The sequence below is a fragment of the Volvox carteri genome (genome assembly GCF_000143455.1).
Source record: "Volvox carteri f. nagariensis unplaced genomic scaffold VOLCAscaffold_32, whole genome shotgun sequence".
Lineage (NCBI taxonomy): Eukaryota > Viridiplantae > Chlorophyta > Chlorophyceae > Chlamydomonadales > Volvocaceae > Volvox > Volvox carteri.
The window spans coordinates 511,776-580,415 of NW_003307575.1; the positions used below are offsets into that span (position 1 = coordinate 511,776).

The following is a 68,640-nucleotide window of genomic DNA, read 5'->3' on the forward strand; positions in this document are numbered from 1 at the left end:
TCCGCAAGCGCTGGAGATTTTGGATTCGCTCCAAGACCAGCAGTCTTCTACATTTAATATAAAAAAGGTTGCTGCTAGTTACAGCGGCAGTAGTAGCACTAGTAGCAGCGCGGCAATGGAGTCATGTTGGCGAGTCACCGAGGGCGCAACGGTGGAAGGGGCGGCTGTTCTGGCGGCTAGGCAGGAGCGTGCAACAGCAGACCTCACTGCAGTCTTACTTCCCGTCAGCGGTGAAGCGTCTGCCCAGGATGCGGCAGATGCAGGGTCGGATCCCGATGCTGTCGGGGGTAGCACCGGCGCCGACGGCAACCGCGGACGGCAAAGCAGCGGCAGTGGTAGTGGCCACGAGGCCGGCGCTGAGGGTGAAGATGACGGTCAGTCCGACGATGCCCACTTGGCGATGTTGATGAAGCTGCTGGCAACGGGGGCGCGCCTTGAGGAGGAACCCCTGCCGGACAGCGAAGCCAAGCTGCAGTTGCAGCTATCGCCATTGCTAGGGACCGGGGCGTCGTCACCATCGCCGCCATTGTCGCCATCGCAGCGGGTTCTCTGGCCAGAATCTAGTGACGGCGACGGCCCACAGCCGGCCACGGCTGCGTCGCTGCCGCCGGTTGCGAGCTCCCCTTTAATAGCCTCGGCTTCACCACCCCGAACCGAGGAAGCTTCCTTCATGGAGGCATCCCAGCAGGGTACTTCGCCACTGCCGCCGCCTCGGGAGCAGGAGCCGGAGCAGCTGGTGGTTTCGGCGCAGCCATCGGAGCCGCCGCTGCCCATGGGCTCGGAGGGCGAGATGGTACCGGAGGCTGCTCCGCTTGTATTTCCAAGTTTCGTGCTGGCTTTGGCACCACCGCCACCGCTGCTGGCTTCCTCCACCTTCCATCCTCCTTGTGGGGAGGTGAGTCCTGAAGGAGGTGCTGGGGGACGGGACGCGGCACAGGAAGGAGATCGGGCTGACCGCGTGGAAGCCGTCGATGCCTCTCCATTTGCTGACGCTGATGCAGCTGCGTCGCATGCAATGCAGCAGGTCGCGTACGCGGCCGCCGCCACGGCTATGGCGGCTTCAGAGCATGCTGATCTGGCGCAGCAGCTACCAGCGGAGGATGCCGCCGCCGCCGTTGCGGCTACGGCGGCTGCAGCATCGGCTCCTCTAGCACGGCCGACGGGCGAAGAAGAAGAAGCCGCGGCCGCGCGCACAGTCGCAGTGCCGGCCGCTGTGTCAACTGCTCTGCAAGCTCAAGGCTCGTCAGCTGCCGAGGCCGCGGCGGTGGCTGAGGCGTTAATACAGGCCGTCGACGAAGCGGTGGACATGGCTGTGGCTGCCGCCGCAGAAGCCCTGCTGGTTGATGGAGCTGTAGGAGGCAAGGGCGAGGAGGATGGAAAAGGCGTGATGGCGGCGAATAGCGCAGAGCAGGCCCCGGTTGCGGCACCGGTGCTTCTTCAGGATGGTAGTTGTGAAGCGCTTTCTGCATTGCTACCGTCAGTTCTCTCGCCGCCTGCCATTACGACCGACGTGGCCGTGGCCGTCGACGGGGTTATTTCCGCTAGCCAAGCTGAGCATGCGGGTGCTGCTAGCGGCAGCTTTGTCGAAGATGCTGCTGGGTATGCGGAGACGGAGGAAGCTGTGAAAGCGGCTGAAGCGGCTTTTGGGGATTTTTCAGATGAAGAGGCTGCCGCCGGGTTGAGCGCATGCGCAGGTGTCGTCGACGCGGTTGATGGCCGTGATGCTGTCGGGCCCTGCAACGCTGCAGCAGCGGCAGATGAAGCTTTTGTGCAACAGCCACAGCTCACCACGGCAGCGGACGTTGCCACATCCACAATGGCCGCAGCTTCAAGTGCTGAAACGACAGCTGATGCGGCCGCGATCGCTCACAGCGCGGAAAAACCCACGACAGCTGCGCCGCCGTTGGTCCTGGCTGTACACTCGTCGGCGGCGATGGCGGCATCCGCTGCTGCCACCGCCGCTGCCGCCACTGTGGCGTCGTCTCATGGAGCTTCTCCCACCGCCGCACACCTGCAGCCTGCCGTGGTGCGCTACATTAGCGCCTTGGACGTAGACGCGGGGTCGGCGGAGGAGGTGGCGGCGCTGACCAGCATGGCGCAGCACTGCGCCGCGAGCGGACGAGTGGTAGTGGACTGCTGTGCGGTAACAGACCCTGACCCTGACCCAAATCTGAAAACGCCGCCGGAGTCTGGGGGTCCTGGGGCGGAGATGGACATGGAGATGGACACCTTGGGGGAGGCAGCGGCGGCGGCGGCGGCGGCGGCTGGCGGCTCTGACGCCGAGGCGCTGCCGTCCAGCGTCGGGGCATGGCGCCGGCCCTGCTCGCCGGTTCTTCTGACGGTGTTGGCGCCTGCAGTGACTCAGGTCTGGCCCACGACACTCTACGTGCTTGGCGTGGCCGGCGTGGGGCCCGAGAGTGCGGTCATCCGGGCTGTCGTGTCGCTACTAACGGGCGCAGCAGCAGCGCCGACACAGGTGCTGTCGCCGTGGCGTATCCCTGGCGAAGTTGCGGCAACGGCGGCAGTGGCGGCGGCTGGAGCTGCGGGCGCAGCCGCGGCTATCCTGGGTGGAGGCCGCATCGTCAAGGTGCTGTGGGATGCTGGACAGGTACGTTCCGCCTTCCCCAGCGAAAGTCAGCTGCGAGGACGGCTGGCAAGTATGTATGTATGTATGTATGTGTGTATGTGTTTTCACCTTCTGGAGTTGCGTTACCACCCTTGAAACGTGTAACGGGTGCCTGCATACGGGCCACGACGCGGCCAAAAGTCTGTACGTGTAGTACGTGTAGTATGTAGTATGTATAATCGTATATGGTATGTATAATCGCACCTTTGTTCAGTACTACTCTTAATCTGTTTTCAGGTTTATGCCGCAAGCTCGCTCATTGTCGAGGACTGAGGAGTCACCCTTTCTATCACCCGCACCCGCACCCGCATCATTCACACATGTCCCCATGCCCATCCATTGTCGAGGGGCCAATATCAACCGCGTGTTCCGTCCTGCATCCCCCCATATGACAGCACCGGCCACAGTCTGCCGCCGTCCCTTACGAACCAACCTCCTACCGGAGAAGCATACCACTTGACCAATCTCTCCCCGATCCACATCTAAAATGTACGCCACAAACCCGCATGATGGCTTTTTTCTTCACCCTAAGCCCGACCTCTACTACCTCTTCTTTAACCTTAAACCCTTGCCACTACATTACTACCACTACCACTACCCCTTACCTCTACTTCTATCCTTTAACTCGGCCCCAACCTCTGCCCTCTTGCCTGTGCAGGTCTTGTCATTGCTGTCTCCGCTGTTGCCAGCCGGGCAGCGTGTGGGAGCAGTGCAGGACCTTAGGGTCCTGGTGGATCTCGCTGCGGCGGGTGCAGGTGCGGGTGCCTCCGCAGCCGCGTCGTCACCAGGCGCCGATACCGCCGCGGAAAGCGCTGCGGTGCAAGCGGGAGGGGAGGGTGTGGCGCGGCTGGATGGCCCATCATCAACGTCGGGTACGCCGCCCACGGCTCCATCTCCGGCGGTGCGGCTGCAGCCGCCGCACCGGCCTTGGACTGGCATGGTGCCGCTGCAAAATCGTCTGGCACAGCTGGGTGTGGCGGGGCGGGACTTGGCGTCGCTGTCCGCCCTCAGCGCAGACGCATGGTGGGTTGGCGGACCCTGCGGGATGAAGGGCAATGGATATGTATGTTGTTACAGGGTGGTATAGCTTCACCAGCGGCCCCCTTTCCCGGGGCAGTTCCTTGCTCTCCCCTGCGAGAGGGGCACCCTAATCCATTCACCCCATCCGACTTCAGAATGTATTCGTTGGGGCGTCAACTCACCACCAGCATCCAACCAAATCTAGCGGATCAACGGCGCCTCAACTTAGTTCCTGGCCAGCTCGCAAGTTGATAGGAGATGTATTACAAGCTCGCCGTGGACTGCGGCGTGTGTGTGTATTTGTCGTACGAGAACGTCCACACCTCAAATTACTATATGTACGGAGTACGATGTACGGCATGTTGATAAGGGCGGTTTAGATCCAAGACTCATTTCCCGCCGTGTGTGCATGTGTGTGTTTCAATATTTCTGTATTTTGGGAACTGGGAGATGGCTTATCGTGTCATTTGCGCCAACACCGCAGGGTCGGCCATCCGCTGTCTTGCGTGGTAGAGGCGGCGGCAGCTCGGCAGCTTTGCCAAGTCCTGGAGGTCAGGCGGGCTCTGCTCTTGAGCGACGAGGCGCTGCTGGACGCCCTGACATGCGGCATCTGCAGTTTCTTGATGGGTGCGCGGTAAGCCGGTAAACTGTACTACTGGGTAACTGTCAGGAGAGACGGCAATTATTGCAAGAGAGATGGATGAAACTGTTTTGTAGAAGAGGACAAATTGCAGGGACAAGTTTGAGGAATGGTGCTGCAGCATACATAAGGCCGCCTTGTGGTGATGGTGATGATGATGCGGTGACACACACGCGATAGTTGTGTGTGGGCCGGGCGGGCCTCTTTGGGATCCTGCATGCGAAAGGAGCGCTGCTGCCTGTGTGGCAGTTGATCGGTCACGTGTGGTTGTGTGGCGTGGTAACTGTCGAGTATAGATCCTGGGGAATGGCGCCATGGCCTTGGTATATGGCCTGGCTCCCAGTCGATCCAGTCGACCCGGGTTCAAATCCGCCTGCCAGCTCCTCGGGTGTTTGAGGAGTGATGAAATGGGAGGTGGCCCCTCATCATATGGACGGTGTAGGACGTGATAATATCATCTTGCGAGCTGACCAGGAACTAAGTTGATGCGCCGTTGATCCGCTAGATTTGGTTGGATGCTGGTGGTGAGTTGCCGAACCCAACGAATACATTCTGAAGTCGGATGGGGTGACGGATTAGGGTGCCCCTCTAGCAGGGGAGAGCAGGGACTGCCCCGGGAAAGGGGGCCGCTGGCGAAGTTAACCACCCTGTAACAACATACATATATATGTATGTATATATGTATATGTATATTTATACATATATATGTGTGTGTGTGTGCGCGCATTTTGGAGTTCTTACCAGAGGCGGTGTGTCATGCGATGTCTCATGTCATGCTGTTCGGTCAATTGGCGCTTTCCGTCTGCGACATCGCCTGACAAGGATTAGCAGCATCGAAGTGTTTGTTGCAATTGGAATAAGAGTGCGGGAGTTTTGCTGTAGCAGAGGGGAGTTTTTCCCTTCTTGCGGCTGATGTCGTAGCCAGCGGAATGTTTATTTACCATGATCCGACGTGGCAATCCGACACAAATTATTAATGAATGGCTCATCAGAGAGATAGCCATCCGATAAATTGTTGTTGTTGTTGAAGACGGAACTCGAAGCACCGGATGTTCTGTGCAGCATCAAGGCCCCCGAAAAGAAACGAACGCCCTAGTCAAGTGTGCATTGCAGTTTCGAATGTGCACCTTTGCAAGTTTTTTTTGTTCTCGTGTGTTGCAGACCTCGGATTGTTGGCAGGTAGGTGGGGAGCTCGAATGGACTGTGGGGGTCTGTGCTTTCCGTTTTGATGTCGCCATATTTGCAGATACCCCAGGCTCTTTCACCCCTTCATTCTGTGCTCTGTCTACTTGCGCGGCCCCACGAGAGTGCCAAATGTCAGTTCCTGGGAGTATGCAGGAACGCCATCTTTGGCTTTTTGCATTTGTTGCCTCTCAACCAGTTGATAGTTTTATGTCGGTTTTGATGTCGACGTATTATGGGATCTGGTTTATAATAGAGAGCTTTGCAGCCCAGCCTGGCGCTGTTACCGGGAGCACATGATTTGCATCAAAAGCATTTACTCCAACAATTTTTGGAGGGGGATACTGTTTCCTTACTAAGAACTGACGATAGGAGTAGGTTGATTTGTAGAATTGTGTGGTGTGAATATCCGACGCGATATTCCTTAGTATAACGGTACAATAGAAAGTAAGTACGGCACAGGACGATGCACCACTCCTCGTATAGGACCGGTCATGACGAACTGAAGATCGCAGGCATAGCAAATAAACGAAGCTCTTGGCGGATGGAGGGTGCGGTGTTCCTGAGTGTGGCTTGCATCCATTGTCCGAGGAAAGCAATTAGCGCTGACGACGATGGAGAGTGAACATTTTTTTGTAGCAACCGGAGCTTTCTGTCCTTCAATCGTATACATTAAAATATGATTGCCAAGGACCATTCATAGCAGCGTAGAGCTATGTGCTCTGTAAGGAATGGGACCGCCTGGTGCCTTTTTAAGACGCCTGTTGTATGTCCCTCAGAGCAGCGATGTTGACTTGCCGTTGATCCGACGCGCACATAAGGCCTCGTAAGCAAACAGTGGTCTTCACTTACGCGAAGATCGCGATGCAGCGGCAAAGAACCGCCGCCCTAGAACTGATGCAGGATTGAGCTCGAATTGCCGACCCATGATCATTAAAAGCAGGATAGCTGCATCTATAGGAAAATAATGGCGGCAAGGGGAACGCTTGGCAGTCTGCCTACATGTTCTGCGCCTCAGAAAACACATTTTTCTGGTAATCGAGGCAATCGAGAGCAATATCCTTCCCCACATGAGAGCATCCGGAAGCAGCTCGCTTTTGATTCGGCAAAAGGCTTCCACGGCGGATGGGGGAACCATGTGAAACTATAAGTATGTCCTGCGCCCGTGCTCCTGACCTCTTTTGCGCTTTTGACCTCTGCTACAGCCCAGGGAGAGGACCCCACTTGAGCAACAGCAGCCGATGATCCCCACACTGACTGCCATGCTGAACGCTCTACGAAGGCTCCTGGATCCGCCACCAGCCTGTCATTACCCCCCCAGTCGTCGTCATGGGGCATGCCCCCGGAGAGTTTCCATCCGTCAGCGCCTCCACATCGAGAGCTTGCATGCCGAAGCAATCAGATAGATCGCCCGTATGTACAAATAATGAAACGTACGGGGCCAGGAAACTAATTGGGGGAGGGGGCCCCTCGTTCCCCGGAATCACCGCCGTGCGCTGCAGCTACCAGCAGAAGAGTGTGTAACCGTTCCTACCAGTTATGCGATGAGTTCGCATTGACCGCTCTCGTCCCAAGGGAGTACATGACAGGCGTTTGGATTATGGCGCTGGAGGGAAGCGGTATGCCTCTTCGTCTGTAAACGCAGTTCCATGCGCGGACATTACCCAGCTAAAACCAGCCAGAAGCGCGCGACGGACATTGCAAATGTACGGATACTAGAGGCTTGCCTAAACCTGAGCAGTTTGGGCCGTAAAACGACCCGAAATACACATCTGAAGGCGACAGCTACATAACGGCGCTATTAGAGTACACGATCATGGTGCCCGGTGGGCGCTGCGAAACTAAGGCAAGTGACAAGTTCGGGGGGATTGACTGTCCAATGGAAAGCCAGCCCGGACTTTTGCCTTTGTAGTGCGCCTTCCAGTCATCTGGTAAGCATAATACACACACGGAGCTGGGGTAAGCCGATGCTCTCCTGAATCATGATACCTCCTGCAGGGAGAGAACGTCACGCCGCGGCCACCGGCACTCGAACAGCTGAGGGAGGAATATGCCCGGTCTCGGCGTTCCCGACGGCTCTCATACCGGAATGCGCACGCACACATCAGAGACGCCGTGCATATGGTATATACACACACACACACACACACGCACACGAGCATATACTTATATGTCGTCAAGCATAGATTCTAGGAGCTTGTTTGCATAACTCTTTGCCGCAATCTTTAATAACGGGTCCGTGCCGTGCGAGACTGAGGCCCCGGTTTTGTCATGCCAGCTAAGGTCTCTATACCAAAATATAACCGGCCAAATTCTCTTTACCTACCTATGTGTTTGAAGCACACGAGGGGATGCTGGAAAACGGATACATAAACACTAACCCCAATGTTTCGTTCGTACATTCCTTACTGATCAATCCCGTCATTCCCCGTGATGCATCCCGCCCGGGTTTGCCCGGACGAGGTGCCTTCCCCCCACAGGAGAAGACGGCGGGTAAATCCTTATTCAAGCAGGTGGAGGAGAAGGTACGCGAGTTAACCTTCGAGAGTTAAGCAGCTCCGTTTTGTGATGTATGTATGTGTGTGTGTATGCGTGCGTGGGGATGTGCCGTACACTGCATCATAAGCACTTACCAGCCGAAAGGCGTCCCAGCTCCAAAGCTTCGTCAGCCGTACAGCTCCGTCAGCCTTACCCAGGTCAGCTAGCATCTTACATGACCTGATGTGTAAAACGCCTTGTTTACCTACTTGCTGTACGATACGCGCAAGTGAATTCGCCTAGCAACTGCTCATCTCGCTGACCCACTGGTTTATGTGCTCTGCTGTCCCATGCTGCCCATCTCGCATGATTCGCTTCTTTACTCGGCGGTGGTTTGCAGGGCAGTCTTTCCCTCGCGATGAGCAAGTGGCGGCGGAGGCGAATCCATTTCGGAACTGGTGTGGCGGCGGATGATGATGTGGTGGGCATGATGATGGATACGGCGGGTAGCCCTTTTGATCCGGCCCCTGAGGGCAGTTCTCGGTTCGGACCCCACAGAGGTCGACGGTTTATGACACTTGAAAAAATGTCAACCATTGGAAACTTTCTCCCATTAAAATTGAGTCAGTTGCTAGTTGACTTCTTAACTGACACGGCCACGGCTGTTGCGGTACAACAGACCTCCCATGCTTCACGGCTTTTTTAAAGTCTTACACCAATATGTAGATCTTATAATCCAGACACGTACATGCTGCTTTCACCCGATTACAGAGAAATCATAACCACGGCAAAGGCCCTGAAATGCAATGCTGTGTCTGTGCCTTTTTTTCCCGCAATGTCCTTTCTAAAACCCTAAAACCCCCTTACGAGCTTCCGCTTCAAAATAAGCTATTGGGGATTTAGGGTTTTTGGTTAGTTTAGGGTTTCTAGTTGCATCCGCTCACTTCTCTTCTTCCCTCCTCTCCTGGCCTCCTCGGCCTTTCCCTCGCATCCTCTCACCGCCTCTTTCTGCCCTTTCCAGCCAGCCGCCTTTCCCCCCTACCTCCCTCTCTCCCGCTCCCGTACCCCCCGCTTCACCACCAGCACCAGGTCCTCCCCGGAATCCAGCATAACCAACCCGCGCTGCACCACTGTAACAACCACACCCACACACACACACGATACACACACATACACGACACACACACACATACACGACACACACACACACATACACGACACACACATACATACACACACTGATGGAACCCTGACAGCTCCAACCCCCCCCCTCTGTGAGCTGTAGTGGCAGCGCTGTGGCGCCACTCACAGCCACATCTGTCAAGGCATGCCCACATGTGAAACACATATAGGCGGATGGACAGACAGACAGGTAGACAGACAGACAGAGAACCCTCCCACTCGTCACAGCCCAGCCGACAGGAAGGATGCCATGATACCATGCAACTGGTCCCTAGCTGCTCGAATATCCTGCACCGTCACCATGGTCGTCGTCGTCATCGCCATCGTCGTGTTGGATGGCGAGCTCAAATGGTCGGGTAGTGAGGGTATGGCACTGCACACCGGCGAGGGTACGGCGAGGGTACGGTTTATATGGCACTGCACATGGACGGTGGAAGTTGAGTAATGCCAGCTGGCTACCCCCCCCCCCTTTTCTCAGCACGGGCTTTTCTCAGCACGGGCTGACAGAGACAAAGCTCGAGCAATCCACAGACATGCCGTATATATGGTACATACATACATACATAGGCAGGCGGCTGGCAGAGGTTAAGGCCTGACTTCTGCTCCCAGTTGACCCAGTCGACCCGGGTTCAAATCCGCCTGCCGGCTCCTCGGGTGTTTGAGGAGTGATGAAATGGGAGGTGGCCCCCCATCTTATGGACGGTGTAGGACGTGATAATATCAACTTGCGAGCTGACCAGGAACTAAGTTGATGCGCCGTTGATCCGCTAGATTTGGTTGGATGCTGGTGGTGAGTTGCCGAACCCAACGAATACATTCTGAAGTCGGATGGGGTGACGGATTAGGGTGCCCCTCTAGCAGGGGAGAGCAGGGACTGCCCCGGGAAAGGGGGCCGCTGGCGAAGTTAACCACCCTGTAACAACATACATACATACATGCTCCCGACCCTTGCGCTGTGTTTCGGCTTCGGCCCCCGGCTCTCGCGGCCCACAGTGTAATCTAAGTCATACATACATAGACACATTTTACATACGAGTGGAGGCCCACCTAGCCGCCCAGGCCCAGGCATGCTGTGAAGCAAGACTATAATGCACATACATACATACATACACACACACTCTCTCTGCGTGCACTCGCCGCACCTGGCCGGTATCCCCATCGCCTTGGCGTCCTCAACCAGGGCGGTGTACGACAACCGCCAGCGCTCCAGTGTCGCTGGTGTCACGAGACAGTGCTGCTGCTGCTGCAAGCTGCATGCAGGGCAATGTAGGACAACGTGTACATACACACATATGTAAACATACATACATACATACATACATTTGTCCATCCACGGCATCTACCAGGTAATATGCACTGTAGTACGCACACGTGCCGTACATCTCTTCGTCTGCTCGTCGTCCGTTATATCCGTTGTAGTCTACCTAAACGTGGCCGTACATTCGCAGTAACGAACAAGCAGACGGGACATACGCAGCATAGCTGGAGCTGCCACACACTGTGCTCAATTTCAACAATTACAAATACCTCTACCAAATCACCTACTTTTAATAGTGCCTCAGACCTCCTCACCCACCTCACCCTATCTTTACCGCCCAGCCACCTCAACCACCTCAACCACCTCAACCACCCACCCACCCAAGGTCCATTTCTCTCAACGCAGGGCCCACATAAGCCCAAGCCACCTCCGCGGGATCCTGCTGCTGCTGTGACTGCTGTGACTGCTGTGACTGCTGTGACTGCTGTGACTGCTGCGTGATAGTACGGCGGTAGCTTACGGTGCCGCCAGCGTTGCCGGGTTCAGTGTCTTCACTGCTACTGCTGCCGTCAGTTGCCGCTACCACCTCGCTGGCGTCGCCGGCGTCGCCGCTCGCAGCGGCAGCGGCAATACCATTGCGTTGCAGCGTCTTACCACACGCCACCATTCCTTTCCTGGCGGCCATGGTGCCTGTAGCATAGGTGTGCGAAATACGGGATATATGCAGCTTTTTGGCAGCGTCGTAGCATTGATGGCGTGGAGATACTAGGTGCTGGTAACCATGGCTTTTCCATGCGAATCCTAGGGAATACGTTCAATTTCCCAAACCTGCGAGAGATTTTAGGCCAAGGTGAAGGTGCCGGTAGCCAGAAGGGTCTTCTTTGCTGACAGCGTGTAGTTGACGCCGTCGCACCCGTGCCTTCGTCCTTGCAGCCATGCAAAAGGTACGAAACAAGGGTGCGACATGGCCTCGCTAACGACTGTGGTAACAGCCAGTCCATCGAGTAGCACTGTTCTATAAAGGTAGCTCCGTACCTTAAGAGGGGCACCTTTCGCAAGGACAGCATGCGGTGAAGAAACGAAAGCTGAGCGTCGGGCAGCTATAATAGATCCATGTAAGGGTAGGATGTTGTAGCTCAGAGTAGCTTTTGCAATATCTGCTTTTACACAATGGAGAATGAGTAAAACAAAGGAGCCCCGCAGTAGCAGTAGAGCAATGCTCTCGGCGTAACGTTTCCAGCAAAGTTCCCTATGCAAGTCCTAATACACGGTTCACACAAACTTTGTGAAATATAGGATATGGCGGACGAAAGCCTGGATATTTCCAGTATTTTTATAAGGCCCCTATAGATACGCTCAACACCAGTCACCTGCTGCATAATTGCAAAGGGTCCTCCTTTAGAAAGGACGGGTGAGTTGGTCTAGGACGGTTTAGTCTATTCGCTCGTCGTAAATGGCCGACTTCTGCTGACCAATTACTCTATCGGTCATCCAGACTGTGCCCGATTCTCCTTCACATACTCGATCATAACAGGCATTCTGCCCTTAAGTGCGTCTGCGTGCTGAGCGGGCGCTTCTGGACCAAAAGCGGAGCTGAGCAATGTGGGCCAGCCAACCAGGAGTGCAGCATCGTCTGGCGCCGCGAAAAATGGTGCGCTCAAAATCCATCTTGATTTTATCTCCTCAAAGCTGGGTTGAACGCCCAATCGTTGATTAGGTCCACGTGGGTACTCAACCGCAATTCCCAAGGCCGGAGGCCGTCAGCATAAGACAGCACAGCCAACCTGCATAGACCTATCCGTAACTCCGTCCTGACTTCCCAGCTGCTTATAAATCCTCTCCAAGACTCTCCTGCTGCTTATAAATCTTACCCAATCCAACGCAGGCGCTAGGGTGTATCGCGCGTGTCATCGGCCCTGTTGCCCTGCCCGGCGTTTGTGCTGTTCGCGCGGGATTTCGCATTCGCACGCCACAGATGCTGCACAGCACCGTTACCTTAGCCAAAGGGGGATCTTCGGCCGCCGGCGCCCCCACAGCTGCTGGTAGTGTCGCCGACAGCAGCGCCAAGAAGGGGAAGCGTGGCCCCAGGGAGGAAGGCAGCGATGACGGTGAGAGGGGAGGGGGGCCGCGACCACATGCATGCAAACTGGAACGATCCTGCCCACGCTGCCCTGCCCAGCACATGTAAACGATCATATAAATAATCATATAATCATATAAATATTCTTCCCAAGGGTCATAGGCGCTTATAACCACCTCACCCCACGCAACAAAGGGTCCTTAGACACGCACCCGTCCCCAAAGGTTCGCCGTGTTAAGGTCGCCCTACCCCTGGCGGGAGTTTGCGACTTGGGACCGCAGGCAGCTGTTGTTGTTCTTATTATTGTTGTTGTTGGCGTTGGCGTTGGCGGTGAGAGGGTGGATACATTGTGTGGGCAAAGCTCGTCCTGAGAAAGGACGACGAGCACCGGGGGAGGGGCCTGGATTGGAGGTGAAGATTTTTGGTACAGTTTGCATAGCATTTAGCACCAGGGGATCTCCCCCTCTCCTGCGCATTGAAACACACGGGGGGGGGGGCTTCACGACCATGCCACCATGGCCGTACAATCACGACCACATCATGACACGTGACCATGGATGCCTTCACGAACACCACCACCACCGCCACCACGACCATATAAGTCACGCGCTCCCCCCTTCCCCTCTCTTGCCCTCTCTTGGCAGCAGCTTCAATCGTGTGTGGTTCGTCTTTCCCCCCTTCCCCCCTCATCTACCCCCCAACCCCCCCTTCACAACCTTACCTGTCACCCCCTCGCATTCATTGCCCCGCACTCCCTCCTAACGCCACCCCCAACCCGCCCGTTCGTGTCGTACCGTAGTGTCCGGGCCGTACAGCTCCACCGTACGGCTGCCCACCACTGAGTTCAGCCTCCGCGCCAACAGCCCCATTCGGGAGCCCCAAATTCAGCAGTACTGGGAACAGCATGCGACTTACGAGGCGCTGGTCGAGGGCAACACCGGGGTGGGTGGGTGTTGCTTATTTAGGGGGGTCGGGGGTTCCGGAGGGGGCGGTACCAGAGCGGAAGGTATACCAAGGTAGATAGGTAGATAGATAGATAGATAGATAGATAGATAGATAGATAGATAGATAGATAGATAGGTATATATCTAGTAGAGAGAGAGGGGAGAGAGAGAGGGAGGGAGAGAGAGGGGGGGGCTGGATAGGGGCACGATGTAGGGGCGGCGGCGGCGGTGGCGGTGGAGGTGGAGGTGGAGGTGGGGATGGGCAGGAGGCGAAGCGAGGGCGGCGTTGTGGCGGCGGGAAGGGGAGAAGGGGACAGGCGCAAGGCGCAAGGGGGGGTTCAGGATTGGAGGGGGGGGACTTGTGGCTCGAGGTGGGAATTCGGAACCGTCCGCGTCCTCGGAGTCTGTAGTCCTACGGGGTATCGTGGACGGGTGTTCGCCCGCTGGGTTCACTGGGCTCCTGTTGGGGCTGGGGGTTGGGGGCGGGGTATAGGAGGGGGATGGGGAGGAGGGGGGAGAGGGGGTTGATGTTTGAGGGGGGAAGTGCACTGGTGTGATGGATTACTACATGCGCGAGGAACACAGCTAGCCACGACACGTCTTTATTGGACAGAATATGACACAGAATATGAGGTATACGTCACAGCTGCACCTGGTCACCAGGAACACAACAGCAACACAGCGGGGCGGGGGGGGGGGGTAAACCCGCACGTGGACAGTGGTCTGGGGGGCTTTGGGGGCGGGAAAAGAGTCTTTGGGGGGCCAGTGTGGGTGGGTGGGGAGGGAGGGAAGGGGTAGGGAGGGAGGGAGGGAAAACAGGTACAAACCCTAAGAAGAGTCGGTCTCAACAAGGTGAATTTCTGGTCAAAGCCGTTGTCAGAAGGACCGTTTGCACAGGGGGCACTATATTAATAAATAGTGCGGCGCGTCTTGACCCTCTCTCTTCGTACTTCATCCTCGTACAGGAGTCGTACACGTTACACGACGGTCCGCCGTACGCCAACGGCGACCTGCACATTGGTCATGCGCTAAATAAGATTTTGAAGGATTTCATCAACCGGTAGGTCCCCTTCTCTATCTATCTATCTATCTATTACTTACCTGTCTATCTATCTATCTATTACTTGTCTGTCTGTCTGTCTGTCTGTCTATCTTCGAGCTGTTGGTGCCAGTAGTGTTACCATGCATCCATGCTGTCGGGGGAATAGGCGGTCATACCAGTTTCATGTGTTGTACGCCGCCGCCCTGAGGAGCCTAACGACTAACTAAGTTATATTTTGAGGTGATTGATCTATGTCGCAATAGTATGATCACATACATACATACATGCATACATACATACAACCTTTTTGAGGAGCAGGTCTCAGCTGATTGTTTCTTTTCATGCATTCCTGCCGTTCGTACATTCACACGCTCATTATGGCATTTTAACGACTTACATACATAAACATACCTACGCACACGCACACGCATCCTCCCCCTCTTTCCCCTTTCTCTGTTCAGGTATCAGTTGCTCCAGGGACGTCGTGCCAAGTTCGTCCCGGGCTGGGACACCCACGGGCTGCCCATAGAGCTCAAGGTGCTGCAGAGCCTCAAGGAGAAGGAGAGGAAGGAACTGGTGTGTGTGTGTGTGGGGGGGGGAGAAGACGGGGGGGGAGACGGGGAGAAGCGCAAATAAGCTGCTACTGAACTAACTGCCGTGTGTGTGGGGTGTGGGGGGCTGGGCCGGGTGTGTGGGCACAAGCCAAATTGATAGGGCATCGGGGACGGGTGGGTATGGCGGGGGGAGTGCGGGAATGGGGGGGGTTGAGGATTACGGGGTTGCTTGCAAGGGTGTGTGTGCGTGTGTGTGTTTAGGTTCAGCCAACAGTGCACCAGAGCGGGGCAGGAGCCTCCCTCCATTCCCCCATTCTCATATTCTCGACCCCACATTTTTTGGCATTCAGTGGGGCTGGGAAGCAATTTTTTGATGCCAGAGAAATGGCGCACATGTATGTTGTATTCGTTCGCGGACCGAATACACTTCTAACTGACGCACGGGTCATGGGACATTATATTTTACGTTTCGTATTTCTGGTCGTACGGCAGGGTGTGCTGGAGCTTCGCGCCAAGGCTCGCGAGTTTGCGTTGCGTACCATTGACGCGCAGCGCACGCAGTTTAAGCGGTACGGCGTTTGGGGTGACTGGTCGTCGCCGTACGTGACTCTGGAGCCGTCGTACGAGGCTGCACAGCTGCGGGTATTCGGCAAGATGTTTCTCAACGGCCATATCTACAGGTAAGCGGCTGTTGGGGGACGTGGAGGCCTTCGGAAGTTTGAAAGTTTGAAGTTGTGGTTTTCTGAAGTCTCTGCGTTTTAGGATTTGTTGCTTTCCAATTCCGTACAACACATTCCTCACCACACCACTCACCTATCACCACCACACCACTCGCCCTGCCCCATATCCCTTCTCCCGGCTGCGCGTTTCCTCTTTCAGCGCGCTAATCAGCGCTTTAACCGTACTTTACCGTACACCACACTCGGCGCATGATGGTTTTCATCCTTCATCTCCAACCCCCACCTCCCGCGCAAACCCGCACAACCCCCTCTCCCCTCCTTTTCCCCCCCCTTCGTTCCTTTTCCTACACCGCTGCTCTCTACTTAATAATTTTCCCTCTTCCCCCTCCCCCCTTCAACTCCTCTCCCCACCTTCAACCGACCCCAACCCCCCCCAAAAAAGGGGTCTGAAGCCCGTACATTGGTCTCCTAGCAGTCGTACAGCCCTCGCGGAGGCGGAGCTGGAGTATCCGGAGGGGCACCGCAGTACGGCAGTGTACGTGGCCATGCCGCTTGTGGCTGTGGGGGAGAAGGCGGGGGAGGAAATGAAGCAGGCGTTACAGGTACGGCCGTGTGGAAGAGGCGGGATTGCCGTTTGTGGGTTTATGACTCCTGACTGCAGTGACCATCTTTGCGATTTTCCCTTCGCGCTTTGTGCTTTGTGCTTTGTGCTTTGCCATTTTTCTTCTCCGGACAGACTAACGCCCGCCCCCCTAGGGGCCTTCCCATTTCCCCCCCGTACTCTTTCATATCCTTTTCAAAACTCCTCTTCCCTTTTCACAAGTCGCGACTGGTCAGTGGCTTCTAGTTACATACTTCAGGCGTATCTGGCGTATATCCTGGTCTATCCTTGGCATCAGCCTCATCCGTTGGTGGTTCGCCCTCCCACCCCTACACCGACCACTGTTGGCAGTGGATTTTTTAATATAATTTCTGATTTCCCTCTCTCTCTCTCTCGTGACCTTCCCAGCAAACACAAACACACACGCGCACACACACACACACACACGCACACGCACACGACCCACACGCCGCAACCCGCTTCCTCTCCCGTCCTCAGGGTGCGGGTTTCGCAATCTGGACGACCACCCCCTGGACCATTCCCGCCAATTTGGCAGTAGCGGTGAATGACCAGCTGGACTACTGCGTAGTGGAGGCGCAGGTACGTGCATGCATGTATGTGTTTGTTTGTATGTATGTATGTATGTATGTATGTATGTATGTATGTATGTATGTTTATTTGTTTTGTGAGGGAAGAAAGTGTTTTGGGAGAAGGGTTTGGAAGAATGAAAAAGCAAGGAAAACGTGTACGCCGCCCCTACGAAGACTCGAAGGAATGAAAATCCGGGAATGGACTGGCAGATATTAATCCTCATCTGGGGGGAAGGGGTTTTTTGGGATTCACGCCAATCCATTCCTGGATTCTGTTGGATGGGAACAAGTCAGGGGAAACGGGGTTTTGGGCTGCCGTACATCCCACATTGACATGTACACACTATTATGCACATATGTTAATCGTGTTTAGTGAGTGGCGGAGTGGCATTGCCCTCGTTGGGCGTTTCTAATGCAATTTTCGCCGTCACAACGGCCACCTGTCGACTAACATCATCTTTTCCTAATCCATCTATACACACACATATATACGTGCACACACGTGCACACACGTGCACACACGTGCACACACACACTCACACACACACGTGCACACACACACACACACCTTGCCTCACCTTGAAGGGCGACGCTGCTGTCAGTTGGGCGGTTCGTCGGTTGGTGGTTGCCAAGGAGTTGGTTGGGAGGTTGGCGGAGAAGACGGGAGTGGAGCTCAAAGTGTTGGCAACTGCCAAGGTAAGCGCGCGCGCGTGTGTGTGTGAGTGTGTGTGTGTGAGTGTGGGTGAGTGTGTGTGTGTGTGTGTGTGAGAGTGTGTGTGAGAGTGTGTGTGTGTGAGTGTGTGAGTGTGTGAGTGTGTGTGTGTGTGCGTTTGTGTGCCGTGTGCGTGTGGGTGTTTGTGTTTGTGTTTTAATGCCAACCTTGGTGGGGATTGGAAGGCTAGGGACGGGGGAGGTGCTACAGGGAGGGGTGAGAATTGGCTAGTGGTTTGGAAGGGAAAGAAGTACCACGCGCATCATAACGCAAACTCCACTCTTGCTGTGCTAATTACTACCTTAGCAGGCTTATAATAACCCGTTTGCGTGCCTTAGCGATTTCTTTTTTATATTATTTTTATTTTTTATTCCCCTTTTTATTATCATTTTTTTCTTCTTCTTAATGGTTATGTATCCTTAAATTTTATAAATGTAAATTTCATTTTTTTATCTTTTAATCTTCGTTCTATGGTGTGTTCGACGTACTACGCCTGGTAGATTTTCTCGTCCACTTCGCTTGTCCATATAGTCCTAGTCTCCTATCAATCCATCAGAGCCTCACGCGCCCAGTCTACCACCTGCCATGCTCGACTGACCCATGGGTCACATAATGGATATCGCATATCGCGGCTCCTCTTTCCGTTTCCCTTGATGACTGGCTCAGGGCTCCGAGCTAGAAGGTTGTTCGTACCGCCATCCGTTGTACGACCGGACCAGCCCCCTGGTCATCGGGGGCGACTACATCACCACGGAGACGGGTACGTGTGCATATATATGTTTATATGCATGTGTGCATGTATGTATGTGCGTGTTTGTGTATGTGTTTTTATTATGACCTGTGCCGCTGGGAGGGAATGGCCCTCGCAGTGGGGTGGGGAAAATCTAGCGATGTAGTGCAAATGTAGTGTATGGATGTCGTACTGTTTGTCTGTATGTGAGCGTGGGGTTGCTAGACCCGCCCTCATTTCCATTGCGCTCACGCCCCCCTCCGTTCCCTTTTTCGTCCTCCCTTTTCTCCCCAAACCCTGAACCCCACGCACACATATACACATACACGTACACATACACGTACATGTACACGTACACGTACACATACACACACGCTCAGGTACGGGTTTAGTCCACACGGCCCCCGGGCACGGCCAGGAGGACTTTGCGGTGGGTCAGCGGTGCGGGCTGCCCCTCCTGAGCCCGGTGGATGACGCGGGCAACTTCACGACGGAGGCGGGGCCCTTCGCCGGCTTGAATGTGCAGGTGCGGGTGGGGGAGGGGTGGGGGGAGACGGGGGGGAGAGGGGGGGAGGAGGGACAGCTTTTGAGTTCACGGTTCACCTGTAGGCCTCGACATACATACATACATACATAATACATACATACATAATACATACATACATTTACACATACATTTACACATACATATACACATACATATACACATACACATACACATGCATATATGGAAGAGGGGAAGACAGGGGGAGTTGGAGGGGGAAGGGCAGGCGCGTGTTGGGGACCGGACCGGAGAGGGAAAGGTACGACATGAGCGGATTCCCCCTTAGATGCCACCCCCCCCTTCTAAGCGCATTATGCGAGTGGTACTTCGTGACGCATGTAGGTAGGTAGGCAGGTAGGCAGGTAGGTAGATAGGCAGGTAGGTAGATAGGTAGGTAGGCAGGTAGGTAGATAGGCAGGTAGGTAGATAGGTAGGTAGGGTGGGTGAGGGGTGGCGGGAAGGAGGGAGGAGGAGGAGGAGGAGGAGGAAAAAAAGGGGGGACCTGGCTGCTTTAGCCATGTTGCCCGTGACTTCACTCACGACTTTATTTCCCCCTCCCCTGCTCGCCTCCTCCCCCTCCGCTGCCGCCGTCGCTTGAGAAACCCCCCCTCCTTCATCTCCCCCCCAACCTCCCTCGTCCTGTTCCCCCGCCCCCTGACTGGTGCTCAACCCCCAGGGAGAGGGTAACAAGGCCGTCGTGGCAGCGCTGCGGGAGGCTGGTGTTCTGCTGAAGGACGAGCTGTACGAGCATAAGTACCCGTACGACTGGCGCACTAAGAAGCCCACGATCTTCCGGTACGGTCGAACCCCCTTCTCTCCAGCAAACTGCTAGTTCCAACCTCCAACGGTAACCAAATAACTGCCACTACCGGCGTGTTTCCCTCCTTTTTTAGTGTTTTCCAACTTCAAGATCGGCCCTTCCCCCTTGCATGTCCCCTCCCGCTCCACGACGTGGGCTTGTACGGCGGTTAGGACCGCGTTGGACGTGTCAAAACACAGCTATTTCTTGCACATCGTCATCATCATCATTACTGTAATTTGATGATTTGATTTATCCCCCCCAAAACCCCACCCCGTTCGTCTTGTCGGCAGTTCGCGCCTTGCTTTTGCATATCTCTCCCCCCTCCCCTTCCCCCTCCCCACATGCACACAACCAAAAACACACACACACACACACGCACACGCACACGCACACAGATGCGGGTCCAGGCCCCATGATTTCACCCTCCCCTCCCCCCCATACACACACACGTCACTCGCTTCACTCGCTCGTGGTTCGTCTTCCCCCCACGTCACCCACACCAGTCACGATGCCGCTCAACACCAACGCTCCACTGAACCCCCTACTTGCCCCACCTACCCCACTTACCCCCAACACACACCTTCTCGTATACATGTACGACATACACGTGCACGTACATACATACAGAGCTACCAGTCAGTGGTTTGCCAGTGTGGAGGGTTTTCGCGGGGCAGCACTGGAAGCTATCCGGGGGGTGCAGTGGATACCCGCCGCGGGGCTTAACCGAATTACCGGAATGACGGAGGGCCGGTCCGACTGGTGCATCTCGCGGCAGAGGAAGTGGGGCGTGCCGATTCCTGTGTTTTATGACACGGAGACAGGTCAGGGGGGTTTGGGGGGGGGATCGCGGAGCGGGGGGGGTTTGGGGGGGGGGAAAAGAGAGAGTGGGTTTTTTGTTGGTGTCGTTGGGGCTTGGTGTTTGTCTGTCTGTCTGTATGTTTGTTTGTTACTCTGGAAGGGCAATCTAGGGGCGCTGCACGTGCACGTGCCCTGCAAGCGTTACTTTTGCGTTGTGTTTCTTCTATTGTGCAATATGCCCGGAGTGCGGAAGGGGACGGATGCTCAGGAGTTGCCATGTAAAAAGCTACTGCTGCTACTGCTGCTACTGCTGCTGCTGCTGCTGCTGCTGCGTCGACTTGATTAGTGTTGCTAGGACACCGGTGACGTCTTTCGATAGCCATCCAAAATGCTGACTGCATTGTACCTCGGTCTCTGTCACCTCCATGGCCACGGTTGCTTCCTCCCATTTCCCTCTCCTCCTCCCCCCCCCCACCACCACACACACACACAAACAGACACAAACACACTCCCCTACCCTCGTCCGTCCGCGCGCAGACGAGCCGCTTCTGACCTCCGAAACCATCGAGCACATCACGGGCCTTGTGTCCCAGTACGGCAGCGACTGCTGGTGGACGTTGTCGGTTTCGGAGCTTCTTCCCCCCTCCCTCCGCCACCTTGCCCCTCGGCTCCGGCGAGGGGAGGACACTATGGACGTTTGGTTCGACAGCGGCAGCAGCTGGGCGGGTGTACTGCAGGCGGACGCCGTATGGGCGGGACTGTCGTACCCCGCAGATTTGTACTTGGAGGGCTCAGATCAGCACAGAGGTGAGCCGCCCCTCACCGGGGGAGGGGGAGGGGGAGGGGGCCAGGTTTGCTTGGGGTTTTGCTTAAGGGTTTAGTTGTTGGACTTCAGCATGTGTCCGCGTTTCGGTTTTCTTTGCAGGTTGGTTTCAGAGCAGCTTGCTAACCAGCGTGGCAGCCAACGGCATTGCGCCGTACAAGCAAGTCCTCACGCACGGATTCGTACTGGACGAGAAGGTACGTGTGTTGCGGTTCTGATGTGTTTGGGTCGCGCACTCGCTTTCCTCACTCGAGCCCCGAGTACTTTTCCCCCCTCCTTCCTACTCCACCAACTCAGGAAGCGGTGTGTGTGTGTGCGCGTATGTGTGTGTGTGTGGAGATCTAATAAGTACGACGGACGAAAAGTTACAGCAGTGTGGAATATTTCAAAGAAATGCAAGTCCGGGGCACCTAATCACAGACATACACGCACATACACATCTACTTGCAAGCAGAGACACATACATACATACAGACATACATTCATACACACACCTTTCAGGGTCAGAAGATGTCCAAGTCGCTGGGTAATGTGGTCGACCCACGGGTCGTCATCGAGGGCGGCAAGGACGTCAAGCAGCAGCCCGCGTACGGCGCTGACGTACTGCGGTTGTGGGTGGCCTCTGTGGACTACACAAGTGACGTGGCGGTGAGCGGGGGGGGGAGGGAGGGAGGGGAGGGGCATGTGTTTGGTTTTTATGAATTGAAGTTAAGGGTGTATGCGAATGTGAATGCGAGTGTGGACCCCCCATTCCTTCGATCCATGCTCTTTCCCCCCCCCCCCCGGCCAGTTCTTCTGCTTCCTGTACACTCTTGCCTTATCCTTGGCAGCAGCTTCACTCGTTCGTGGTTCGTCTTTCCCCCCCCCCCCGGCCCGACCCCCTTCCGTAGCGAGCCCCTCCACACCTAGTGCGAACCCCCCCACCCACTTAGTGCCTTTCCGTAGCCTCTTCTAAATCCCAATTTATTGATTGCCGTTACAGTTGCCGTCCTATTATATTGTACTATTGACTTAAAAGACTTTTGACTTCGTGAATTTCTTACCTTCCCTTTTATTTTTCTGTCAATGTTCTGACTTTCTTTTTTCTAATTATCCGTTCGCTCCGTCTTTTCCTTTCCTACACATGTATGTTATATATATGCATTACAGATCGGCTCCAGCATTCTTCGCCAGATGGCCGACATGTACCGCAAAGTCCGGGGCACTCTGCGCTTCCTGCTGGGCAACCTGGCAGATTACGACCCACAGGTCCATGCCGTACCGTACGAGCAACTGCCCTCCCTGGACCGCTACATGCTCTTCCGCGTGTCTCAGCTGATGAACGAGGTGTCGGCCGCGTACGACAGCTACCAGGTACGTGCGTACCTATGTATGTACGTATGTGTCCAGATGCGTACTTCCCACTTGTTTGATTCTTTATATACAGATACACATACATACATACATAGGCAGGCGGCTGGCAGAGGTTAAGGCCTGACTTCTGCTCCCAGTCGACCCAGTCGACCCGGGTTCAAATCCGCCTGCCGGCTCCTCGGGTGTTTGAGGAGTGATGAAATGGGAGGTGGCCCCCCATCTTATGGACGGTGTAGGACGTGATAATATCAACTTGCGAGCTGACCAGGAACTAAGTTGATGCGCCGTTGATCCGCTAGATTTGGTTGGATGCTGGTGGTGAGTTGCCGAACCCAACGAATACATTCTGAAGTCGGATGGGGTGACGGATTAGGGTGCCCCTCTAGCAGGGGAGAGCAGGGACTGCCCCGGGAAAGGGGGCCGCTGGCGAAGTTAACCACCCTGTAACAACATACATACATATCCCGGGATCGATACCCGTTAGGGTCAAAAATCTTTCCGATGGTGGAAGGTATTGCGCCCCTAGTCGATGGACGGTAGTGACCTGGGATAAAGTTAACCTGCGAGCCGACCAGGAATGGAGTTGGGCCGCTGTCGACCCGGCAGATTCCGTTGGATGCTGGTGGTGGGTGCGGAACCTGAGCGATACACTGAGAAGTTGACTAGGGTGACTGGATGAGGGTGCCCCGAAATACCGGGGAAGGCAGGGTTTCGCAGGGTAGCTGCCACGGGCGAAGATACACCCCCCTGTCCCACACAACATACATACATACACCTATATAACCCGCCTGCGGACGCTTCGCTGTCCGCAACGCCGTACATCCTGACCATTCCAGCGGACGTATATACATATACATGCATACATACATACATACATGCTCGCAGTTTTTCAAGGTGTTCCAGTCCCTTCAGCGGTTCGTGATTGTGGACCTCTCCAACTTCTACCTCGACACGGCCAAGGACCGGCTGTACATCCGGCGGGATAGCGACCCCGCCAGGAGGGCGTGTCAAACCGTGCTGGATGCGCTGCTGCGGAGCCTAATGGCGGCGCTGGTGAGGTGCAGCGCGAAGGGGGGGGGGAAGGTTTTTTTTTAAAGTTCTTGCTCACAAGGGTTTTGGCTCGGGTGGGTTTCGATACCGGGTTTGTTATGGTTTTAGGTAGGGGATTTAGAATAGCAGTTTTTTTTGACGGGTTTTAGATTTTATAACGGATTTTTGGGGAAGGTACTGTGTGGGCGAGGACGGAGGGGGGTCGTTATGTTGTTGACTGATGTGAGTCGTCTACTGGGCGATGGTACTGGTGAGGTGGGGTAAGAGGGTAAGAGGGTAAGAGGGCAGTAGCAAGTGGATCAGCAGTAACCCCCCCACACCCTCTTGGCGGCTAGGCAGGTAGGTAGGTAGGTAGGTTTTCGCGGTCGTCTTCATAATCTACATCATCCCGAGGTCGCCGCCTTCAAGAACGCCTCCTGGTCAGTTCTGCTCCTTGGCAGCAGCTTCACTCGTTCGTGGTTCATCTTTCCCCCCCATCCCGCACCCCCCCCGTTTCCTTCTTCCCCCCTTGGCTCGTGACCTTTCCCTTCGTCTTCTTCACGGGTTTCCCATCTCCATCACCCCCATCCCCCTCACAAATACCCCCCCAAAACAACACACACACACACACACACGCAGGCGCCCCTGGTGCCCCACCTGGCGGAGGATGCCTGGCTCAACCTGCCGTACGCTCGTCCAGCCGCCAGCGTGTTTCAAGCGGGCTGGGTGGCTCCGGAACCCGCCTGGTCGGGGTTGCGGCCGGAGGAGGTGGCGGCGTGGTCCCTGGCGGGGGAGGTTCGCGACGCGGCAAATGTGGTTCTGGAGCGGGCACGAACCAGCAAACTGATTGGTGCGGGACTGGAGGCGAAGGTGCGCTGCTAGCGGCCACTTCCCGGTGGTTGGGACGGACCCAGGATTTTGGGGTGTGGGTTTTGTTATGTACATGTTATATACACGTATGCATGCGTGTGTGCGGTGGGGAGGGGGTAACGGAGAGGGGGGAATTTGTTTAATGCGGCTTTGCTCAAATTTGCTTTTGTGTGTGCGCGCGTGTGTTCATGCATTTCGGTTGTTGAGTTGGCTTAAGGGGAATGAAGGGGCCTTGTTTGGGGCCCGTTCTCACCTCAACTCATATCTTTACCTTAGGGTTTTGGGTTTTGGGTTTACCTTTACATGAAGATCAAACCCTTGGAAAGGAAAGGAGTCTCACCTTGGAAGGGAGTTCAACTCTCGCCGCTTGAAAAAGACCAACGCAGAACCTAAAACCGCTCCTTTCCCCCCTCATCCTCCCCTCCCTTGATCGTCCCCTTTTACCTCCTTTCCTCCTTTTCCCCTATCTCCCCCTCGTTCCTCCTCCTCCCCCCGCCCCCCGGCAGGTGGTATTACATGTTTCTGACCCCGCTGCTGCTGCCGTACTGTCCTCCCTGGACGCATCTCGTAACGGTGCGGATGAGCTGCGGTACGTCCTCATAGTGTCGCAGGTGAGCAGTGGTGGTGGTAGTGAGGTGGGGTGGGGGGTGTGGAAAGGGGAACGGGAAAAAGGCGGAAGGGCACAGGCCACAGCGGGCCCCTAGCCAGAGGCCAACATCCTGGCTTCATGCACCTGAGTGTACGGGTTATACATACATACATATATACATACATATATATACATACATATATACATACATATATATACATACTAAACATACTAACATGATAAATAACGCCTCTGTAATGTCCAATAGTCAAACCCGAAAGCCTTCTCCTCAAGTTCCCCCTTCTTCTCCCCCCATCCACCCATTCCCCGCCTTTCCCTCTCGTACATTCCAACCACGTCACGTGTCAGGTCGAGCTCGTCTCCGACGCGGCCGTCGCCAAGCTGTGTCCCTTCCACGAGACCATCCCCAGCACCCGGGGCGCGGGGGAGATTACAGTGGGTGTGACGCGTGCTGGGGGGACCAAATGCGCGCGGTGCTGGAACTACAGCCTCCTGGTCGGCAGTAGCAGCACTAGCAGTGTCGAAGATAGCAGCAGCAGCAGTAGCGGCAGTAGTGAGGTGCGGTTGTATTCGGATCTCTGTGAGCGGTGTGTGCCGGTAGTGGCGGCCAAGGGTTTCGTGCCGCCAACGGCGGCGGCGGGTGTAGCAGCGGCGGCGGGTGCAGCAGCAACAGCACCCGCTGCTGGTAGTGGTAAGGCGCCTGTGGTGGCGGGGGTGTAGGGACGGAGGAAAGTACAGAGGGTGGGAGATGGAGGCCACAGGGGTTCGACAGGTGGGCAACTAGGCCCTCTTCTCTGTTTGTGTGTGTGTGTGTGCATGTGTGTGTATGTGTGTGTATATGCGTGTGTACGGGGAAGGCGGGAAAGTGGAAATGGTGGCGATGGTTGTTGACGGTGTGCTACCCGGGCATGCGAGGTTGAATCAATCCAGGTGGTGTAGGTGTTGTTGTTGTTGTTTGTCTTAAGACGTAGGATTGGCCAAAATCTTGAATTGGGTACTGTTCGGGAGATAGGGGCGTGATGTGTGTGTGGCACACGCGCGTCCCGCGTTCGATACCGAATGTGTCTTCAGACGGCACGCGGCGTTGGTGCCCCTGTTATTACTGCTGCTGCTGCTGCGTATATCCTTTTCCTTTGCTTATAAACCGCGAGGTGGTTCCGCGGCTGGCTAGGTGTTGGGGGTATTTCAGGGACAGGTTGGCAAGGGGATGGGCGGGAGGGGGCACCTGAAACCAGGACAAGCTGTTTATACGGAAGGTGTACGGAACTGATTCGAAAGGAAAGGTGAAAGCTATATCCTATGGTGGGTCTAGGGATGTGCGTGATTGCGACTCTGTGTGTGTGTGTGTTTATGTGCGAGTGAGAATACATCTTATTTGAGTTAGGTTCACTTTAGGGATATGCTGTGTGGGTGTACGTATGTATGTATGTATCTATGTATGTTGTCTATGTATGTATGTTTTGTAGGTGTATGTGCCCCTCTCTGCCTCCTCCTTTTGGAATGGGGGTGATGATGAAAGGCGAGAAGGGGAAGCTGTGCGTTTTAAAATTCGCTGCGTTGCATCGCGTGCTGTGTTTGGGCCGGGTCGGGGATGGGGTGTGTGCGAAATCGGGGATGGGGGTTTGTGTGGGTTGGTGAGCAGCCGGTGGGCTATACAAGAGGCGCACGTGAGAAATTCAAGTGGCCAGGGCGGAGAGGCGAATGGAGGAACAGTTCCTATGGAGGTGCAGGAGGAAAATATTTGTGAAGAGTGTGTGTATACCGAAGGGTGTGTTAAGGAAGATTAGCAGGTCAAGGTGATCACTGATGAGAGTCTGCGCACAAAAGATTCACTGGGATGGAAGACGGATGAAAGGATTTCCAGGTCTGTCGGGCGAAGCAGCAACCAGTCCTGGACATTCTTTCCTTGTGGATTCTAGCCTCTACCCAAGCATAAAAGATACGGATTTTGCAACGAAGCCAAGTTTATGAGACCCGTCCTTCAGGAAACAAAACACGGGGTGACGTGCAACGATGGAATAAAGGGAAAACAGCAAATCCCCTAGATGGAAAAAGGCAACAAACAAAACATAATTGACGACCCAGCCACATCACTGTATCATACCTGTGGTGTGTGGATGATCTATGCGCGCGCAAGCTCTCATGGATACGCGCTTCCTAACACCATGCAACCACTCTAACCGCCTGTCAAGAACGAATAAAACGAATCCTGTTATAACGCTGAACTCTAACGGCCACGGGTGGAAAACACAAACAAAATCCTAAAAATCGGTCAGTCGCTCGTGGAATTGGATATTGGGACCCTCAGTCGGTATTACGACAATCTCCCCAAGCATCGCTAAGCTCGTTTACACGTCGGTCACGAGTCCGAGACCCACTCCAGCGCTCACACCTCCTCTCTAGTTTACCAAGGAAGCAGCGCGCCCGGGACAAAGTGAGCTGCCTGCCTTTGGCAATGTTTGGCAGGGAGACGCGTGCGGGTGAAGGTTCTGATCAAAACCGCCCCCTCGAAATCTTCCCTTTCCCAACGTTCGGTATTCGCTCGTCCCGAGACACTTAATTTGGAGGCTGCACTGAAGGCGGTCGCTGCGTGTCCTCCTGCTGCTGCTGCTCCTGAGCCGCAAGCACGTCCTCGGCCCGGAGCCTTGTCCGCTGCGCACCACTTTGCAGCTCCTGTCCGGTTTGCTGTGCCCGGGCGTCTGCATCAACCTGAAAGTGGTAAACACGGTTGCGCACAGAAAATTAGATGCTATCTGTGGAGGCATAGTGCGGGGATGATTGTGATAGGATTGCGCCTTGCAAAACGGGTGGCCGACGCGGAAAACATTGAAGCGCTCACCAAGTCGGCAGGCTCTTCCAAGCCTTTCATAATCGCTAGAGCTCCTACGAAGGTCGCGCCGACTGTGGCACCGACTGCAAAAAGGAAATTAACAGCCAGTCAGCAAGGCTACTACCACAACGTCTCCCTGTCAGAGCCTTAGGTTGCGATATACTGGACTATCATACCTAACGCAGCAGCGCTACCCACGCTGACCCAAATAGTTGAGGCATCCTCAACGCCGGTCGGCATTTTCTTGAAATATCCAAGAGCTTCAGGCTTTCACATTACCTATATCCGCATAAATCATACTGTGCACAAAGTCTGGAAAGATGGATTTGCTGCTTTTGATGTGCGTCGCTTTTTCGCATATGACCCACGGACGCTCAGCATGGGCTAACGGAGAAAACTGTGTCACACCCATACGCACGATCTCCATCCTTCAAAATCTTCCTGCATTCCTACATCATCCAATTAAAAGATCGATACTCACCGTAACATTAGCAGCTGAAACTGTATGCTTCTCTTAGCTGGAGGGGATCACCAAGGCGCGTAATCCACCGTAAATTTGACAGATTGACATTTCCATGCTGGCTCAAACGCTCAAACACAACCAAACCTCAATATTTATAAATAATGCAGGGCATACAAAATCACCAGCAGCCTCGGTGTAGACGGCTTAACATCGGTGCATACGGCTTAACCCAGCACTCGTTAGTCTTCCAAGATACGTTCGCGCAATTAATGTCCTGCCGTACCATACCATATGCAACCTCCACTCGTCCCGGACAGACACCACCAGACGCACACCCCTCAACGCACGCCGTGGGTGGAATGGGACGCGGGCCTAAGCCTGAATCCAACGGCTCAACCTTCCCTTCCGCCTTCTTGTTGTTGTTATTACAGCGGGCTACCAAGTTTCTATACCGTAATGCAAAGAAACCGAGCAGGGCACATCACCTGTCGTTCATTCCACTGGGTTCTGGATCCTATTTCGTCCTACCGGACGTACGGGACCGACTCCTGAAACATCAATTATCGAATGATTGGGTGCGTGCGACGGTGCCGATGCCGGACACTGTGTGGCAAGAAGAAAAGAGGACGGAGAAAACCTGAGGCTTCAAATCCGGCATTGGCTTTATCGTGCAGAAATGCGCACACACGTGCTTCGCAGCAGGACGAGGGGGCCGGGCATGTGAAATCGCTTTGGACTTCATTGACTAATCCGTTAGGTAACGATTGTAGATGGCGAGTGTGGTGCGCGGTGTTCGGGCTCTGGGTGGTCGGTGGCGATGTTGCCAGATACGGCGCAGCGTGTGACTGATGTCGTCGCTGTGAGAGTTTCCTATGATACGTAGGTAGGTTAAAAGGTAGCTTTTACTGGGCTTGTGGCCCAGGAGCCCCGTGGCTGTTGTTACGCACTACGCCCTGGTTCAATTCAACAGGGGACCACAAACGGGGCCGCTTAAGGCACATGATCAGTCAATCATGCCTCTGCAAAGCGCTTTGAAATGTGCAAGCGTTTGGCCAAAGCGCATATTAAGCGTTTATTAAACGGGATGCGCACATGGCTCTATTGGGGGCAGACAATTTTGCAGGTGCAACAGTTGGACAGAACATAGACATTTCGAAATTGCTCAGCAAGATATAAATAAAAGGGAGTTTTCTTTTCGGTCTCTGTACGGCACGTACGGCTAAAATTTCCACGTTTCCCATGGCTCACGGGGGTTGTTATGCTTTAAAACTTTTCAGAAGCGCTTTGATGCGCTTCCAAGCTTCTTTGCGGGAAAATTAGGATCGCCGCCTGTGCACATACGGTGGCCAATTTCCTAGGAATTCGCGCACGTGTAGCTTTGCTTGCAATCGACAAAGCCCAGGCGCTCGATGGCTTTTCCCTCACACCTACTGTAAACTAGCGATCAAGTAGCTGTAGACTGGGCGGCCAGGTCAGAATGGCGAAAGAGGAGGTCCAGGACCGGTAAGCTGTTGACGCAGGGACTGGTTTTCCGTGCTTGTAATTCTGTAGGCTATAATAATTATTACTTCCTCAAGGCCCCCTAGCTTGCCTTTTGAACGGCGTTCGTTAAACACTTGCACGCGTTCACCCGGTTTTTTTGTATGTCCTTGATGCAGGTATGGTGTCGTCTACTTTATTTTTGTTTTGCTGGGAACTGGAACACTCCTCCCGTGGAATGTATTCCTTACGGAGAAGGTCGGTGCTGACGGGGGTTGCCGAAAGCGGGTTGAGGCTTGGCTAATTCATGGTGCTTTCCATGGCTGTTGGACCCGCATATATCTAATATCTTCCATGCAGTATCTAGCTCCGGTATCCGATTGCTGTCTGCCCTCAATCCGCGCAGGAGTTTTACGATGTGCGTCTGCATGTCCAGCCATATAACGGATACATCACAGAGAACTTCATGAGCCTTTTTTGTCTCGTATTCAATACGGCGTAAGTAGCAGCGATCACGTCGCCTTCGGTTCCTTGGTCGCGTGCAGCTGTCACACGTGTGCGGCGTGCGTGCCGGCGCTCAATATCTCACATTCGGAAGTCATGCCCTCCGCAGGAACTTGGTCGCTCTGGCTTTTCTTGTAAAATTTCAAAAGCACCTATCCCTCCGTGTACTTGTTCTCCAGCCACTGGTGATCACTTTCATTATGCTTTTATCGACCGCCGCTCTGGTAAGTCTGACTGCCGTGCTTTACCACACCGACAAAGCACAGCATGCCGGGTTCTGAGTGCTCCTCCCCAACATGCTCGTGGAATCCACCTTCGATTCAACAGCAGAGTACCACGAAGGATATAGGAAATTAAGTATTTAATGTCCTTTGCACGACAACACAACACAATCGACGCAAATAAGCGCGCACACAGGCGCACGCACTTGTAAACGCGCGGAGGCGGTCATTGGGCGCTTTTGCTTTGACTACATTGTCCTGCTAATAGGGCTGCGGATGGTGGTTGCCCGCGTGCTGGGGGTTCAGAGTTTCTGTGTGCGCATGTGTGCCGTGTGTATTTGTATGTATGTGTGTTGCGCCCTGATGTGGGAAGCCTCCGGCTGCCATCTCCTCGGCCCAGATAATGCTGTCGCCGAACTGCTAATAACCCATCATCGCCGTAATGGGTTTGACGCGCTGTGGGGAAGGGAGAATTGCGCAGGAAGCGCCCCTTTAGTTCTTCCCCTAAAGGGAATGAAGAACGAAGGGGACAACGAGGGCTAATACAATATTATACAAATGTTATACAAATTATGTCTACCATCTTAAACAGTAGACTTACTAGATTATTTACTACCGGAAGGTAAGAGCACCGTAAAATAAGACTTCGGTCGGGACCCAGATGGCTGCGGCTGAGGGTGTGTGTAGCGGGTGGGGACTAGAATATGTGCAAAGTCAAAGAAACCATTGCCGGCGTTGATGGATAAAGGGAGAGGGGGTAAGGGAACATGTCCTTGGTTCCCTTGGCGGAGAATGAGCCAAGACAGGCCGCAACCCAGACTCTGAGGGCCCAGGAGCTGCGAGGAGCTGCATGCCAGTGGTCGGGGTCCCCTTTCTTGAACCAGCACACATGCAACCTCCGCCGCATGAAGCTCCTTTCTTGCGCTGATATCTGTCTAGTTCAACCAGCCTATGAGCCCTCTCAGGGCTCTTGAGGGGACCCCCCTTCAAGGCTCCAGGGTACGGGTCCCCAGGGTACGCCTTTGCAGGCTGGTAACGCAACTCCGGAAGGTATACAACACCGACGCCCATGTATATTTCTAAAGACACACAAAAAGGTTTTCAAACAACACTATATGGAATCGCTTTCATCCGGAATTCTGTATGTAAATTTTTCTATGCAGAATTTTCTCATGCAAAGCTGAACCAAAGATTTTTCGTCTGATTGGGTTTAATTCGCAGCTCCCTCCCTTCCCCTTCCCTCTGATGATTGATGTTGGTGATGACGATAGGCTCTGCGCACTGACATCCCCGGTGACTTGATGGCCAAGTTTACCTTGCCTTCGTTGGCTCTTATGGTGGGTCCCTGACTGACCGACTGATGGACTGGGTGGGTGGATGACTGGGTCGGGGGGGCCGCTGGTGGTGGTGCTCTAGCTCTCTGACACTATGGCCGAGTAGGGTCTCAAAGCCGGGAGAGCGTTGCTGCGAAGCTTTGAGCCTGCTAAGTGAGCAAAGCCTGCTTTTGCTGAGTTTGGTTGCTGCGCCTGTTAAGTGCTGCTAGCTCCCCGATGGCTAGCTGCCCGATGGCTAGCTGGCTGGCGGGCTACGACACCACCATCGATTGCTACCCTTAAAAAATGTACAAAAACTTCCGTATGCTCGTGGTTTTGTTGGTATTGTGCTCTGTCAGGTATTTACTTGTATTGCTCTGCTTTGCTCTTCTCTACGCTGCAGGGACTGTGCATGGCCTTCTTGCAAGGCGGCACGATGCAGCTGGCGAGCATCTTCTCGATTACTCACATTCGGGTGCGTGTTCATGCGCTGTACTGTGCCCGTGCTGCTCCGTACGTCTTGGGTGTTGTACCATGTATTGCAAATAGCTCGCCGTTACCAGACATTATTATATCATGGCACGCATGCCTCTTGAGCTACTGAGGCCTCGGGAGACGTGGGGTTCTAACTCTTCTTACAATTCTATCCAATATGCAAAATTATTTCTCATGGCCAGCTAGCTAGCTGGTATTTAGCATACCTTGTTCGTATACATGTCTGGAAATGGAGCTCTCGCTCTCTATCGCTCTCCCGTGGCGCGTGGAAGAAGTGGATGGAGGCAGCGACCGGGGAACGGAAGTTGTTTGTCATGGGATGGGTTACGACATGAAGCGGAATGCGACGTCATAGCTTCCCCTATGGATTTCATACAAGGTGGAGTGACGACGAGGGTAATTTCGGTGGTGGTGGTGGTGGTGGTGGTGGAGAGCCGGCTTGTGGAGCGGAATGTGGTATGCTTTCGTTTGCGTCAGTCCGACGACAATCCGCGCCACGACGACAATGATGACACGATGACAATCCCAAACCTCTGCTCTCTTTCCTTTCTCTCCTTCCTGTTTCCGCTTTTCCTTTGCATTTATTATGCCAAGGCATTTATTGAGAAAATGTATGTTTAAATTCTCGTTCCCCTTTAATATTTAATACCTAATTTTTCTCCAAATTTTTGCATTTTCACTTTCGCAGGGTGTCGTGTCCGGCATTGCGGTGGGCGGCCTGGTGACCAGCGTGCTATCCTTTGTGAGTCAGCTTCGAGCGCAGGGAGGCAGTGGCGGCAGCGATGAACCGCAGACGGCACTGGACGTGGCCCCCGCGGCCTTTATGTACTTCTCCGCCTCAGCCGCCGTCATTGGGGCCTGCATCGCCGGCTACTGGGCCATTCCGTTGTTGCCATACGGGCGCTACAAACTGCTGCTGGCGGGCATTATTGACGACCCCAAGGAACGCAAAATGTTGACGGTGAGCCGAATAAGAGGAAGAGTGGGAGAAACGCAGAAAGGAAAGAGGAGCAGGAGGGCGAGGATCAAAGTTTTTGTACCTATTTTGGGGGCTTATGGGAGCGTCGTCGTTATCGGCGACGCCTCCCCCTCCTGCTCCTCCGCGTATCCATGCGATCATCATTTCCTCTTTTCCCTTTTTGCTGATTCCCTCCTCCATTTCCTCTTTTTCCACCCCTGCAACACGTCGTCCTCCTCCAGCCCATCCATCTCCCCCTGCACCTCCTCCTCCACCTCCCTCCCCCAACTCTTCCCTCACCTCGTCTGCTGCAGGTGGATGAGGACTACGAGGAGCCGCTGCTTACCGTGGTGGAGAGTCCCGACAGCGGCCCCAGCACCAGCACCGGCACCCGCACCGAAACCACGCGCGCCGCCATTGTCAGCATCGAGTCGGACTACACAATCTACAGCCGCACCTGGCAGCAGCGCAACGCATTTCATATTTACTGCGCGGCGCTGTTTCTCTGCCTCTGTGTTACCATGAGCACCCACCCCGGCATCTCCTCCTTCATCTGCTCTGTGGACAATCCCGCTAAGGTGTCGCCGTGCGCTTCGAGGAATGACAAGCCCGGCATTTTGGGGCGCATTGAGGGCGACCTCTTTGTGCCGGTGCTCTTTGTTCTATTTAGGTGGGTAGAGGAGACGTGAGCTCAGCAGGGGGGGAAGACGATGCTCTTTGTTCTGTGAAGTGCGGCCAGGAAGGAGGGGAGGCGGTCTTGCTGCGGCTGCTGCCGTTGCTGGCGGGGACGGGGACGGGGAGAGAACGTGCGGGCTTTGACGTGGCCTGAGGAATCGAATGGCGCATGGTGACGTGTCTCGAGAGAGAAAGAGGGACAAAGAGAGAGAGAAAGGGAGAGAGAGAGCACACAGCTGGTGGAGGACACTGACATTCCCAACTACGTACGCTTTGTGGGAGTATGAGGACGGACGAAGGTAGCAATGGGAGGGCAGGAACGCTGTGATGGGAGGGAAGGAGGAAAGGACAGCCAATCTATGTTTCGATTGGAGGTTGCTTCGTGCGGGTCGGAGTGGACGGGGGATTTAGGAAAAAACAATTTTGGAGTTGCGGAAAGGGGGCCTGAAGAGTATGATGAGGCCCTAAAGGATTTCCGTCCTACCGTTTTGCGTCCCACCGTTCAGTTCCTTTCGCCATCTTTAAGCACCGCATACCCTCCCTCCCACACCCATCCTCCCTCACCCACCGTCTCCCCCCCCTGTGTTCTGTCCCCCTCAGCTTGGGCGACTTTCTGGGTCGCTTCCTGAGCGGCTACGGTCCCTGGGCCCACGGCGCTCCGAAGCCGCTCTCCATTTTAGCCTATGCGGTATTGCGCTGCGCGGTGGCTGGAGCGGTGTTGTTTTGTCATCTGGTTACCCCCACCCCCTGGCTGCTGGATGAGTACCTGTCCCAGGACTACTGGCCCTGGGCTGTGATCCTACTGCTTGGCTGCACACAGGTGTGGGGTAACGGGAGGGGTTGTAGGCGTGCACGTATGGTTGGGTGGGTAGGGTGCGAGAAAGTGGGAGCAGCATCTGAAAGAGTTCGGGCAGTGCGGTGGGGTCGGTATTGGGAGGTGCTGGTAGCTAGCTGGGGCTCAGTACGGGGTCCACCATCCTTTCCCACTCAGGGCGCATAATACCCCCAATATATCCCTCGAGAGGCGTAACGGTTGCGCCGCTTTACTTGGTTGGCGTTTATTCGTTCACTTCATGAGTTACATACAACCGGCGTGCGGACGTCGACGGGAAGGGGCTGGCCAACCGCCGGGAACCCCACCCTCCCTTCGTGTTCCTGCGGGCTTGGGCTTCGGTCAGCATGCGTCGTGCGACTAACTACCTTATGCGCATTGTAGAAATGACTATAATGTTATTGCTCTTCCCTGTGTGTTTTCCTCCGACCTAAGCTCTCCTGGTGTTAATGTGCTGCAGGGCCACCTGATCAGCACCATTTGTATGCACGCGCCGTCCACGCTGATGCCGACCGAACAGTCCAAGTACGGCCCGGTGACGTCATTCGCGATCTCGGCGGGCTGCTTTGTGGGCTCATTTGTGTCGATGGGCCTGTCGTCTGCGTTCCAATCCCATTGAGAGCAGCGAGGTTAAGAGCCTGGTTGGCTGGCAGGCAAGAGAAGCCTTGCTTCCAAAAATGTTGGTCAAGCAAGAAACTTGTTTCTGGAAAAAGCGCTTTGGTCGAACTCGTAGCACGCACAGGAATGGCATTAAGGACGGTCGGGCTGGCTTAAACAGGCTGGCTTCTCTTCGATTTTTTGCAAGGCTTTTCGGCGTAAGAAATCGTAGTCCTTAAGATATAACGGCCGTCACACGAATATGGGCCACCCGGATATCAGATCAGTGTGCGGACCCTCCCGTGTAATTTTCCCACAGCTTCAATTTTGAGGGGTGATATGAGCTTATATACGGTATGCCGTAATGCTGTAGTGTATCGTAGAACGGTGTCGGCCGTGACGTGTACTGCGCAACATGCATAACTTCCAGCCGACGTCTGGAACAGGTATATTCTATGGATTTTACGTCTACGGTATGTCCGTGTTTGCATGTTGTATGCCCGCGTTTGCGTGTTGAGCTGCGGATGTTTGGAAATGTGATCATTGGATGCGGAACCCGGGGTTCTTTGGGGCGTTACTGTTGGGTTTTAATTTCGGATTTGGGTCACAAGCCGGAGGCTCGTACCCTTTCAGTTGCAATGAGCAACAATACACAAGCAACAGCCTGCCAGGACAGCAGCAGAGCTGGCAAGGTGGGTACAGGACGTGATGCTTTTATCGGGGGCTCTATTGCTTGTCTGCGCAATCCTCAGTATGACCTCCCGGAGGTCTATTTGTGTAGTGCAAGTGTATTAGATGGAAGTGTAACGTATATTTTTCCGTAGGTCTTGTGCCAGGCAGCTTATGGTTGAGGTTCTTGGTCTTGGGGTGGGAATCTTGACGCTTGTGGTCCTGATAAGGTGCATGGGTGTCAGGTGGTATTGCCACCTGTATTTATCCAACTACTACATAATCAATGCTTAGTCGTTGGTTTCTGTTTCTGATCGCCGTGTTTTTTGTTCGTTGTAATGTTAGTTCATCACTCACAGATGTGTCCGAAGGAGATCAGGCGTTGTTCCATTTAACAATTTTTGCCGTACTGTGTCTTAAATGCACTAAAACCCCTAAGTCTTTGATACGGTTGGCACAGAGTCAGAGATTTGGTTATTTTGGTCCGGAGCAGCGATGACCGGAATCGGTCTGGAAACCCCATATAATCAACGGTTATGTTAGTTTCACTGCGTATAGTTATTATCCTGGCCTGAAAGAAATATAGTTAGAGGCGAGGCAATTTTCGAAACATGCGTAACGACAAATAATCAACCATATTTGCAATTTGCTCACGTCGCACGGCTTTGTTTTGAATGACAATCAGTGTACGGATGATATACTTTGGGTTGTGCAAGTTATCTGTCACGTGTATAAAATTTGCCAGATGTGGCAAAAACGATCGTGATACATAACCTTGTTTCATTAAACAATTGGAGGATAAGGAGAAAGGAAGCGATCTACCTTGCCTTAGTCAAGGCAAGGCTAGCTGCAAAAAACGCAAACACAGGGACAATCAAAAAACGAAAGAAGCCTCCTAACGCCATTAGCAGAAGGCGTCGTATAGTCGCCATACCCGTCGAACAAGGCAGCACACAGTGGTTAGTCTCCCTGTCACTCGCACTATCATATCATACCTGCGCCCGCCCGCCACGCATACGGAACCGACAACTAGACAGGTTAGTCAAAACTGCTGCAGCTCGCCCTGGCCTGTGCTCAGCTTCACTCAAAACGCTTCACGTCGTGGTCAAACACCACTCACGGCCTATTCACATACTTATTAAATAGGGTTGTGCGCCAGTCGACGCGCCGCACAACCGTGCATCGGGGGTTTGCTACAAACCACATATAACCTTCCCATGCTTTGCTCCAGCTTGCAGCGCAAGACAAGATGGTTCATACCCATGGGCGTCGACTACCACCTGCCTCTGCAAGCTGCACCAAAGCGACAAGCAGCGACACAACGGCTCTGTTTCATCAAACCCCAGCACCGTTTCATCACCGTCCACTGCTTCCCGGTCTTCACGATGCTCACTTGGGCAACATCTGGTACTTGTCCTTCTTCGTGCCCAAGATCTTCTGGTCGATAAACTCGCGCACCACGGCAATGCCCAGCGGGATGGCCACGTGCGGCCGCAAGAAGTACGTCTTGGGCTGCATGTTGGTCATGATCTCGGCCCACTTGGACATCATGGCATCGCCCTTGCGCTGCATTTCGCTGGCCACGGCATCCAGTAGGATGGGGCAGCGGTACACCACCTCCGCAAACGCCTTGCTCATCCAGAAGTCGTGGCCGTATAGGGCACGCCACTTGGCCTCGTACTGCCGGGTGGAACGAGCCGAGAAATCGCCGGTCTGGCGCATGGACAGAATGGTCTCCGCAGCCGCCTTGCCGCCCATCATGGCCGTGTGGATGCCCTCGCCTACGGTGGGCATGTGGGGTGACAGGGACAAGAGCAAAATGAAACAAACAGATCCCCCACAGTATCTTTCCTAACAACTGTTAACATTGTCACGTACGCGTTAAGGATGACCACCAATCAGCCGTCATATGCCGTGCCGAGATTAACGGAAGACCCTGGCCTCGCCATCACCCTAATTCAGATGTACTTGTGCGCCCTTTGCACAACAGGTTGGAAAGTGATGTGTTCTCCCTCTTACAGAACCCCTTTTTTTCTTGTGTCCGCCCTAGCCTCTTTGCTAACCCGCCATACGCGCGCTAGCCATTAAGCCACTTTCCATTTTCATCAACGTACCGGTGTACGGGTCGATGTGGCCGGCGGCGTCACCAATAATGAGTAGGTGGTCATCAAAGCTCGTCTTGAGACCCTGGCTACCCAAGCGCAGACTGGCGGCACGCATGCGCTCAATCTTTGCGTTGGGCCCAATCGACTTTGAAATAAACGGGTCGTACTTGATTGCGTCGTTGTGCAGACGTGCCAGATCCGACTCCTTGACGTCACCGCAGTAGCCGTCCTTGCCGCAAGGGATGAGGTAGTAGCAGAAGTTGAGCTCCTCGTTGGGGTGGCGGAAAATGGCGGCATAGCCAGGCAGCGACCACTTGGGGTAAAAGCACACGCCATCAAAGTTGGTGTTGTGGGTGCCTCCCTCGATGAAAGCGCGCGAGCAGATACCCTTGGGCGGCTCTGTGCAGTAGCCGAGCTTGGTGGCGAGGCGGGATGTGGCGCCGTCCGCGCAGACCAGCACACGGCCACGGACGGTTGCGCCGGAGGCAGATGTCACGGTCCACAGGCCACAGGCCTTATCAAAAGAAGCACTGCTAACCTCAAAGTTTTCCTTGAGATCAGCACCAGCGCGGGCGGCGTTTTTGGCGACGCGCACGTCCAGGTTGATACGCTTAACCGCACAGCATGCCGCCTGGCCAAGCTTCTGCTTGGAGACGCCAATATAGGAAGTGCCATTCGGGCTAACAAAGCCACCAGCATCGGCAAAATGGGCTTCGTTGTTGGCGACGAGCTCCTGGAGGACGCCCATGTCCTCCAAGATGCGAATCGCAGGCGTGCAGACAGCATCGCCACAGTACTTGTCGCGCGGGAACGTTTCCTTCTCCAGAAGGGCTACCTTAGCACCACCGCGGGACATGTAATAAGCGCAGACGGAGCCAGAAGGACCGGCGCCTACGATGACCGCGTCGTAAGCGTCGGCCGGCAGAGTGTCGACCGTATATGGGCCGCGGGCCGGGACCGCCGTCTGGGCGCGGCGGTAAGCATAAGCTGCAAGCAGTGCCACAGATGTGGCACCAGCAGCGATCGCTACCGTCTTCTTGTTCTCCTGTACATACTTCTCCACCTTCTCCAGCGCCTTTTCGATGTGAGCAGCCATTGGTCTGATCCGAGCGTTACAGGCGGCGAGCAGTCACAGCTGATGTCCGCAGCCCTACAGGGTGAAAACCTGATACCTTAAGAAGCAAAGATGGAGCGTTCGGCCAAGATCAGGATGAGCGCGGGAATAGTGAGGCTAAGGATAGAGACGCGCATATATCGAGCTGCTCACAGAGGAAAGTGTTATGGCCGAAGCTACCTGCAATTTGGTAGTTTAGACAAAGGTAAGTTAACCATACGCGAGAGGTAAAGCCCGCGCTTCGCACAATTGGACGAGCAGTCGTGCAAGCGAGCCTTTTAAACCCCTGAATCGGCGAGAGCTGTGATGCCGAGCACTAGCTTGGAATATGTTGGGCTTGCTTTGTATGTCTCGCAGGTCCGTGGACAAATAGCCATGTTTTGCTCTGGCTCATTCCCTACTTTGCAGCAAGTAACTAGCAGGAAAACATGTTCAGCTATGATCTTTATTTCCCATTTTCCAGAAACAGTTACGCAAACACGCGCATTTTGAAGCTTCTGAAGCTTCTTGGCGACCCACGGGTGTAGTCTCTAACCTTCCCTTTCCCATGAGTGGCAGCAAACAATACTTCCCTCTAAAACATACTGTAAATTTCACAGCCATTCGGGGACATCAAGGGCGATCTTATGGTGGGGGCAAGAACTGCCTTGCAGCGGCTGGCGAGGGAGGACAGGAGAAAAGACAGATTTCGTGTATCAACATCAAGCCGTGATAGGTGACCCTCTAGGATGCGCTTACTGGCCCCATAATGAGGCTGGTTTGGCAAGCTGGCGGGGAAAAGCAGGGGCACCTGAGCCATTGCTCACCACCGCGCAGCATCATTATCTAGCGGAATGCTCAGCATTTCAGCTTCCGTAAAGACATCACGTAGGAAAGGACTGCATTCCGCACTTAAGCTGACTGCTTGGCCCCGATATGTATGTACGGTATCGTGTCGGAACGGCCGAAAAGGGCGAGCGCACGCGGTCGCTCGATTGACCTCGCAAAGCGACACTTCAAGAACTGCACGGCCGAAGCGTGCTGTGGTGCTCAACGGTACACATGTAAAGCCAGCAAACTGCGCAGCCCGTCAAAGGCACCCAACAGCGTTGCTGCATCAGGTTCCCCTGGACTGCAACAGAACTTGGAATGTCAACGGAAAACGTTCCATGCGGTTCAAGGCGGTTCGCTTTTGGTACTCATCACCTTTTAGTCCCCTCCATAAAGACTAATTCGTGCGCAACTCTAATATTGTCAGCAACTGCCACGGCCTCCCCTATATGTCCGTTCACGTCCAATCGGCCTGCATCCTACGCATCATTCGCGCGTGCACATGCCAGTGTTGTGCGGGAGAGGCGCTCCTAGGGGCGTTGCACTCGACCCGTTCAGGGTCCACTGTAACAATCGCATTCACATGCCAGGGCTCCAGCGGCTGGCGCCTTCACGGGCCACAACTGACCAGACTTTCAACAAGCTTTGAACGTCAACCATCCGCAATCATGTGCATTCATTCCCCTGGGCCAGTGCGGCAAGTTGCTGTATTTTAAAAATGGCAGAAAGCCCGGTGCAAAAGTGTGCCGTTACTAGCACTGGATGGCCCCCCGTCGAAAGGATTTGAGGGCTAAATCCCCCTGGCGTGGCGCATCATCGCGCCTTACTTCGTTTTCGTTTGTGCGTTCCTATATGTCCTATCCTGCGGTTCATTTAATAGTGCGAGCAGCAGGTCTGGGGAGCATCACATGTGTGCGAAATCACTGACTTCGCAGAAGTGGGCACACATGGGTGGGAGAAACTATCTGGCTGAGGATGAGGGTGCCCCGAAACGTACCTTCGGGGAGAGTGGTAGGGGGACTGCCAACAGGCTAGCGGACGGCCACACAACACAGGGTAAAGCAACGCGCTCCTCCCTTCTTGACGCAATCACGGATCACTGCCGCTGGCGTGCTATCGACGCGATTAATAATAACCAGAACCTGGGAATAGAGGACGAACGCACAGCTGACCAGGAACTAAGTTGATGCGCCGTTGATCCGCTAGATTTGGTTGTGGATGCTGGTGGTGAGTTGCTGAACCCAACGAATACATTCTGAGAAGTCGGATGGGGTGAACGGATTAGGGTGTGCCCCTCTAGCAGGGGAGAGCAGGGAACTGCCTCCAAGGGAATGGGGGCCGCTGGTGAAGCTATACCACCCTGTAACAACATACATACATACATACGGACTGCCGATATATACGTACGCGTGGCGCAGGTGCGTGACTCCTCATCACTCCTTTCCAGCAGCCAGCCCATCAGTTCTCTACGTACACACACCTAAGAGACCGCACCCAGAAAACAAACCAGGCGGACTGATTCAGGCAGACTACTATTTTTATCGTTTCACCACCCGCCGCGAATGCGAACCGTCGCTGCGGTACTGCTGGCGCAACCACGGTAATGACTGCAGCCAGTCCGTCGATTTTGTTGTACCATCGACCGTACGTTCGCCGTACATGGCAGTACTATCGTCACGACCCACATGTAGGGGCTGCCGTGCCGCCGCTACCCGACAGAACTTCCGCCCATCCAACACTTGTGACCTATTCGTTGGATCCAATCCGCTGTACTGCCACCATTGCCGTACGGTGCGCTGCGTGCCCATGCCGTACTTGAATCCGGTGCCGTGTTCACTAAGCATCAGAGCCGCAACCTGTGCAACGTCAGAACGTCACAACAAAACATCTTTTTACCAGTCCGCAAGTAAAAAACATTTGATGAGCCAGACTGAGCCAGACAGAAAACACACGAGCAGTGGAGAGGTGCCCGAAGAAGATCAGGAACAATAAACACTCTTACAACGCCTCCACTTCGTGTTATCTTAATATTTTATATAATATATTAGTTCTACCCTCTTCGCACGTCCTTCATAGATCACTTGGGAACCCGAACACACACTGAAGAGCGCGCTTCAGGGATCACTTAGCTGCATGCATCTAGCTAGTTGTCACAGACAGGCAGAACTCATGATAAGTGGCCCTTCAGCACATGTGCTTGTACCCAATACCAAAGGACTTTACACCACGACGAAGTGTGTTCCTAGCGCCGCCCAATCCGCTTCACCTGCCGCTTACCGAACAGACAGACAACTGACATACATACATACATACATACATAGCTAAGTGACCCATCATGGAGTGCCAAAGCGCGCCCAGCTGTGTATGACGTAAAAGAATGATGTACGAGACACAACAGAGATATCACATGCACATGTCGTACGCATGCCGTACACTGCTGGCAACTATCGAACCAACCTTACGAAGTACGGCGGCCTTGCGAGTGTGGTAGCTGGCATCCGCGTCGAAATCCTGCCGATAGGTTTTATTCAGTTGTCTAGCTGTGACGGTCGTTATTATGTATATCTATTTCCTAACTTGATGATACAATGTACAATGCATAATATATCTGTACGTGTGATGTACAGATGCATGTACACATACATAACATATACATATGCACAATAGTTCAGGCACTACTTGTAAAGCACACACCAATGCCCCCGGAGGTTCGGGATTGAGACCTGTCAGGGTCGAAATTATTCCTTCCGATGGTGGAAGGTAAAGTGCTCCTAGTCGATGGACGGTGGTGACCTGGGATAAAGTTGACTTGCGAGCTGACCAGTAATGGAGTTGAGCCGCCGCCGATCCGGCGGATTCCGTTGGATGCCGGTGGTGGTTGCTGAACCATCCACATGAAATCGCAACTAAGCAGATAAAGCGCGGGATGCTGTGGAGAGCTATGGAACGCTAGCTGCGGCGTAATAATATAATAAATATAATAAACATAGTAAATATAATAAATATAATAAATATAATAAATATAATAAATATAATAAAGAATAAAATAATAAAATAATAAAAGTAATAAAAATAATAAAAAAAGTACGTACGGTGTGCTTATCATTAAATTAATAGTTATTTTGGACATACGCGCGCATCATAACTACTAGCATGCATGCATGCATGCGCACTAGTTTATGACGCACTCACGTTCCAGAACTTTGGTGCTCCCTCCCTGCCGTAGTGGTGGAAGGCCACATTGCGGTCCGGAGCGAACATGTCCCAGCCGTGCGTCCACAGGCGAGCACTGGAGGGTGCGTGTGTGTATGTATGTATGTGTGCGTTTATGTATGGGGGGGGAGGTACACATGTGATGTAATGGATGGGGTAGGAGGTTTTCCTTTGGAAGGGGTTTATTACACATTTCTAACGGAGGGGCGACAGCTGCCACCTGCCACCTGCCACCTGCCACCTGCCACCTGCCACCTGCCACCTGCCACCTGCCACCTGCCACCTGCCACCTGCCACCTGCCACCTGCCACCTGCCACCTGCCACCTGCCACCTGCCACCTGCCACCTGCCACCTGCCACCTGCCACCTGCCACCTGCCACCTGCCACCTGCCACCTGCCACCTGCCACCTGCCACCTGCCACCTGCCACCTGCCACCTGCCACCTGCCACCTGCCACCTGCCACCTGCCACCTGCCACCTGCCACCTGCCACCTGCCACCTGCCACCTGCCACCTGCCACCTGCCACCTGCCACCTGCCACCTGCCACCTGCCACCTGCCACCTGCCACCTGCCACCTGCCACCTGCCACCTGCCACCTGCCACCTGCCACCTGCCACCTGCCACCTGCCACCTGCCAAGGTCCAAAACTATATTTGGAAGCTCGAGGTGTTCACATCACGGGGTGAGTAGGGGGGGGAGAGTGGGTATCCTGCCACCGGGTAATATGGAAGAGAGTAAGTTGGTATGTATGTATGTTGTTACAGGGTGGTTAACTTCACCAGCGGCCCCCATTCCCGAAGCAGTTCCCTGCTCTCCCCTGCTAGAGGGGCACCCTAAGCCATTCACCCCATCCGACTTCAGAATGTATTCGTTGGGTTCAGCAACTCACCACCAGCATCCAACCAAATCTAGCGGATCAACGGCGCATCAACTTAGTTCCTGGTCAGCTCGCAAGTTGATATCAGCACGTCCTACACCGTCCATATGATGGGTTGCCACCTCCTATTTCGACATTCCTCAAACACCCGAGGAGCCGATAGGCGGATTTGAACCCGGGTCGGCCGGGAGCAGTAGTCAGGCCTTTACCTCTGCCAGCCGCCTGCCTTGGTATGTATGTGGACATGTACGGAATGCTGCTGCCGTACTTATACAGTTGTACATCCATGTACTACGTACCTGTACAACGCCTCTTCTCCGTGAAAGAGGTACTCCAGGGTGGGGTCGAAGGGTACGGCATGCAGTACACGAGCCTCCGTAAACATGAATCCAGCTGCCGCGAAGGGCACCGGCTGGTCGCGGGGTAGGAGGTGGGGTAGGAGGTGGGGTAAGAGGTGGGGTAAGAGGGGAAGACGAACCACGTGAACGAGTGAAGCTGCTGGCAAGGAAAGACTGATCCGCCAGAAATAAAGAAGGCATAACTAACCAGTCGGCGCTTGCGAAGGAGAAGTCCTCGCGATGATGTAGTGATGACGATAGCGGAAAACTATCTGCCTAGCCGCCAAGACTAAAATAAAGTGCGAAAAGAGAGCAGGAAAACCATCCGTAAAAAGGTAGGTGCAAAGGCGGCGAAGACCAAAAAGCTGACGTAGAGGTGACTTAAGCTGGAGCAAAACTGGCTGATAAGCTGGTTTTAAACAAGCTGCCGGTGACATGCAAGTGCTCCTCCCAGGCCCCCCAACACGCGCAACCGACCCGACCGACCCGACTATCCTAGCCCGGCCAGCCGACCAACACAGCGCGATTCACCGACAAAGCTCGAAGGAGGGGGGTTAGGAGGGGGGTTAGGAGGGGGGGTTAGGAGGGGGGTTAGGAGGGCACTAAAACCAACTGCCCAACAATTTGCTTTACGGAAGGGTGGCGCTGGTGGAACGACTACGTCTACATCTACAGGTGTCACACACACTAGGTTGACGGACGAGATGCGAGATTCTACTGACACACACACACACCTGTTGGCTACGGAGCTTGCTTTGGTATTCTCCGTGTATTCCCCGCGCGCCAGCGCCATTTCCCTCAACGCGGCTTCCACATCAATAACACACACATACAGACATACAGACACCTATACACACAGACATATACACATATACACATGTACCTATACACAGACAGACAGACAGACACACACACAGCCCCGCGCTCCCACCCGGAACTCCCCCTCGCGGGGGGGGGGCTCCACGAGCTCGGCCTCCAAGGTAATGACGTACTGCCCCTCCGCCTCCGCCGCCCACTGGGCTCGACACATGACGGGCACTCGCCGCTCCGAAACGTCATCCCAGGAAGGCGGATAGTGCTGTGCAGTGGTGGTGGGTACGGGGGGGAAAGACGAACCACGTGAGAACGAGTGAAGCTGCTGCCAGGGCAAGAGTGTACCAGACTTAGATCTGACCAAAAGGCGTTCTTGAAGTGCGGCGACCTCGAGGGACGACGTAGTGAAGAAGATGTCGGAAAAACTACCTACCTAGCCGCCAAGACTAAAATAAGCGCGGAAGAAAAGCTAAGTAAGGCCAAGCGTACAGAAGTAAAGGTAGGTGTAGAGGGAGGCGGCGGAAAAGTAGTAAAAAAAAACTGCTGACGTGAAGCTGGAATAAAGTTTGCCGCCGGACCGGCGGCGGCATTGACGAGGTTTGGCCAAGAACTGGCTGATTAGCTGGTAATAAAAAGCTGGTGACATGCAAGTGCTCCTCTCAAACAAACCCCCCCAAAAAACGCGCGTACGGGGGGAAGGGGAGGGGGGAAGTATGTATGTAGGGAGCTGTATGCGAGGGCGGGGACGGGGACGGGATTTCGGAAAAGACAACTCCAGTGAGGGCGGAGGCGGCGGGTGAGAGTCTTTATGTGTGTGGAAAGACGGGGAAAAGGGAAAGGAAGAGAAAGGGGAGGAAAAGGGGGAATCATTGCGATGCTGCTGATGAAACTCAGAAATGAACCATGCCATCGTCTGCCGGGGAAAGGGCGGAGGAAAGGGCGGGGCCCGCCCGAAGAGAAACGCCCGATGGCCTTGGATCGCCCGCAGGGGGAGGAGGTGAGTGGGAGGGAGCGCAGCCGGGGGATCGGCGACGGGAGGAAGGGAAAGTGTTGTAGAGTGTGAAGGTAACAATTATGGAAGGGTGGTCAGGCGAGCGGTGTTAAGACCAGCAAAGCGCCGGACCCCCGTTGGGTCCTATTGCTGTGGCTACCATTCACTGGTATATGAGTGTCGGTCATTTCCAACAAGCGGTCGCTCCATTCGTACGTACCGTAAGTACGGCATTCTTGCTGGGGGCCGATCGTATCATCCGTACCAGCTCCACATCCCAGCCAGGCGCGAAGCTCATATGAGAATCGATCTTGCTTGCCGTACAGCCGCCGTCCATCAGGTTTGAAAGCCAACAGCCGTACAGCCGCAGACGGCGGTTGTATAATATTTTTGCACCGCGAGTGTGACCCATGGGTCATTAGTGGCATGGGATGTGATGAGGGGAACTTCTTAGTTAAGGAAAGACACTTTGTTTAGGTTGGGCTTGGGTTGGTCCGGGGTGACCCATGAAGTCAAATTCCGAGGTGGAGGTCAGAGAGGGGGTTGGAATGTAGAAGAGCGGACACAGCTCCCACATTCCGATCCGCATGTTTGAAACCCGATGAGCCCTCCGGGCGGCGCCTCTGACGTCTCGTGACATCTCGTGACGTCTCGTGACGTCTCGTGACATCTCGTGACGTCTCGTGACGTCTCGTGACATCTCGTGACGTCTCGTGACGTCTCGTGACGTCTCGTGACGTCTCGTGACATCTCGTGACGTCTCGTGACGTCTCGTGACGTCTCGTGACGTCTCGTGACGTCTCGTGACATCTCGTGACATCTCGTGACGTCTCGTGACGTCTCGTGACATCTCGTGACGTCTCGTGACGTCTCGTGACGTCTCGTGACGTGAGCTTTATTAACTAACAGTCTGTAAAGCGTGCTGTGTTCCTCATGCAGTGAATGGAGGGAGGTTAATAAAAGTGTAATTTGACCCGGCACGGTTTTTTTTTTCGTTTTTCTGTTGTGTTACGCATCATGTGGTGGATTCCCCCCCCACACACACACCAGCTGCACATCGTGTATCTAGATATCTACAGACATACATATCTTACACAGACGTACACAACTACAGACGTACATAACTACGGATATATGTGCGTGTATCATGCCATCTGCCACGCCGCAGCAGCGCACACTTTGGCTGACACAACCAGATTATGTTTTTGCAGGAGGGTCTGTGCGAGGCCAGCTGTACGACATCCCACCTGCAGTAGGTATTGCTCTCCGCCGTACATTGTGGCTGCCTGGTGTCTGGATACGCTGGGCCCCTTGGCGGAGGAAAGATCCAGGGACAGTCGCCTGTGTGTATGAGTGGTGTACACATACATACAAACATACAGAAAACACATACACACACATATATATACATACAACGGCATACAGTCACATATATCCCACAACACAACTCACATACATACAGATAAACATCAATCTGTTATTGTTCCACGTCGTTTCCGTTGCACACCCATTACGACGACGCTGTCACGCCATATGACGTGCTAACAGACATAAGAAATGCGGATGGATCATACACACATACACACATACACACATACACACATACACACATACACACATACACACATACACACATACACACATACACACATACACACATACACACATACACACATACACACATACACACATACACACATACACACATACACACATACACACATACACACATACACACATACACACATACACACATACACACATACACACATACACACATACACACATACACACATACACACATACACACATACACACATACACACATACACACATACACACATACACACATACACACATACACACATACATACACACATACATACACACATACATACACACATACACACATACATACACACATACACACATACATACACACATACACACACGTTTTTGTTTCTCTTACACGTCGACACCTAGGTAGGTTCCCTGTGACGCGAGAAGCGCTCCTTTCACATCCGACATAAGCCCCACCTGCCGTAGAGTTACACAGACGGACACACACACATACACACACACATATACACACAGACACACACACACAGACAAACATACATACACGCACCGGATGTTCTTCTCGAAGGGTGCCAGTTCCGGTGACTCGCAGCGCTCAGCAGCAGCAGCAGCAGCAGCAGCAGCACTAGCAGTAGCAGTTGCAGCGGCTGACGAAGAGCCCTCACCGCCGTCGACGCCGTCGCCGGCCTCGGGATGGGCTGTGGCGGTTTCGCCGACGTTGGCGATGTCGCCGGCTGCGGCAGCCACGGCGGCGGTTTCAATTCCAGGCTTCGGAGCCGCGGTGTAGGTTACGACGCCGGCAAATACGAGCTCGGGGCGTCGAGCTTGGCGATATAGACTCAGGAGTGTCGCGGCGCATCTGGGTTTTACGGCAATCGTACGGCACACAAAGCGAACGGATGACGTGTGGTCGCACTATTTGGTCAAGTGCTCTCCCAAGAGCGGGCGAATAAACGGACGGACGGGCGAACGAGCGAAAAATGCGAGAGCAACACTTTTTTAAAAAAGGGATAAGTAGTAGAATCTTATCGCGAGAAAGGCGCACGCGCGTGTGTGCATATGTACGGGGATGATGAGATCGTTCGAATATGTTTATGCGATCATCATCTCCGTGCGCGGCATAATCTAGCGAATGAATTTCCTTGCATGTCATGATGACCCATGTCATGCGGGGGCCCTGCTGGGAAGCGGGATGAACCTGAGAGCGACCTGGTTGCCGGCGACGAACAGGAGAAGCTGACGAAAAGCGAAAGCAAAACAAAGGAATACATGGCGCCAACATCTTTTATAATCTCATCGCTTTATGATCTTCAACAATATTTATGGACATGCGTTGAAAAGCTGCGCGCCTGGCGCGAAGTATTAAACGCGAAGTCCGAGTCCTTACGGTAAGCAGCCAGCGCTGCCCTGCTCTGCCAATATTCGCTCTACTTTCGCCGTTGGCAAGCTTGCACTTACTCAACATCTCTATAGGAGCCAATTGTTACAAAAATCGTTTCGGTCCGGCTGCTCCTGGGCGTTCTGAAGCGCTGCGCCCCAAGCAGCGTTGCGGTCGTGCACAAAAGCGCCAGGATCAACGCGGCCGGCACGATGCGGCGAAACGCGAACGACCAAGCCATGGCTTATTCCTAGAAAATTGTAATAGTGATCAAGCAAAAGAAAGTAGGAGACGACATGAACAGCTCTATCGTTACGGCAAAGGAGAGGTCGAAAGAGTCAAGCTTGGAAGGGTCAGTCAGGCCTATGTGTGGGCTCCCCGGGACCCTCACGTAATTTGGGTTAAGCATATGCGGATGAAATATTTTACTATTTTGTGAATTCATTTGCTGAGGCGATGGTAGCTATTGGTGCGCACGTATGCATCACTGTGGCGATGATGCGCAGTCCCGAATAAACGGCTTCCGATTTACTTTAGTTGGCGGGAACCCACAGTCCAGCCCACAGCGTAAGCAGCGGGGCCCCGAGGCAGTTAACCATTATGATCGTGAGCGCCAGCCACAAAGAAAAGAAAACAGCCTCGCATGGCTGATGACCCACAGGACCAGGCAAGACGTGTCACAAACAGAAGTCGCTGAATGGACTTAAGACTGGCTGAGTCCTTCCTCCCTTATAATTTGTTAAAGCTCACCCTTGCACGTCAAGGGCAAACAAGAGTCCCGCAATCACGGCCGCGACGTGATGCTTGTCGCAAACATTTTCATGTACGGCAACCGAGATGTAACCCTCAGCGAGTATACGAAAATTAACTTGCTGCTGTTCGGACCAGACTACGTTACCTTGAGAAGATATGACAAAGAATGAGACGTTGTAGTTGTTACAGTGGAGCTTGAAAGAATGAGCGCGTTGTGCACATGCACGCCCACGCAACTGTATGCATCGCCATGCTCTCTCTGCCTGGTCCTGGTAGACCAGTTAATTGGAGCTTAAACCAGTGTTGATATATCGGTAAAAGTCGATTTCCCTAAGAATTACCTTTTTCCCCTGCTTTGAGTTTTTGCATGTATGTCTACGGAACAAAGTGTCCCTCTGCTTGCCCTCCCTGTCTACCAACATCCACGCAAAGCATGGAAGTCTAGGACGGGCAAATCTGCACCTATGCAAATTACCTTTTAACAAAAACGCCGGTATCGCACATCAGGACTCCAAAGCAAGCAAAAAAAAGCCAAGTCTGCTCAAAGTCTAGTAACCATACGGTGTACCTCGAACCCGCTCGTAACGCCGACATACAGACATACAGATTGATCAGTCGAACCACAGAAGCAAGAGCAACCGTAGGCAGAGACTTACAGTCGTTGATGAAGCAATGCACCGCATGCGGCCGACACGCACACCATATGTCAATACACGAATAAACGACCGACAAACACACACACACACACAACAAGAACAACAACGCACCATTACCTGACTGATAATATTGAAAATCATCAGATTGCTTTTTGAGAGCTTCGCTTAGCTCAAGAGCCAAACTGGTAGAAGATGTACACGCAAGACACGACGTCCTGAGCCAGTAATAAGCACCGGCATTCGTACATACCAGTACAGAACATCCGTCGTACAGTCGTACCACATGCAATGATTAACCATTAGCGAACAGTCATTAACTTCACTTCACACAGCAGCAGAGCTCATAACCCAATTCGCACACACAAAGCAAACAAATGGAAATGGAAAATGCCGCCAGGCGCCCCCCGCATCTCGTCCTTTTCTCTCTCCCCCTCCGCCCCATCTTACTGGGCAATAACAGTATTACAGTTTTAAAGTGTCCGCACCGGTGTGTGTGCTGAGGGGTCCGTCAAAGCCGCGGGGGCCAATGGACCCACCGTATTTCATTCTCTCATTGTCCTTGAGAGTCTTCGCAACTCTTGTCCGTTCACGCAGTCCTGTCGGGCTCTGTAACGACGCAAAAAGCCAATCTGAGCAAGAGCATTCCGGGTTCCACCTTTGCTGTGTTACAGTGGTATCGGCTGAAGTGAACCATCAAGGAAGCAGCTACCCCCCCCCTCCTTTCTCCCAGCACCCTTTCCCCCCCCCCACACACAAAAAAAGACATATCGCGGACAGCAATAAAAAAACGGTAAAAAAAGGTAAACGGGAAAGGAAAAATCAGGGTGACAGAGAATCGACCACAGGGTATCTTTGTCCGTGGCGCACAGATAGGACGAGTCTTCGCAATACATCACACCTTTTTTTACCAGAAGGACGTGCAGGGAGCGAGATCAAAAAGAGAGGCTGTGCGGGCTTGAGAGGCAAATTTAGAGGAGGGAGGGAGAGAAGAACTAAACGCTGTCCCTTCGTTACGACACACGCAACACTCATCACAATCCCATCTCCCGTGGTCCTTTGTGCCCCCTTTTCCCGACCTGTTATTACATGGGTGATTGGCCTGTTGACCCAAATCGCTTTTCACGAGGACCACGGGGACCATGGCAAGGAATAAAGCTTGTTGGCTTGTTGTGACTCAAAAGAATTTTGTATTTTTTTTTAGTCGGTGGGTGAAATTATTCCTCCTTGAGGTGTTCCCATTTCAGGAGTGCTAACTAGAATAAACAATTTAATCTAGCGCTATAAAACAACCTCACACCGTTTTATGTCTTACACCAAAGGGGAAGAACTAAAGGGTTGTCTTCTTTAGGGTTGTCTTCTTTAGTTCTTCCCCAAAGTCTCTTCTTCTTCCCCTAAAGAAGACAACCCTTTAGAAGAGACTTTGGTTCATCCCCTTTAGGGGAACGTTTCCTCGGTAGAACCGCAGCGAGAACCTGAAAAGCTGCAGCCGTAGTCGCGCGCGACGAAAGTCTTCCTCTTCCCGACTCCTTTTTTGGCGGTGAGGTCATCCAGATACACAATATAACTATCCCCTTTGGAGTGTGTGACCCAGAGGGGACAAAGAAGAGCGCAAAGCGACAACATGGTGGTGGTGGTGTTACGGATTTCCCAAATCCCACCACGCGCCATGCACCACGATGCACCGTCTTTTACACATACATACATACATGAGCAGGCGGCTGGCAGAGGTTAAGGCCTGACTTCTGCTCCCGGAGGTCCAGGTTCAAATCCGCCTGCCGACTCCTCGGGTGTTTGAGGAGTGTTGAAATGGGAGGTGGCCCCCCATTATATGGACGATGTAGGACGTGATTAAATCAACTTGCGAGCTGACCAGGAACTAAGTTGATGCGCCGGTGATCCGCTAGATTTGGTTGGATGCTGGTGGTGAGTTGCCGAACCCAACGAATACATTCTGAAGTCGGATGGGGTGACGGATTAGGGTGCCCCTCTAGCAGGGGAGAGCAGGGACTGCCCCGGGAAAGGGGGCCGCTGGCGAAGTTAACCACCCTGTAACAACATACATACATGAAAAGGTAAAATTCTTTTTCTGCATCACGTGCCGCAGTCCTTCCCTTCCCCTTGCGCACACACACAGGACCACACACACACAGGACCACCTCATGGTGATGCCGCACAGTTTTCCTAATCCAAAAAACACCTCACCAACCACCATAACCGACATAACTGACACACCCCAGGCGGTGTGGTTCCAATTACGCTCGGTTCCAATCCAAAAAAAAGCGCCGCACATGAAACGTAGGCTCGAATCCATGATCGAGAACTCAGGCCGGGGCTAGTGCCGGGCGGTGCTGAGTCCACGGGTCGTCAAATTCAGGGCCCCTAGCCATGGTGGGTGTAGTTCACCGGCAGTACAGTGTACGGCTGTACCGGCGGAAAGGCGCGGCTGTGTACGGATTGTGTTGTTGTCTAATGGATATGTACGAAAAGGGTTGAAGACCGGGTGTGAATTTTTTCATATATGTTTTCATATATGCCTGGACGAGGGATGGGGGAGAGCATCCACAATCATCATCATCATCATCATAATAATAATAATAATAATAATAATAATAATAAAAGCCGCCATGGGTAATTACGACTATAGCAACCTTCACCACACGAAGAAACTCTCCCAAACCATGACAACTCCCCCCCCCCCCACACACACATGTATACATATATAGAGCCAACGTGTACATAGACGTTGTTCACTTCGCCCAGCGACACACACACACACACACACTCAAGCAAACAGCAGCCGGCGACACACAACGCCTTGCAAAGTGGGCCCCTCTAGCTTTCCCTCTCTCCCGCCCTCCCTCCCTACCCTAAACAGCTATAACCGTGGCCGCGTCCATCTGGGTCAAGATCGTGGGGCGGCATAGAGCGTCATAGAGCAGCTCAGGAAAAGGGGAGCTTCTTTCCACCCCCTCCTCCTCCTGCTTTCAACCGCGCTCTGCCCCACAACATTGGGGGGGGGGTCATATGACACTTTGGTTCTGAATAGTCCAAGATTTCTTAGTCTTACGTGAGTCCGATTGTTTCCTCCCTAAGCTGCTACGTACCTCCCCCCGCACCTCTTATATTTCTCTGCCTCTCTCCCTCCCCCTCTCTCCTTTCCCCCTGTCTCTTTTCCTTTCTTTCTCTCTTCCCCCCCCCTCTGTCTCTCTCTCTTCCTTCTCTCTCTCTCTCTCTCTTCCTTCCTCTCTCTCTTTCTTTCCACTATTTCTCTCTCCAAGCCTTGCGACATATTCGTTCGTTCATGCACACGGACTGACAACACGTCCAGTCATGCCCGAAGGGGTTGAAGGGCCTCTCTGACGTGTTCGTTCGCAATGACGTATTACCGCAGTCGCACACACTGCAAACAAACAACAAAAAAACAGTCACTCCTCGTCGTCACCAACATCATCAGCAATTCCACTGTCGTCATCATTGCACTCTTTCCCCCCTCATATCCGACGTCTGGTCATTATCAGGTTATTTACATCACACGGCGCACGGCCTCCTTCGGTGCCGCAACCACTGATATCTCTCTCTCTCTCTTCCTCCCGCTATCCCCTCCTCCCCTCGTTTCCCTCCACCGCTGCAGCCATGGCTGACGTGTGCGGCTCCTCCTGCCTGCTGATCCTCCTCTTCCTCCGCCTGCAGCTGCTGCTAACACTGTTGCTAACTAATATACCGTTGCTGAAAGCTGCTGTTGTTTCCGGTCATCGAGTCCCAGCACTGCCGCCGCTTGCTGCCAGCGGGTCAGCAGCGTTTGCTCCTGTCTCTGGGTCTGCTGCTGCTGCTGCTCCTGGGGTTCCGGCTGTCGCTGTTCGTTCCTGTTGCAGCTTCTGCAGCCGCTCCTGGTCCTCCTGCTTCTTCTGAGTCCATCGTTCGTGGAAGCGCTTCTGCCGGGGCTCCCGTACAATCTTCTTCTCCTGCTTGAGGCATGCAGACAGCTGCCAAGTGATCTCGGAGCACACTCCTACGTACTTGCGGTATGGGTTCTCCTTACGGCACTGCATCAAAGCCTCCATGTACTGCAGCGGGGAGGGAAATCCGTTTGGGGCTGGGTAGAGACTAGGTTGGGGGTGCTGGATTAGGGTCAAGGGTCAGGGGTGTGGCGAGGAGTAGGGAGAAAAAAAGAATGGGATACGGCTAAAGGTAGCGTATGTGGGGGACGGACAAGGAGCAAGGAATTAAAGATTTTTGATGTGGGGCAGGGTCGTGTGTGACAGGCGATCAGGAATGGGCAAGCGTCGCGCCTACAGAAACGACGGCAAGTGTGCAGTGCATGCCGCGCGGTGGGTGCCACAGATATCAGTTAAGATAGGAGAGATGCGAGGTGCTTCTTGTGGAGTTGAGGTTGACTGACTTCTGTCAGTACCGACACGGTGGAAGAGTCAAGCCAGCGCATTAGCGCCTACGGGAACCAATGTAAAAGCAGGACGATCCAAAGACACTTTATTCCATGAGGACATACTATAAAGTAACAAGGCATTAAGTCCGCCCTTGGAAATCGGCTTTACCTGCCGCACACGCTTACGCGCTTGTAGCCTACCTTTCCGCATAGTGGATGCTTCTCCGGAATAAGCGCGGGGTGCATTCTTCCTTTCTTGCTAAGTGTGTTTACGTTGGAAATGCCGTTACGGTAAAGTGTGCATCCAGTCTTCCGACAGGTAAAGCGCAGTGTGTAAAAAAAAGAGTCTTGATAAGCATATAACGTGAAGCCAATTCATGTGTGACTGGCACCTGAGTTGTAAAAATGCGCTCCGTCGTACAGCGGGTATTCTTTGTTGTCCTCCTTTCCTACCCAAAGCAATCATGTATAGTCACACAGTTACGTGCTTCAGCACTGTATCTTATACGCTCCTTGTATCTGAGGACAAACCAGGGTCCGGGGGTTTTTAGGCTTCCTTCTTTATAACATGTCCTGGATACCATTTGAATAGAACGACGGGCTGCAAAACCGCATTTATCACAATGCACTACCAAATACAACCTTGTGGAGAGCACGTCAGCTCAGATAGCCAAGAGAAAGCCATGTAAATTTGGTTGCAGCAAAGGCTCCTTCCGACCGCTACTCATATCGGCCTTTTAAGTTTCATGGAGGGCATGACGGGCAGGAGGGCCTTGTAGAAGGTCAACAGGTGGGGCTGTGCATGTGAACCTCTGCCCGTGGAACTGCAGCGCAGGACCTGTCTTAGACTCGATATTGCAATATACTTGTTCCAATTTGCATGCCCTGTTAGCTCGTTTTTTTGTTATCTCCCATCTGCACTCGTGGATTGCTTGCACACAAGCCGCCTTGTCTTTTAGGGTGTATTTCCAGTGCGGATTAAGGCCAGGGATTAACCCTCTGCCCTCCATCGATACCTGCTCAAACGGCTAAGTTGTTGGCAAACTTACCTCGCCTTTTCAACCTTTGGTTCCCTTATGGAACAAAACTATGTGGTAAGCTCGTTCCTTGCCCTAATCCCTGGCCTTAATCCGCACTGGAAATGCACCTTTACTCAATCCTCCCACAATTCGTCTCGCGTGCTTACTTTACGGGCCTAGAAAAATTCTGGCGTTACCCCCGTCCCCTTTTTATTGTCCCGCGCACCCCTGCGCAGGCGACGTCTTGTGTTCCTAGTGCCAGGCATTTCACTGTCAGCCTTTTCGTGCTTTCAGGGCCCCTGGAACGTCTCAGCAGCCCATCCCAGCCCATCCCATTTCTCGATATTCTCCGTACCGACAGCCCTTCCACCGCCGTACAACTTAGGTCGCTCCCCAATAACCGCTTCCCCCAACGGCATTTAAATCCACTACTACCATTCCATCACCCTGAAGAGATCAAAAAACAGCAGAACAACAACAACAACATCATCATCAACAACAACAATTTCTCACCACCAGCACGTTAACGCCGTCGACCAGCTCCAGCTCTCCAGCGTTCACCACCTCCCTCGATGTCCAAAGTCCTCAACCTCTTCCGCCGCCGTGCCGTCGCCGAGGGAGTCGGCGAGCTGCGCCCGCAACACACACGGTCGGTTCCTTCCATGCCCCCCGTCCCCACCATGCCTTCACCCTCGCCACCAGCCCCACCACCGCCGCTGCCGCCAGTGGTACAACCTCCTCAACGCATCAACGACGGCGCCGGCGTTGACGGCGGCGACGCTACCGCCGCCGCCGCCGGCAGCGGCGGCCCACCCGCCGTGGAGCCTTCCGGCCCATCGTCCGCTGAAAACATCGTCGTCCCGCGCCGACAATCCCAAGTCAACCTGAACAAATTCCTCGCAACTGCCCCCAGTGGGCTGACCGCCGTCCTAAAACAGCCCTCCAGAGCCGAGATGTTGGAGACGCAGCGCTCCCAAGGCAGCGGCTCCCTCCCCTCACCCTACAACAACCACAACCATCACAATAACAATAACAATAACAATAATAATAATAATAATAATAATAATAATAATAACAATAGCAACATTCATTCACACTTGAGTCGGCATTCACAAAACGGCGGCGGAGGCCGAGGAACGGACCCTCCAGCGGCGGCGGCGGGTTCGAAGTCATCAGGGCGGGAACGGTGCAAATCAGTAACGGTGTCCGAAATCGCGCAGAACGTCCAAAACATTGACGTCAGCCAGGCGGCACTCATCATGATGCCGGCGCGGCTCCGTCAGGAGCTTAGTACCGTACAACAGCAGCAGCAGTCGTACTCGTCGTCGTACTCGCAGCCGCTGCCTTCCCTGGCGTCAACGCCAGCGCCGGCACTGCCCAGCCGCTCCTCGGCGCAGTTGCCCCCAGCGGCCCTAAGCGCTGACTCGGGATTGTTTGCCGCCGCCGGCGGCGGCGGCAGTGGCGTCGTACAGCAGACCCCGCGTCTAGAGCGCAAGCCCTCCATCATCAGGGAGGCTGTCAAGCTGCAGCTACAGCTGCAGCAACCGCCAGCACCTTCTAGATTGTCAACGATGGGAATGGCGGCGGCGGGGGCGGATTCAGGTTCGCCATTCCGAAACGTCCAGAATCCCGCTGGTGTCCTTGGGGCCGGCGGCGGCAGCGGCGAGCCGTCGCTGCCGGGCACCGTATCGTCATCGTTGTCGTCACCATCACAGCATCAACAGCCCGCCGCCGCCGCCGCCGCCGCCGCCGCCTCCCGATACTCCGTCGCTGTTTCCGGGTTATCGCCATTACAAATGCATCAGTCCATGAGCGGGGTGTTGTCGAGCGGCCCTAGTAGAGGGTCGTTGACCGTTAGTATTGGGTCGCCGCTATCACCCGGCGGCGGCGCGTCGCCGTCAGCGTCGTACCCGCCAAGACTGGGGCGACGGTCGGAGATGGGGGAGGCCGCCACGGCGCGGAGCCAACAGGGCAATCGAGCGGGCGGCCGGGTCTCCGAGGCGCCGCACCCCACGCCGCCAGCAACGGCGGCGCCTCCTATCCTGTCAAGCAACGGCGGTTTACCGTTGAGCCCAACTGGCAACGCAAACGGTTATCTTCCCAGCGCAATGAGCGTTAGGGACTTACGGCGCGGTGGGCTGGTGCCGCGGGGGTCGGAGGTGTTGGCGGTGGCAGCCATGGCGGCGGCGGCGGTGGAGGGAGATTCAGTGGCGGGAATACCGACCCCCAACTCCCCTTCGCACCATCACCATTATCATCAGCAACAGCAGCAGCAGCAGCAGAACCAAGATGTACGGCTCCCAGTTATTGGTGGTAACGGCACGACGTCGGCGATGGCGACGACGACGGCGACGACCCGGCGGGTGGTTATCGGCGGCGGCGGCGGTGAGGGTCGGGATAGGGACGGCCCCCCGCCGATCGGCGGCGGCGGCAGCGGCAGCGGCGGCGGTCGCGGCGGTCTGTCTGCCGCGGATATGGCGGCGCTGTCTGAGGCCATTACGTCGTATGAGGCTGAGGTAGGCTTGAAAGAAAGGAGGAATGGGGAGGGCGGCCCCCCGCCCCGCCCCGCCCCGCCCCGGCCCGGCCCGTAGAGAAGAGGTCCATCACAGCGACGCAGGGAGGTCCAGGGCTCGTTAACTCACGTACTGATGGGTTTTAGGGGGGTAAGATGAACCACCCGTTTTAGGGGGTTTGGGGGGACAGACGGTGAACCACAGACGACTGATGCTGATGTTGATACCAGATATGGACGGATGCGTCCTCAGGAACAGACAGACAGACGCTGTGCGAAGCTACCGACCAGTAGTGTGACTTGGGGGAAGTAGTCGTGGCCGCGGCGACGTGGCCAGGGAGCTAGATTGCGAATGAGAGCGTCTAGCGCTGTCGACGAGTCCAGGGGGGAGAAAAATCGAAATGACTGGCTTAGTGGGGGTAAAAGGGTGGGGGAGGATGTATGCAGAAAGAGCAAAACGTCAGCTGCAAAACGTCGCGGTGTGTGTGTGTGTGTGTGTGTGTGCGTGTAAAAGACAAAGGGGATGGGCGGAAAGGGGGGGAAATGGAGACGAAGGTTCCCATGCAGGTTTCCACATGTATGTTTGATATACATATATCCGATATACATATATGTCCGCGTCCCCCTCCTCGTCGTCGTCTCTCCGCGGCCCCCTCCGAACCTCCGATTCCCCTCGGACCCCCAGGCCGCGCGCCTGCGCGCTATGGCCATTCGTAAAGTGGACTCCCGCATCAAGCGAGCCGTGATGGATCGCCGGCTCACGTCTGACGAGGAGCCGGGTCCCGAGGCCGCCCCCTCCTCTTCCCTACTTGATGGCGGCATCGGAGCCGCTTTGCTGGCCCCCCTCCTCAACAAAGGAGGACAACAACAACAACAGCAACAACAGCACGTATCACCGCAGGCCCAGCAGCAGCAGCAGCAGCAGGGGCCAGGGGCAGGAGGGCCAGGGGGCAGCAGTGCTTTGCCGGGGGGAAGCAACAATGATGGTTCCCACGAGGAGCTGCTGACTCAACAGCAGCCGAGGAGGAGCTCCCCTTTGGGATCTAAAGTGTTGACAGGTGGGGCTGGGGGGCGGGCTGGGGGTTGGAGTGGTGGTGGGGGGCCGGGGGCTGAGGGTTGGAGTGGGGTGGGGTGGATGGGGGGTTGGACGGGGGAGCAATACATGGAAGGCAGGAGGTGGGATTACGGCTTTGGGATCTTGTGTTTTAATATGTTTGTGGGGGGATGGGGGACCCGCAGCCAGCAGGCGGCACTCCATGTACCTAATGGTACGACATGGGAAGCTGCTGCTGATGGCTCCCTCCAATAATATTACTCACCTGCCTCCCGCCCTCTTCACCCCCTCCCTCCTTCCCCCCCCCCAAACCCCACCAGCAGCGGCGGACCTGATGTCGGAGCCCGCCCCACTGCCCAAGAGGGCCCGATGAAAGGTCTGTACGGCAGACGGCGGTACCAGTCCGAACACAGCAACTACCACAACCACCACCAGTACTACAGCAACTACCACAACCACCACAACCACCACGACAAATATCAGCTCCCTAGGCCAGCTTGCGCGACACAGCCGCCAATATAGCCCCTCCACACATGTACGACATGACGCAAACCCGCACAGCCCAGACACAACAATATCTTCAGGGGACTGTTAACGCAGCAGCTCTCTCAGCGTGTATTGCGACTATGACGCAACGGGGGCGGTAAAACGAGGTGGAGGACACCTGCAACCAAAACGCCCCCGGCGGGTGGGGTGGTATTATATCACAAACACACAAACACACACACACACACACAAACACACCTCCGCTCGGACGCCTTTCGATGGCGCCACCTGTTTTGTTTGTTTGACTGTTGGCCGTGGCGGCGGGGTTCGTGGTTGAGGTGATTGCGGGGTGGTGGTGGCGGGGATTGGCGAGGATGTGTACGTGCTGGCATTTGTGTTTATTTGGTGTACCCGCAGTACCAGGCAGTACAACAGTCGTACGGGGCTGCCCCGGGGCGTGGGGGGATGGGGGTTAGGTAGGGGTGGGGGCCCGGTAGGGTCCTGCGAAACGGAGCCACTACGACTGTGCGCGGTTGTCTGCAGGATCCTGGATCCATCTGGTTTTGGATCTTGAAACCTGGACTCTGGATTATTCCTCGCGGGACGCCACGTCCCGTCATTCTCGGCGTCGTACGTGTCGTGTGTCGTTATTCGCGTAATCATCAGTTTTGCAACCAGCCAAGCAGCCTGCCAGCCATGCAGCCAGCCAGGTAGACTGCCAAACGCGTGAGTGAGAGCGTGTGTGAAGTGCGGGGGAGGGGGGAGAAGTGAGACGAACCGGATTGACGATTCGATTGAGCGTGTGTGTGTGTGGGGGGGGGGGTGAGGCGGGGTTAAGGGGTCCTGGAATACGGACCAAGAGCTCTCCCCCGCCCTCCACCCCCCACCCCCTTCCCGGGTCCTCCAGCTCTCTCCCCATATTCCCCCAACCCCGGTATTGCGCTTTCTTTTTCTCTTCCCCTTCCTTCCCCCCCTTGGCCCCTCCCTGGGGTGGGGAAGGACCACTCGGACTTCTGGATCGTACACAAACATAAAGCAATGTTAACAATTGCTTTCTTGGACATTAACTTGTGTGTGGTACCATGTTTATGATGTTCGAGGAAGCAGGGCCGACATCACGGGCGGATGGACAGGCTGACAAACTGACAGACAAACAGACTGTGAGCATATGTGATATGAGGAGAGGCGTGCATTCATTTGGCTTTTTGCCGCATAGCCCCGTCATAAAATGGGCGAGAAATAGAGGGAGGGAGTGGAGCAGGATGGAAAGAGAGAGTGTGTGTGTGTGTATGGTGTGTGTGTTACTGCGGCTTTGTGTTTTCGATTCTCGGGTTTTCTACCTGGTTTTTTCGTGGTTTCGGAGGCAGGATGCGGGCGCCGGAGGCGCGAGGTTTCTTTTCTTCGTCAAGACACATCGGGAGTGGTGGTGGGGATTGGAAGGGCCATGTATCCACATAATGGCGAGGTGGCTTCGGGTACTCCGGGTTTCGGAGCCAGTTGTATAGAACGCGCGCATGTAAACGCACGCATACGCACACACACACGCAAACGCGCACGTGTGTTTTCATGTACGTGTACATGCACACCTGCACATACATACACACATACATACATACAAACGTACACATCACAGCACCCCTCACACCCGCCATTCCATCCGCGCATCACCATTGGAGACGTTTACGAGCACCCCGTTGACACCAGCAACCCTTTCGCATCGTTTCTGTCCGTACACACGTACATGCGTACGAACGAAGGGTGCAGTGTACCCGTACTACCCACCCACCTAACTTTACCTGCGAAGTTTTATTCTCTAGTACTGCACACACGTTGAGTATGATGCATCAGTGAGGGTTTTGACGTCCAAAGTACATTTTACTTAAGTGATTCAAGTGACTTACGTTCCTTTCACGGCGGCGTGTATTTCATTCACCGCCTATCTTTCATTCACCGCGCATATCTGACACCTGACACCTGGCACCTCGCAAGAACACAAACACAAACACAACAGCCGCCCGTTTGTGTGTATGTCTGTGTGTGTGTATGTCTGTGTGTGTGTGTGTGTGTCTCTTTTCGGCAGTGTGTAGTACCACTACGGCGACGGCTCTCGTGTTGTCGTGCGGTGCAGTGCTGGAGACACGTGAAGACACGTGTGGCGTCGAGAGGAGGGAGTCGGGTTATACTGCGCGGGGGGGGGGGCGCCCTCCTTGTCCTCCTTGTCCTCCTTGTCCTCCTTTTGTCCTGAAGAGGGTTCTTCTTCTCCGCCTCCGCCTCGGTGGGCTTTGATGATGGGCCATATGGCTGGCGGCCGCCCTGCCTGCCTGCCTCTCTGTCTGTCTGTCTGTCCGTCTGTCTATCCGTCTGTCTGACATGTTCGTGTACTGCAGGTGATACTCCCACGTGGGTTTGTAGTTAAACAGCTCGGCAGGTGGATGGAAGGTGGATGATCTGTATTTGGGTACAGAGAGAAGATAACGCTCATCATGCAAACGCCGAAAAGGTGTGTGGGTGTGTGTGGGTGTATGTGTGTCTGCTCAGCAGCAGCAGCAGCAGGAAGAGCAACAGCAGGAGGGAGAGGAGATGGCTTTTCGTTTGCCTGTTGGGCTGGGTGGATGCGGGGCTCTGGGGGTGTGTTGACAATCTCCTGGAATTGACGAGCGACGTCTGGTGAGCCGGAGAGACACGGAGGGGATTGCTAATGTTGAGGCGCGGGGGTGCCGGGATTTTGCATGTGTATGCGAGTATGTGTATCTGTACGCGCGCGCGTGTGTGTATGTATGTGCGTGTGCATGTCTGTTTGCGTACGGATGTGTTTGGCTATTGAAAGTAAAAATGGTGTATGTACATGTGTATATGTATATGTATGAATATGTATGTTTGTATGTACGTGCGTGCGCATACCCCTGGGCCACTATTGGTGGACAGCACAGCATCCAACAACACATGTCTGAAGCGTGCAAATGTATGTATGTATGTATGTATGTATGTATGTATGTATGTATCATCATCATCATCATCATCATCAGTTTCCTAGCAGTCCAGCCGCCATCCCCGCCGGGTTAAAATGTTGAAAGAAGCCCGTTCAACACGCGAGGTAGTAGCGGCTCGCCGGTTTGCGTCATACGACAGGTACGGCATGGAGCAAGCACGGGCGGTCGAGCACCCGTCTTTTAGTCCCCTTTTATTCCTGTTCGCACTTCCCTTGGCTTGGCGAGACTTCATCCCCTGTTATTCACTACCTGGTTACGATACCTGGACTGATGAGTGGTCTGTGGATTGCTGGACTGGACTATGTGCGTGTGTGTGTATGTAGTGCGGCGTGTTACGTGGTTGGGGTGTGTGTTACCCCGTACCTGTAGAACTACTATACTACTACACGCCGAAGGCCCAAAAGGGTTATCCCGGATAATGCGGAGGGGCCCGGGTGAAGACATCAGGGGGTTCAGATGGCGGCAGGATTTGGTTTTGAGATAACAAACGGGACGGCGTTCTGTGGACGGCATTCTGTGGACGGCATTCTTTTTTTCCTTTTTCCTGTCTGGGTGGTGATAGTTGGCAGTTGGTAATTAATTGTGAGGGCGTCTCGGGGGGGCGTCCTTTTCTGTGCGACAGCAGCAGATCGGGGTTGATCGGGGTTGGCGCCAACTCGTTTGGCGCGAGTTTAGTTGCGCGTGTCGTTGAGGATATCGCACGCCGGGGGGGGACGACTCTTCGCCCCCTCCGCCTCCCCTTTTTGTGTTTGATGTCCGTGTGTAAATGTGTGATGTATCAATCAACAGGAGTTTCGTTTGTTTGCGTGAGTTGTGTGTTTTTCCTCCGCCTCGGGGGGTTCGGGGAGCCCTTAGGGTTGGCCCGCTGGCCGTTACCTGATGTAGCTATTATATGGGCATTTCAATGAACCATGCGGACTTTGGGAAGTGGTGCTTATAGCTTATTGCTTTTGTGCCCGTCGTGGTGGTGAGAGGCGGGTGGTGGGAGCTACGGCGATGATTTCAGATTGTGTGGAGAAAAGTAGGATGGTGGCGGCGTGTTGGCGATCTCTGACGATCTTCTGGAGGACACACTTTTGGAGTGTGGGAGGTTCATTTTCTTTATAACTTGTCGGACATCGAGAACTTTCTTTTCCCCTCTTTCTAGTCGGACAATGGAAGGAACGCTTCGACGGGTAGCTCTGCGTGTGTGGGAGTTGGCTCTACTTTAATGAGCTTGACGGTCTTTCGAATCGCTGTTTGCTTACCTGGGGGTTCGACAGACACAGACGTACATACATGATGACAAGGCGAGAGACACGCTATGGGTGTTGTGTGATAACGTATCGGATGCTGCGACTCTTGACATGACAAAATATAAACAATTAACACCTTAATGCATGGCCCGGGGGGTGCATAATAAAGGAGACACGACTGCAATTTGCGATTTGCGTATTTTTTAAGCCCTGGGTTCGATTCCCGGGTAGACCCCCGACATTGTTGGGAGGAGCGTGAGATTATGGCTATAGCTGCTGAGGTGTGGAGCCGAGGTCACAGTTGATGGACCGAGATTCGCACCACGCTGGATTGGTGGCGATTGCTGAACCCTCCGTCTCTACTACGGATGTTCGGGTGAAAAGAAGAGGAGGGACGCTAGGAGGCAGAGGCAGACCGCCTCTAACCGCCTTGGACTTGCAGTTCGGGTAGAGCGTAGTACAGTGTGGTAATGGTTGATGGTGCCGTATTATGGTTGGTTCAATCCAATAGTTGTGACGATCCAAATGTGTGTGCGAATGGCCCAGAAGCCCACTCCCACTCTGTAACAAGAATGACAACAATTGTAGAAAAAACGATGTATGAGATTACAAGTGGTGATCCCGACGATATTGGTGATGATAATGGTATAATGATGATGGTGATGATGATGATGATGGTGGAGAGTCATTAAGACAGCAGCTCACAGATGTTCTTTACTTCCTGCTGCTGCTGCTGCTGCTGCTGCTGCTGTGTTGCCGCGAACAATCAGCAGAAACCTCCCTAGTGGTGGCGTTTTGGTTGTTTCGGCCCCAGCTTCGTGTGTGCGGACGTGTGGCCGTGTACCTCAGAGCTCACGCACACTTTTTGCTCCCCAGTGCTGCGGGCAGCTCTGCGCCACCATCATCACCACCACCACCGTCATCATGGATTGCGGGTAGCTTTTACCACTGGATCCTGCTGTATACCACTGGATCCTGCTGTATACCCTGCAGAGCCTGGTCGCAACACAGTTTTAAACTTATATACGCTGAAATTAGATGCACCATCCCAAAATATATTACACGTATACAATAATCGTGAATAGATATGAAAGAGGTATAGAGATTGCCGGTGCAGCAGAAATAAATGGAAGGAATTCACTATAGCTATACATACGTCCGTGTAACCGACATGCCCACTTCAACTGCTACTGCTATCTACTAGATATGCAGAGCGCCATCGCCAGCAGCAGCTTGGAGCTACGTATCGCCAAGCTCACCGGCAAGCCATGGAAAGCCATGTTCCGAGTCTATGGAGCGCTGCCGGACGACTTTTCGCAACACACAGACGACCGTGATATACGCCGACCCTGTATTTTGACTCTTGAAGGCTCTTGATACCTTACTCTTCTGTACAACATCTGTTCAACACGCCGCCGCTGCTGGATACGGAGCTCGCTTCGGTATTGGTATATATTATTCCTCGTGTACCGCCGTCGTCAGCATTATTGCCATCACCACCTCAGCGGCTCGTCAGATATTTTACTTAAACACCGACGACGAGTCAAACAGGGAAGAAAGGAGTAAAATAGATGGCCGAAAGAGGGGTAGGACTAGGGCCCCGTCCCCCTCTAGCCACCCTCGCGGCGCGCCGCTTTATTCAATATCCTGAAACCCTTTCTCTCATGGCCATTACCACAAATGCAGCCTCCGAATGTCGATGTGTTGTTCTACACGCCGGATGCTGTTTTCAACATCCGTACGCTTATAATAAACAGTTTTCGCAAATGATTTGCAGAAGCGTCCCGTGGGACAGCCCTGCCAGCCCAGCCACACCGCGGTGGACCGCAGTTGGCTTTATTTGCGGCATCTTCGGCAGCACTCCGAACACTCTCATTCTGGATGCAATACTTGCCGTACCTGCCGTACCTGCCGTACCGCCCGTCATTCCGGAGGTACATTTCCACGTGTAAAAACACATACAGTTGTCCATCGGAACAGCGCCATCGGACCCAACGACGACGCGGAAGGCATTGAACCATGGGAATGAAAGAGGCAACACGGCGTGACATACATACATACATACAAAGCTACTGTACGGAGCTACTTCATGCTGCCATACGGTACGACGCGTACACCCTAGCACACACATCACTAACCCCCTTCCCTCCCCCCTCCCTCCCCCTGTCTCTTTCCACCTTCACTTCTGTCGGCCTGTCCGTCTGCCGGTCCGTTCTCCCGCCCACCACCACCACCACCACCACCGAAGTCTCCGCTCCCACTCCCCTGCACTTCCCCTCCTTGGCGGGGTTTTCGTCTTTCCCCGGCCTCTCCCCCCCCTTTCCCCCCTCCCACCTCCCCACTTTTCCACTCCCCCCCTCCTATCCCTCCGTTCGCCGTTGCTGCTCCCCCCTGGCCACTGCTCTTGTAACACAAACTGCCGTACTCTTTTTATCAATCCTTCTTTTCTCTCCTCCTCCTCCTCCTCCTCCCCTCAACCTCCTGGAAAGAACGCAACCATCTAGCTGATTGAGCTGATTGCGCTATTCGGGTCCCATGATATGCACCCTATATACAAGGAGTAACCCACCCCACCCCACCCTACGACTACACATACTCTCTACATGTGGCTCTACTTCACTTCCTCGCGAGTTGCCGGCAACGCCAAATGAGATATGTAGGACTTGATGGTCCGTCCGTCCGTCCGTCCGTCATGGCAACGGCAACGGCAACAATAACCCTAACAAATGGAGGGTGAAGGTGAAGATATGTGAATGACGAAGGTGTGTATGGCGAATCCCCAAATCGCGACCCCAAAACATGTCCTCCTCCTCTCGACGAAAGAATCTCTCTCTCTCCGCATCTGCAGCCCACGGGAGGAGGATGGGCCCCCCACCACCCCGTGCACAAGGACAAGGAAAAAGAGGCGGCGTACAAGATCCCAAAAAATATTAACATCCTTTTAAAAAACAAACCCTGCAATCAACCCTGCAGCAAATGCAAGTTTAACTGTACGTGCCGTACATGCAGTATAGTACAAACTTTGTAATTATCGTTTAACATAAAACGATATAATCGACAAAAAATATCGACAAATAGCTGGATGAAGTTAAGCCGCGCGGTGCAGCCAATTGCCGTCTGAGCTGGGCCTTGGTGGCGCCTTGCCCGGGGCAGCTGCTGCACCCTGCTGCCCGCCGCCGCCGCCGCCGCCGCCGCCAGCGACGCCGTTACCAGCGACGCCAGGCAGCGCCGCCAGCAGCGAGTCTGCCTTCTCGGGGTTTGAGTTGATTTCCGCCAACTTGGCAGAAAAGAGCTCCAAATTGGGCGCGGTGGGATCTTGCAGACAGGCCACCAACGACACGCCGTTCAGTTTGTAACGCTTACGAAGACAGGCGTCCACTCGTACAACGGCGTCTCGCCACCAGCGCTCTTTTAGCTGCGCCACGCCGGCCTTTTGGAATTGGTTGGGAATCAACGTCAGAAACCGCGAACGCGCCAGGCCGGCGCCGGCGGCGGCACCTGCAGTGGCTCCGCTGCCGCCAGCCGCCGTGTTGGATGCGGTAGTCCTCTCCGATCCCGCCTCCGAAACCGTATCAAGGAACGCATCGGGCCCTGTCAATCCCGTTGCGGCACCGGCCGCCGTGTCAAGCCGTACCGTACGGGAAGTACGACGCGGCGACTCAGCTCGTGGGCTAGAGGAGCCAATGGAGGACTGCTGCACCAGCAGCGCCGATGGACCCATGGGTCCGTTGCCGCCGCTGCCGCCGCCGCCGCTGGGTACGGAACCCGAACCCGTACCTGAGACGCTGACGCGGCGTAGTCCGGCGGTGCTGGCGGCGCCGAAGTGGCGGTGTACGGCGGCAGCGGCGACGTCAGCTGGCGGCGTCGCGGCAGCGGCGGCGGCGTTGTGGTGTCCAGCCAGGGCGCTAGTCGTCGTGGTGTTGGTGTTGTTTGTATTCGATATTGAGGGCAATGGCGGTGTGGATGGCGCCTCCCTACCTCGCAACATGTTGCCGAAAGATTGACGGAGAAGCATTTCGCTCTGCAACAACAACAACAACAACAACAACAACAACAACAACAACAACAACAACAACAACGACCATTCTCGCGAAGAGCAACACAACAGTCAAGAACCACGCCAAAATGACGTGAACTAACTAATCCAA

At 54.2% G+C, this 68,640-nt stretch overlaps 8 protein-coding genes across 8 annotated transcripts in view; 4 read left to right on the plus strand and 4 right to left on the minus strand.

The window, feature by feature from the left end:
* The window catches only part of VOLCADRAFT_121099 (uncharacterized protein), a gene marked incomplete at its 3' end in the record, with an annotated part of 19,484 nt that extends 14,015 nt beyond the window's left edge, over positions 1–5,469 (plus strand). Inside the window, exons 10-14 of the mRNA XM_002952751.1 lie at positions 1–2,608; positions 3,285–3,443; positions 3,540–3,649; positions 4,131–4,280; positions 5,448–5,469. The exon at positions 1–2,608 is cut by the window's left edge and continues 1,157 nt beyond it. Coding sequence (XP_002952797.1) covers positions 1–2,608; positions 3,285–3,443; positions 3,540–3,649; positions 4,131–4,280; positions 5,448–5,469 — 3,049 coding nt within the window. The remainder of the gene's footprint in view (positions 2,609–3,284; positions 3,444–3,539; positions 3,650–4,130; positions 4,281–5,447) is intronic.
* Positions 5,470–12,034: 6,565 nt separating this feature from the next.
* Positions 12,035–27,926, plus strand: VOLCADRAFT_93543 (uncharacterized protein; the record flags this gene model as incomplete). Its single annotated transcript, XM_002952752.1, has 22 exons — positions 12,035–12,037; positions 12,272–12,494; positions 13,266–13,408; positions 14,376–14,470; positions 14,914–15,028; positions 15,499–15,686; positions 16,129–16,288; positions 16,786–16,887; positions 17,511–17,573; positions 18,256–18,353; positions 18,782–18,845; positions 19,540–19,658; positions 20,293–20,486; positions 21,001–21,270; positions 21,389–21,483; positions 21,788–21,934; positions 22,436–22,639; positions 23,525–23,692; positions 24,308–24,538; positions 25,045–25,149; positions 25,497–25,706; positions 27,819–27,926. 22 exons carry the CDS (start codon positions 12,035–12,037, stop codon positions 27,924–27,926), a joined length of 3,105 nt encoding a protein of 1,034 aa, XP_002952798.1.
* A 1,813-nt stretch (positions 27,927–29,739) lies between these two features.
* On the plus strand, positions 29,740–35,537 carry VOLCADRAFT_105694 (uncharacterized protein; the record flags this gene model as incomplete). Its single annotated transcript, XM_002952753.1, has 10 exons — positions 29,740–29,944; positions 30,100–30,178; positions 30,327–30,418; positions 30,534–30,648; positions 31,917–31,982; positions 32,362–32,433; positions 33,142–33,414; positions 33,726–34,081; positions 34,687–34,906; positions 35,379–35,537. The coding sequence occupies exons 1-10, from the start codon at positions 29,919–29,921 to the stop codon at positions 35,535–35,537; spliced, it is 1,458 nt and encodes a 485-aa protein (XP_002952799.1). The 5' UTR covers positions 29,740–29,918.
* Positions 35,538–36,789: 1,252 nt separating this feature from the next.
* Positions 36,790–39,593, minus strand: VOLCADRAFT_82001 (uncharacterized protein). Its single transcript, XM_002952822.1, has 2 exons — positions 38,299–39,593; positions 36,790–37,965 (listed from the first exon to the last, which is right to left on the minus strand). Exons 1-2 carry the CDS (start codon positions 39,383–39,385, stop codon positions 37,574–37,576), a joined length of 1,479 nt encoding a protein of 492 aa, XP_002952868.1. The 5' UTR covers positions 39,386–39,593; the 3' UTR covers positions 36,790–37,573.
* Positions 39,594–39,996: 403 nt separating this feature from the next.
* Positions 39,997–49,644, minus strand: VOLCADRAFT_93546 (uncharacterized protein; the record flags this gene model as incomplete). The annotated part of the gene is made up of 8 exons (XM_002952823.1): positions 39,997–40,059; positions 41,899–42,069; positions 43,406–43,502; positions 44,605–44,717; positions 45,575–45,721; positions 47,695–47,788; positions 48,678–48,884; positions 49,484–49,644. The coding sequence occupies 8 exons, from the start codon at positions 49,642–49,644 to the stop codon at positions 39,997–39,999; spliced, it is 1,053 nt and encodes a 350-aa protein (XP_002952869.1).
* A 4,576-nt stretch (positions 49,645–54,220) lies between these two features.
* VOLCADRAFT_121100 (uncharacterized protein) lies at positions 54,221–55,445 on the minus strand (the record flags this gene model as incomplete). The annotated part of the gene is made up of 2 exons (XM_002952824.1): positions 54,221–54,876; positions 55,398–55,445. 2 exons carry the CDS (start codon positions 55,440–55,442, stop codon positions 54,562–54,564), a joined length of 360 nt encoding a protein of 119 aa, XP_002952870.1. The 3' UTR covers positions 54,221–54,561.
* An 840-nt stretch (positions 55,446–56,285) lies between these two features.
* On the plus strand, positions 56,286–60,154 carry VOLCADRAFT_93548 (uncharacterized protein; the record flags this gene model as incomplete). Its single annotated transcript, XM_002952754.1, has 7 exons — positions 56,286–56,290; positions 56,452–56,600; positions 56,918–57,127; positions 57,344–58,731; positions 58,807–58,878; positions 59,413–59,785; positions 60,102–60,154. 7 exons carry the CDS (start codon positions 56,286–56,288, stop codon positions 60,152–60,154), a joined length of 2,250 nt encoding a protein of 749 aa, XP_002952800.1.
* Positions 60,155–67,580: 7,426 nt separating this feature from the next.
* The window catches only part of VOLCADRAFT_93549 (uncharacterized protein), a gene marked incomplete at both ends in the record, with an annotated part of 10,791 nt that continues 9,731 nt past the window's right edge, over positions 67,581–68,640 (minus strand). The window contains one exon of the mRNA XM_002952825.1: positions 67,581–68,513. Within this exon, the coding sequence (XP_002952871.1) occupies positions 67,581–68,513 (933 nt within the window). The remainder of the gene's footprint in view (positions 68,514–68,640) is intronic.

Coding starts and splice junctions, on each gene's coding strand:
- VOLCADRAFT_82001 (XM_002952822.1), bottom strand. CDS start 39,385: ATGGCTGCTCACATCGAAAAGGCGCTGGAGAAGGTGGAGAAGTATGTA. Junction 37,966..38,298: donor CCACATCGACCCGTACACCG/GTACGTTGATGA, acceptor TGCCCACCGTAG/GCGAGGGCATCCACACGGCC.